Source organism: Myotis nattereri, assembly GCF_964212035.1.
Source record: "Myotis nattereri genome assembly, chromosome: 18".
NCBI lineage: Eukaryota > Metazoa > Chordata > Mammalia > Chiroptera > Vespertilionidae > Myotis > Myotis nattereri.
In genome coordinates this window covers 16,504,543-16,572,886 of record NC_138093.1, presented here as the reverse complement: position 1 = coordinate 16,572,886, position 68,344 = coordinate 16,504,543, and the positions used below count along the sequence as shown (strand labels likewise).

The 68,344-nt window shown below is 42.8% G+C and overlaps 2 protein-coding genes across 3 annotated transcripts; both read left to right on the top strand.

Moving 5' to 3' along the window:
• The first annotated feature begins 10,414 nt into the window (after nt 1–10,414).
• On the top strand, nt 10,415–30,468 carry LOC308534252 (flavin-containing monooxygenase 5). The gene is made up of 9 exons (XM_081112662.1): nt 10,415–10,759; nt 10,995–11,173; nt 16,454–16,642; nt 20,977–21,139; nt 21,895–22,037; nt 22,941–23,140; nt 24,817–25,169; nt 26,462–26,534; nt 28,824–30,468. Exons 2-9 carry the CDS (start codon nt 11,039–11,041, stop codon nt 29,167–29,169), a joined length of 1,602 nt encoding a protein of 533 aa, XP_080968788.1. The 5' UTR covers nt 10,415–10,759; nt 10,995–11,038; the 3' UTR covers nt 29,170–30,468.
• Nucleotides 30,469–36,000: 5,532 nt separating this feature from the next.
• PRKAB2 (protein kinase AMP-activated non-catalytic subunit beta 2) lies at nt 36,001–51,782 on the top strand. Of its 2 annotated transcripts, XM_081112078.1 has the most exons (9): nt 36,003–36,116; nt 36,402–36,582; nt 41,450–41,616; nt 42,418–42,511; nt 42,750–42,870; nt 46,260–46,393; nt 47,141–47,209; nt 49,247–49,284; nt 50,345–51,782. In XM_081112078.1, exons 2-9 carry the CDS (start codon nt 36,427–36,429, stop codon nt 50,352–50,354), a joined length of 789 nt encoding a protein of 262 aa, XP_080968204.1. In that variant the 5' UTR covers nt 36,003–36,116; nt 36,402–36,426; the 3' UTR covers nt 50,355–51,782. The 2 variants fall into 2 exon arrangements, with proteins under 2 accessions (XP_080968203.1, XP_080968204.1); XM_081112077.1 differs by lacking the exon at nt 49,247–49,284 and having other exon boundaries at nt 36,001–36,116; nt 50,345–51,554.
• The last annotated feature ends 16,562 nt before the right edge of the window (nt 51,783–68,344 follow it).

Here is a 68,344-nt window from a genome sequence, read left to right as displayed (position 1 = left end):
TGTGCTGGCCATTCACCTGCTCAGGTTGACTGCGCCCGCCAGGTGCTCGGCTAGGCTCTGGGGCTATAGAATTCAATGAGACGTCCTCCCTGCTGCCCTCCCGCGATTCCCGGCGAGATTGTAAAGGCTGAAGTGCTGTCAGTTGACACTAATCATAAATTCCTTTCGGCCCTGAAATCTTAATTTGCTTCCTGTTGACTGTAGGCCATAGTTAGGAACCCCCCCAATGGTAGTCAAGTCACCAAAGCTTGTGCTACAATGGATTTCTCAAGTGAATTATGGGGAGCAAACTGAAGCAATGTGTTGTGAGATTAGGGGTCACCAAGACTCAACACGAGCTTTGAGTGGATTTATGATGTGGTAATTTATGATTAGTAATCTACCACCAATACAAATATTATAACAACCACGTAGCTGCATTTATTGATGCCGTTAGAGGCTCTGCCCTAAGGCCTTAACATGTGTTTGTTTCCTCATTTAACCCTCATAATAACCCTATAAAAGTCCTATCATTGTCCCCACATTACAGATGAGGAAACTGTGAATGGTCATTGGCAACGCTGGAATGGGGAACCATGTTATTCTCTGGATAATGTCATTAGAATACTCTTCTCACTTACATTAATCGTGATGCTTCTGTCTTCGGTAAACTCAGACTGAAGTTGCACTTTACCCCATCCTCACCTACCCTCAAAATAGAAGGGAGAAATTAGTTGTGAGCTACAAAAGAAATGACTTTGGGTTGATTTATAAAAACTCAAACACAAAACACTGTTTTGGGAAGCTAACTTTGTGTCTTTTTTTATTTATCTTTTTTTTGTTTTGTTTTGTTTTGTTTCCTTAATTAAATCTTTATTGTTCAGATTATTACATTTGTTCCTCTTTTTTCCCCCTATAACTCCCCTCCTCCCAGTTCCCGCCCCACCATCCGCCCTCACTCCTCACCCACTGTCCTCATCCATAGGTGCACGATTTTTGTCCAGTCTCTTCCCACATCTCCCACACCCCTTTCCCCCCCAAGAATAGTCAGTCCATTCCCTTTCTATGTCCCTGATTCTATTATGATCACCAGATTATTTATTCACTTGATTCTTAGACTCACTTGTTGATAGATGCATGTTTGTTGTTCATAATTTGTATCTTTACCTTTTTCTTCTTCTTCTTCTTCTTAAAGGATACCTTTCAGCATTTCATATAATACTGGTTTGGTGGTGATGAACTCCTTTAGCTTTTCCTTATCTGTGAAGCTCTTTATCTGACCTTCAATTCTGAATGATAGCTTTGCTGGATAAAGTAATCTTGGTTGTAGGTTCTTGGTATTCATCACTTTGAATATTTCTTGCCATTCCCTTCTGGCCTGCAAAGTTTCTGTTGAGAAATCAGCTGACAGTCGTGTGGGTATTCCCGTGTAGGTAACTGACTGTCTTTCTCTTGCTGCTTTTAAGATTCTCTCTTTGTCTTTTGCTCTTGGCATTTTAATTATGATGTGTCTTGGTGTGGTCCTCTTTGGATTCCTTTTGTTTGGGGTTCTCCGTGCTTCCTGGACTTGTAAGTCTATTTCTTTCACCAGATAGGGGAAGTTTTCTGTCATTATTTCTTCAAATAGGTTTTCAATATCTTGCTCTCTCTCATCTTCTGGCACCCCTATAATTCTGATGTTGGTACGCTTGAAGCTGTCCCAGAGGCTCCTTACACTATCTTCATATTGGGTTAATTTGCATACTCATCCTGATTGGCTGGTGGGCGTAGCAGAGTGACACCAATTTGCATGTTTCTCTTTTATTAGTGTAGATATGAGAGGCAAGAGTGTGGTGTCCCTGAAGCCAAATGATGAGGAGTTACAAAAAGAAGGGAGTGGATTGTCTGTATCAAATGTAAAGATAAGGTAGAGAAATAACCACTGGATTGGGTAATATGGTGGTCATTTATGACCTCAACAAGAACAACTTCTGTATATTGTAGAATAAAAAGCCTGACTGGAATGGATTTTTAAAAGAGAATAGGAGGAAAGTAAGTAGAGGCAGAGTGTCTCACAACTCTTTCAGAGAGTTTTGCTATAAAAGGGAGCAGAATACTGGGAGCAGTAACTGAAAGGGGATCTAGAGCTAGTGGGAGGTCTGGAGGACAGATGTGACTGCTGTCAGACCTATGAGCTGGACCCAGGCCAGAACGGAGATTGCTTAACACACACACACACCCCTTAGAAACGGTCTGATCATAATTGAGATTCATTCTGCCCCTCCCCTGTCTCCCTCTACATGCTGGTTCCTGGTCATTGTCCTGACCAGATCAAGCATGTAATTTCCTGTATATGGTACCATTACTATCCCCCCTTTTATCTTCTATAATTCTTTGAGGCCTATCAAATGGTACAGAGACCTGTTTTGTCTTGTAGGCCACCCAAGACACACCTCATATGTAAGTTTCCCATAATAAACTCTACCATTTATGAAACTAGAGTGACCAGCCTCTTTCCTCAGTTTTTCCACACCCTCTGCTTATGGAGGCAGTTTTTACATTCTTGGGAATTTTCCCTGGGTCTGCAGGTACTAACAGGAGGATTATTCTGTTTCCACATCACTGATATTAGAGTATGTTGAATGCTCATATGAACAGTCCAGTAGAGAGAAGAACGGATGCTGCTGCAGGGGTGCTGTCCATGGCTGAGCAGAGGTGTGACCAGAGCACAAGTGGAGGGGTTGGCCTCGGTAGGAGTACGGACAGTCATGTGCTGGAACATGCAGAGGACAGAGTTGTGGTGAGTGTAAGTACGTGGAAGATCTCTTCTGATTGTTTCAGTTATCTAGGTGAAATAAGAAACAAGGTCATCAGATGAGCTTGAGGAAGAAGAAGGAGTCTTTGGAGGGTTGAGGAGGGAAAGATGTGAAATAGCTGTCTGGGGAAGGGGGAGAGTGAAATGATTAGAGAAATGTGGTAGCATTGCCAAGCAGCAGCAAGGGACACTTGAAGTTTATGGTCACGAGACCAGTCAGCATGGTGTGTGTTAGGTGCAGGAGGGGAACAGTTAGAGAACTGGATCTTACCAGAGTTGGATTTTTGCCAGATGAGTACAGCAGAGAGTGATTACACTGACCATATATCCGGTGTCTCGAACAGAAGTGAACGAGGCAGATAAGATCCCTGCATTTATGGAGCTTAGATTCTAGTGATGGAGACAGACAAAAAGGAAGGGGCTAAAAAAATAAGTTATCTGTATTAGTATTAGTGCTAATAAGATAATAAAACAGTGTGATAAGCTTAAGAACAGGGTGGGATGCAGCTCTTGATGAGTTGAGAAACATGTCACGAAGAAAATGACATTTGAGCTAAGATCCAAATGATAATCAGGAAGAAGAGTGTTCAAGGCAGAGACCAGAAGGGTATAGACATTGAGGCAGAGTTAGCAAGGAAGTAATAGATTTTTAAATCGGTGAGGGTACACTTGAGGGGACTTGTCACTGATTGGTTATAGGGCTGAGAGAAAGAGAAATGTTGAGATTGACTAGCAGAGCCTTGGATAACTGGGTGGATATTGATACCACCGCTGAGACAGGGAATACAGGAGATAAAAGATAATAATTTCACTTTTACGATGGGTTGAATTTGTACCTAAACAGTGACTGGCACAGAGTATGCACTCAGTAAGTATAGTTGAATGTTTGAATGAGGTGTCTGTTGAACAATTCTGAAATCCAGGACCTGACTGTTATAACCTCACTGTACAGAGAGGACATTTCACAGATGGGCAAACCAAGGCACCAAAAGTTTAGGCAGCTTGTCCAATTTTCCTAGTGCGCCCCTGTTAACTGCCAGAAGAGCGTCCTGCCCCAATTCCTTTTCATTCTTTGTCCAGGTTATATAATCATGGTGTTCATGTTAATTCTTTATTTTATAACTTCACTGAGTGAGTACACACCTGGCAACAGCAACTCAATAGGATTAACGGTAATCAAATCACGCTAACGATAGGCCTTTGGATCTGCCAATCCCACCAAAGCAAGCCTGAGGAAGCACAGATTGGCGAACAAGTATGTTTGCTATCCATTATGTCCCTGACCTGATGGGTCAAAGTAGGATGCCTGCTGGCAACATCTAGTCTGTTAGATATGGAGCTTGAGTAAAACTGTGGCCATGGGTGAAAATGTGTACAAACCTCTCTTTGAGTACATAAACTTAGACCTTTGGGTTCAGGTTAGGATTAGGTCAGTGCCCTATGGTGGAGCAATCACTGTACTGGACTGAAAGAGAGTTGAGTTTTTTTCTGCCCCCAAAAAGGAAAAACTGTATTTTGACATTTGACATAATTATGCATTTTTAGCATCAAATCACACATTAATTTAAAATGAAGAAAACCAGGGAAATATATTTAAAAAGAGTGCCCCTTTAAATATATCAACAAAGTAAGTCTGCTTTATAGGGCTCTTACTCAGTCTCATCAGAAAATTGCCACTCCCTTTTATACCAAAGGTAATGCTTTAACACTAGAATATTATCAAGTAATCTTGGAGGACAAAATCCAGAGATTGTAAACTATCAGCTGGGCACCAAAATTTGCCCACAGTTCTGTTTACTAGTATTTTCCTTAACTAATGCCTTTTGATTATCAGTCATGCCTTGCCACCAAGTTAGTGACACCCAATTTTATTCTTTCTGTTTTTTAAAAAATATTTTTTTATTGATTTCAGAGAAGAAGGGAGAGGGAGAGATAGAAACATCAATGATGAGAGAGAATCATTGATCGGCTGTCTCCTGTATGCTCCACCCTGGGGATAGAACCCGCAGCCTGAACCTGTGCCCTGACTGGGGGTCAAACTGTGACCTCCTGGTTCATGGGTCAGCACTCATCCACTAAGCTACACCTGCCAGGAATCCACCTAGTTAATCCCAAGCTTTTGAGTTTTCCAGTTAACTTTTGTGATGTATTTCCACAGAAGGAGCAGGACATCTCAATAATAAAACCAGGAAGCTAAATGTTTCTATTGACTCATTCTACAATGAAATATTGTTAAACAACGTGATCTTGCTCCCAGAGGCTCTGAGTCTAAGATCTCTCTCCTTCTCTGGTTGGCAAGATCTCAAACCCATATTATACCCTAACCCCACAAACTTTGGGTCTTAGGTTTGACAAATGAGCACACTTGTTGCACACATGTCTGTATTCTGAAGCACTGTTATGAATTTGATGAAAAGGAGTCCTCCCCGCTCCATTCCCCCAAACTGGTCAAAATTGGTATGCACAATTGTTCTTCATAATCAAAGAATTGTTTTTTTAAATATATATTTACTGGATGCCTGATGCATGAAATTCGTGCAAGAGTAGGCCTTCCTTTCCCAGCTGCCAGCACCAGCTTCCCTCTGGCATCTGGGATCTGAGCTTCCCTTGCAGCCCCCGCTTGGTCCGGAAGGTCATCCGGAAGGATGTCTGGTCTAATTAGCATATTACATTTTTATTATTATAGATTGATTTCAGAGAGGGAGATGGAGAGAGAAATAGAAATATCAATAGAGAGAATCATTGATTGGCTGCCTCCTGCATGTCCCCCACCGGGGATGGAGCCTGCCACCTGGGCATGTGCCCTGCTCCTGGGCATGTGCCCTGACCTGGAATCAAATCGTGACCTGGTTCATAGGTCGACACTCAACCACTGAACCACACCAGCCAGCCGGGTCATAACCAGAGTTTTAACAATCAGAGAATGCTTTTGGAAGGCCTATGATACATAATAACTTATAGTGGGAATAATAACAGCTACCCTATAATAATGTGTGAAGATTAAATAATTTTTACAAGGAACTAAACACAAATCTGAATGTCCAGGGTACTGTGAAGGACCAAAAACTTAAGTTGGGAATGAGCCTGGTGATCACCCAAGCATTTGCATCTCACCTGTGGAGACACAGGACATTGGGAGTTATACCTCCTGTTGAGTTCCAATCATAAACTCATTTTCTTGGGGAATCCACATCCAAATATTCCACAGTGTTTTTTCTTACATGCATGACCCATAAATACAGGAAACACGCACACACACACACACACACACACACACACAGTGTGTGGAATATCTACTCGTGGATAGTTTGCTTTGGCAGACTGTACTACTGTTCCTACCATTCCCTTTCTCCCTATTAAAATGATTGTACATCCATGCCTTCACCATGTGACTAAAGTGCCTTCCAAAAAGCAGAGTCCATGTGATTTGCCTTGGTGCGTGAAATTCAAGTGGATGTGATGTATTCTAGTCTCGTATATTAACTAAAACCTTAAATGTGCTTGCTTAGGCTGTTTCTACCCTTTGCCATGAGAACTATACAAAACCAAAATAGGGGTCATGCTGGTTAAAACCTTGCCCAATCTTCCCATGTCAGAATAAACTCACCTCATTAAAAATAAACTTTTAAAAATGTCATATATATATATATATATATACATATATATATATATATGGATCTATAATATGGTATCTCAGAGTCCTTCCCCATCTTGATGAACATTTATTAAGTTATTTCAAAATGTTTACTATTAATGCTAGCTAACACTTGTTGAACTCTATGTGCCAGGCCATGTGCTGAGCACCTTGCAACAACCTGCAACAGCCAGACGAGAAAACTTAAATGCAAAATGTTAACTTGCTTTCGGTTAGAAAACTAACTAGTGGTAGAGTACACACAGTCTGGCTCTATCATCTAAGTTAAACCCCAAACAATTCTGCAATAAACATTTTTTTTTTTTTTACAAATCTTTCAAGGGAATTGATGGATAAAAGGAACTTACAATTTTGATAAAATTGTGCCACATGAAGGCTTAATCAATTTATCTTCCACCCACAGTGGAACGCCTATGTCCATCGCTTTCCAATTCTGAATATGACCAATCTTTTTGTTTTGTTTTGTTTTGTTTTTCTGTCTGAGAATAGACATCTCATTGCCTAAAATTTGGTTACACATCTAAATGAAGATCTTTTCATAAACTGATAGGCCATTTTTAATTTCTTCTTTTAAAAAAATACATTTTTATTGATTTCAGAGAGTGAGGGAGAAGGAGAAAGAGAGAGAGATAGAAACATCAAGGATGAGAGAAAATCATCAATTGGCTGCCTCCTGCACATCCCACACTGGGGAACAACCCAGCATGTTCCCTGACCAGAAATCAAACTGTGACCTCCTGGTTCATAGGTCGATGCTCAACCACTGAGCCATGATGGTCAGAGCCCATCCTTTTTTTTTTATAGCTGAGTAATATTCTATGGTATATATGTACCACATCTTCTTTACTCATTTATTGATGGGCATTTGGGTTGCTTCCATAGCTTGGTTATTGTAAATAGGACAGCAGGTGGGAATGCAGACTGTGGAAAACAGCATGGCGTTTCCTCAAATAATTAAAAATGGAACTGCCATTTGACCAAGTAATACCACTTCTAGGAATATATCCCAAGAAAACAGAAACGCCAATCAGAAAAGATATGTGTACCCCTATGTTCATAGCAGCACAATTTACAATAGCTAAGATTTGAAAACAGCCTAAATGCCCATCAGCAGATGAGTGGAGTAGAAAAATGTCATCTGCACAATGGAATACTATGCTGCTATAAAAAAGAAGGAATTCTTACCATTTGCAACAGCATGGATGGACCTGGAGAGCATTATGCTAAGTGAAATAAGCCAGTCAGAGAAAGATAAATATCACATGAGCTCACTCATATGTGGGATATAATGCTACACATAATTGATGAACAAGAATAGATCCAGAGCGCTGACGGGTTTGGCTCAGTGGAAAGAGCCTCAGCCTGCAGACTGAAGGGTCCCAGGTTCGATTCCAGTCAAGGGCATGTACCTTAGTTTCACACAAGTGCCCAGTAGGGGGTGTGCAGGAGGCAGCTGATCGATGTTTCTCTCTCATCAATGTTTCTAACTCTCTATCCCTCTCCATTCCTCTCAGTGAAAAATCAATAAAATATATATTTTTTAAAAGAATAGGTCCAGAGACAAATGGCAGGGAAGGGGGGCGTGGTTAGAGAGCAACCAAAGGACTTATATGCATGCATATTAGCATAACCAATGGACACAGACACTGGGGCGATGGGGGCTTGCCCGAGGTGGGAATGGCTGGCGGGGGGGTCCAATCGAGAAAAAAGGAGACATATGTAAAACTTTAGACAATAAATATTAAAAAAAGAAAGATAAATACCACATGATCTCACTCATTTATGGAATGAATATAAGGACATTATAAACTGATGAACAAAAATATAGAGGCAAAGAAGCATCGAACAGACTGTCAAACTATAGCAGGAAGGCAGGGGAGCGTTGGGGGGGGGGGGTGGCAAGAGATCAAATGAAGGACTTGTATGTATGCATATAAGCATAACCAATGGACACAAGACAGGGGGGTGGGGGTGGGGGGCATGTGCGGGGGGATAGAGGAGGCCGGGGGGAGGTCAATGGGGAAAAAAGGAGACATATGTACTACTATTTGTAATACTTTAAACAATCTAAATAAATAAATAAATAAGTAAATAAAATAAATAAATTCAGTTCAACTAGAGTGTTGTAAAGGCAGAAGTTAGGCAAAAAGAAAGGATGCAGAAGAAAGGAGATGAGAAATGGAAGGACTTGTGACTAAATTAGAAGTAAAAATGTCCTCCTAGCCCTAGCTAGGTTGTCTCAGTGGAGAGAGCATTGGCCTGCTTACGAAGGGTCCCAGGTTCGATTCCCGTCAAGGGCATGTACCTCTGTTGCAGGCTCCTCCCTGGCCTGGGCCCTGGTCAGGGCTGGTGCAGGAGGCAACCAATCGATGTGTTTCTCTCACATCGATATTTCTCTCTGTCTTTCCCTCTCTCTTCCACTCTCTCTAAAAGATCAATGGGAAAATATCCTTGGATCAGGATTAAAAATATATCTATAATAATAAAAGGGTAATATGCTAATTAAACCAGATGTCCTTCCAGATGACCTTCTGGAAGAAGCCAGGGCTGTGAGGGAAGCCCGGGTCCTGGGTGCCAGAGGGAAGTCGGTGGGTGGTGGGGTGGGGGGTGGGGGGCACTTTTGCACGAATTTTGTGCATCAGGCCTCTAGTATATATAGATTTATCCTCCTAAAGGGGCAGTATGCACAGTGATGGAAAGCTCAGGCTTGTAGTTAGACTGCCTGGCTTGCATCCCTTCCCACTTACTTGCGAAATGGGGATAATGATAGTATTGCCTCACAGGGTTGCTGAGAAGGTTGTGTCCATTCCCATTTAGCCATTTGAACCATTCCAGGTAAGCCCTTGAGAAAAGATAAGCATTAACTCCATAAACAATACCTGTGAGGTGAGACCAGTAAGCCAAAACCCAGGGCTGCCATTGGCATCCAACCATCGCGGGCAAAGTTGACTCAGAGTAGTAGAAGGTGAGCAAAGACGGATTGCATCAGCCACAGCCTTCCTTCCCAAAACCCATCAGAACAGATTCCTGGGATGGGCCCTGATTGCAACCCAGCGAGTGAAATTATATTTGAAAAATTTAAGTTACATTTTAAAAGCATATATGTGGTGGTTTTAAGTCCACATGCAATGGCATAAAACACTTTTTATTTATTTTTTTTAATATATTTTATTGATTTTTTTACAGAGTAAGGGAGAGAGATAGAGAGTTAGAAACATCGATGAGAGAGAAACATCGATCAGCTGCCTCCTGCACACCTACTGGGGATGTGCCCGCAACCCAGGCACATGCCCCCGACCGGAATCGAACCTGGGACCCTTCAGTCCGCAGGCCGACGCTCCATCCCACTGAGCCAAACCGGTTTCGGCCATAAAACACTTTTTAGAAGTATTTTTGTTTTATTGAAATTTCCAGCCTGTGCTTTGGTCTTCTCCACCAAACTACAAGCTCCTCTAAGTGGGAACTGTAATCCACTCGGCACCCTAGGCCAGCACCCAGCTCAGTGCGTGGGTATTTTAGAGTAAATGTCCGTCAGTACAAAGAACCGAAGATCCAATCTGTGAAGTGGGGGTCAGGGTGTGGGGCGGACGAGGGACCGGGCCTGATTTTTTGAATATATATATATATATATTTGATTTTTTACAGAGAGGAAGGGAAAGGGATAGTTAGAAACATCGATGAGAGAAAACATCGATCAGCTGCCTCCTGTACAACCCCCACTGGGGATGTGCCCGCAACCAAGGTCCATGCCCTTGACCGGAATGGAACCCGGGACCCTTCAGTCCACAGGCCGGTGCTCTATCCACTGAGCTAAACCGGTTAGGGCGCGGGACCTGTTTGTAACAGATCTGAAAGATTGGGGTTCTCCACTTACAAGCTGTTGGAGCAAGACTTGCTGCGGGGTGGGTGACGGTTCCCCTGCAGCAGGAGGAGTTTGTCACTTTAAGGGGAAAACCAGGAAGTTCGCAGCGGGTGCGGAGGGGCGGGGAGCGATGGAGACACCAGGCCTCCCTCCGGAGAGAGTGGTCGGGAGTGCGGGCAACTGCACCGACAAACCGGGAAGTTGCAGGACTAATTATTTCGTCTGCCCGAAGCCGCCCGCCTTTCATTCCTCGCATCCCTCCGCCCTACCCCCACCGCCACCCGAGAGAGGGAGCGGGGGCGGCTGACGGCGCGGGGTGCGGGCTGAAAGGGGCGGTGCGGCGCAGCCCCTCCCAGTTGGCTGTTGCTGTTGTTTGCACTTAGTTGCTTTATATTTCGGTGAAAACAGTCGAAAGTGCAGTGGAGCCTCCGGATTGCAGCTGACGCATCTGCCGGGTGCAGGAGGAAAGGTAGTGAGATCGCGTGTGACAGCTGAGCTCTCGGCGCCGGGCCTCCGCTGGAAGGCGCGGGGCTCCCGGGCCCCGCGAGTAGCCTTTCCCAGCGGCGGAGACCAGACCGCAGACTCTGGCTTCCCCCCGGAGACACCTGTTGCTGCCAGTTTTGTGTGGATGCCTTGGGCCAGGGTCTTTTCTTGAAAGGTGTTCACTGCCGTGTGCTTCCTGTCTTTTGTCATCCATTCTTCAGGACAGATTGGGGGGGACCCAGCCCTGCGAAGTGCTCCCGAGACCATGACCAACAAAAGAATTGCCGTGATTGGGGCGGGTGTGAGCGGGCTCACGTCTATCAAGTGCTGCCTAGACGAAGGCTTGGAGCCCGTCTGCTTTGAAAGGACAGATGACATCGGGGGGCTCTGGAGGTTCCAGGTAAGTCTCCGGGGGTTAAGCATATGTGGGACCCTCACTGTAAGTTGGTACATGAGATATTCTATCTTGTGTCAGGGAATATGATGGCCTTGACGGTGACTTAAATCTGCGACAGTTCAGCCTGCTGACCTCTTCTTAGCAGCCATTGCCTCTATCCAGGTTCCTCTTTCCCCAGGCTGGCAGCAAAGTAGAATATAGGCATCATTTGTCTTTCCTTTACTGATGTCCGGAAAAATGGCACAGAGATCATTTTCGGTTATTGAGTTTTGCTGCTGTCCAGAAGAGGGTGGTGTGAGGGGAGAACAAAATAACAAACAAAAATGTAGCCCTGACCGGTTTGGCTCAGTGGATAGAGCATGGGCCTGCGGACTGAAGGGTCCCGGGTTCGATTTCCAGTCAAGGGCATGTACCTTGGTTAGGGCACATCCCCAGTAGGGGGTGTACAGGAGGCAGCTGATGGATGTTTCTCTCTCAAGATGTTTGTAACTCTCTATCCCTCTCCCTTCCTCTCTGTAAAAATCAATAAAATATATTTTTAAAACACACAAAAAAAAACAGAAAATGTAAAGTGATGAGAAATTTTAGAGTGGTTGCTCCTAGTCCATATTAACAGGTAAGTGATGTAGATTACCTGCTTACAACTCCTCCTCCTCCTCCTCCTCCTCCTCCTCCTCCTCCTCCTCCTCCTCCTCCTCCTCCTCCTCTCCCTCTTCTTTCTCCTCCTCCTCCTCCCTATCTCTCTCTTTTTTTTTGAATTCTGATTCACTTTAGATAATTCTTTCAAAATCCTAGTCCTTCCGTAGAATATAAAATCTGGCCACCTTCTCTCCTTTGAACTTTTACTTCACTGGAGAAATCAAATCAGTAGATCAAAGTCCTTGTCTTCAGAAGAAGGCAGAGGACGCCTGCAACTGGACTTTCTTGTCTTTGCAAATATTCAGTTTTAGAGTTGAGTTGCTTTAATATGCACACCCAGCCCTGTAACTTGTTACTAAAAGTTAAGGTATCACCTACTTACACGATAGTTAAGCTTACTATATGCCAAAGAATATTGACCTCCTTTCCTTATCTCCAAAGTAGCATGCGTTGGGTTTGTTTTTAAACTCACTTTCTAAACCAGCGAATGGTTTTGGGGTATCCAAATATGTTTCCTATTTCATAAAAACTAACAGTGTTGACCAGCTATGTAAAAAGAAGTGGCTTCAGAGAGAAGGTGAAGTGATACTGGAAGCAGAGGTCAGAGCGATGCCATTGCTGGAAGGGGGCCATGAGCCAAGGAATGCAGACAGCCTCTGGAAGGTGCAAAAGTCAAGGGGAAGAGCCTATCGGCTTCCGTAGGATTGGAACCCAGCCTGCTCCTGGACTTTAGCCCAGTGAGATCCATGTCAGACGTCTGATCTTCAGAACTATTGGAGATTACATTTCAGGGGAAGTTTACACAGGAACTTGGTATTCAGTGTTGAATGCATATCCCAGGAATGAGTGGGAGCTCTTGAAAATTTTGACTCTCGTTTAAACCTTTCTAGAATGATGGAAGCTTTGAGGTCAGGGTTTAATCACATCTTGAAACCATACTCTGAAGATCATGGGAAACTGGAGGATGTGTTGCAAGGAGAAAACAGGGCTGTAAAGATAATATGGTCTCGAAGCCCAAAGAGGCCCATTATTCAGAAAATACAGTTTGAGAGCAGACTAAGGACAGGACATGCTTTGATTTGGTTGCTGTGCCTGGACCCTGACCCCCTCTGGGAGTTTGCTTCAGTTTTGACCATTCTCTGGTCCCTGGAACAGGTTGAGATGTTTTTAAGACCATACAAGATTAGCCACCTTGGTATTCGACTTCAAGTTCCTGGAGGCAGACACAGACTGCAGACCCTAAAACCCCCCTCACCCTGCCTCATTGCACATAGCTATTTTCCCTTACCCCTGTACAATCATCCAGCTGGCAGGAGAAGGGGAGGAGGAGTTTTTTCCCCAGGACATGAAGCCCACTACTCACTCCATATTGCCAGCAATATTAAATAAATGCTGCTCATTTGTGTGTTTTTTAAGTGGCTTCATACATTCCTTACTTGAAGAGCGGTACAGTTCTTTGCATCTGGGCTCTGTCTTTGGGGACTAACTCTATTTAACAATAGTCCTTATTTAGTTCATGAGCGGATACCCCTTAGAAAACCACGTCCCCCACGCCTCTGTCATAATTGGTTTTGGGCATGGGCTGAAAAGGTTGTTCATTAGTATGTAGTAATCAACAGAACATGCTATTTTTGGAATCCAGCCACAACTTAGTGTAGAGGTTAACAGCATAGTCTTGGTTCAACTCCTATATCGGCACCTACCAGCAGTGTGATGTTGGGGAAGATCAGTAAATCTCTCTGTACCTCTGTTTCTTCATCTTTAAGAAGGAGATAGTTTTTTTAAAAAAGGAGATGATAATAATATACACTTCATAGAGTTATTGTGGGGATTAAATACATGAATAATTGTGTCATTCTTTAATAACAATGCCGGTTGTATAATAAGTGCTGCATGCCAGTTATTATTCAGTAGGCCTGGAGTGGGGTTCAGGTAACTGACTTTTATCTCCATAGTCATTTAACCTTATTCTCTGTTAAAGACTTGGGATTTTTTTCTGATTATCTTCTTGGCAAAATTTCAATGCCTTATAACTACTTCCTTGAAAATAAATAAGCTATATTTCATCATAACTCTCTGACTTACGTTAAGACAGACCACATCTGTGTCTATATATATATATTGCAGAAATATCTGTTCTTTTGTGACAGGTCCCACGGATTTAGTATGATTTTATTTCTTCTCAAATACCATCACTTGCATTTTCTTTTCTCTATTCCATCTGCCAAACAGAAGGAGGATTCACTACTTGCCTCCTTCTTGTTATTGTTGAAGCTTTATAGTAATAACTAGAGGCCCAGTGCACAAAATTTGGGCACTCAGGGTGGGGGTCCCTCAGCCCAGATTGTGAGAGGGCTCAGGCCAGGCCAAGGGATCTCACTGGTGCAGGATCAGAGCTGGGGAGGGACGTAGGAAGTTGGCCAGCTGGAGAGGGACCATGGGAGGGCTCTAGGGCTTGTCTGGCCTGTCTCACTCAGTCCCAATCGGCTGGACCCCAGCAGCAAGCTAACCAACCGGTCGGAGCATCTGCTCCCTGGTGGTCAATGCACATCATAGCAACTTATCGACCAGTTGACTATATGCCCCCTGGCGGTCAGTGCATGTCATAGCAAGTCGTTGAGCAGCCTTAGCATATCATTAGCATATTAGGCTTTGATTGGTTGACTGGCTGACCAGACGACTGGACACAGCATATTAGGCTTTTATTATATAGGATTATCCCTCTTACCCATGGGGAATACATTTCAGGATCCCCATTGAATGTCTGAAACCACAGATAGTACCAAATCCTATATATAGTCTGTTTTTTCCTATACATACATACATACCTATGATAAAGTTTAATTTATAAATTAGGCACAGAAGAGATTAACAATAATAAGAATAAAGTAGAGAAATTATACTGTAAAAAAGTTATATCAATGTGGACTCTCTTTTAACATATCTTACCGTATTGTACTCAACTTTACACTTAAAGGAATCACTTTATGGCTTCTCTTTGGCATGTCAGAATCACCAGCATCACTACTCTTGCACTTTGGGGCCATTATTAACTAAAATAGGGTTCCTTGAGTCCTTGAACACAAGCACTGTGATACTGCTGACAGTCGATCTGATAACCAGGATGACTTACCAGTGATTAACTTGTGGGGAGCATATACAGCATGGACATGCTAGACCAGTGGTTCTCAACCTTCCTAATGCTGCGACCCTTTAATACAGTTCCTCATGTTGTGGTGACCCCCAACCATAAAATTATTTTCGTTGCTACTTCATAACTGTAATGTTGCTACTGTTATGAATCATAATGTAAATATCTGATATGCAGGATGTATTTAGGCGACCCCTGTGAAAGGGTTGTTCAACCCTCAAAGGGGTCGCGACCCACAGGTTGAGAACCGCTGTGCTAGACAAAGGGATGATTCATGCCATGGGCAGGTTGGAGAAGAACAGAATGAGATTTCATCATGCTGCTCAGAACAGCCCAAAATTTAAAACTTAGGAATTGTTTATTTCTGAAAGTTACCATTTAATATTTTCAGACAGCGAGTAACTAAAATCATAGAAAGCAGATAAGGGGAGGGGGGTACTGCATATATAAATTCTCAAAATATTAATTTCAATCAATTCTTGATCTCATCACTAATGTTAAGTAAGACTGATGGTGGAAAAGTACATTCTTCTAACTCACACTTGCTCCAGCATAAGTTCCAATTTCACCTCATTTTTGCTAACACTGAGTAATTGTCTTTTAAATTAATAAAAAATGAGGTAAAATGGGGACATATACTGGACAGAACTTAAGTTAGTACAATGATTCCTGGAGAGCAGTCTCATAAGTATATGAAAACCCTCAAAACTTACCTAGGCTTTGAAATATATAAAATAGTTAAGACTAGCCCTAACTGGTTTGGCTCAGTGGATAGAGCATCAGCCTGTGGACTGAAGGGTCCCAGGTTTGATTCCGGTCAAGGGCATGTACCTTGGTTGTGGGCACATCCCCAGTAGAGGGTGTGCAGGAAGCAGCTGATCGATGTTTCTCTCTCATCGATGTTTCTAACTCTCCCTCTCCCTTCCTCTTTGTAAAAAATCAATAAAATATATTTAAAAAAATAGTTAAGACTATTACTCAGATGGGCAGTTCTCGCTTGGAATTTCAGGTCATTGCAATTAGGTGACAACTGATACTGGACATCTGCTATGGTCTCTTTGCTCAAGTGTTTAGAACCCCACTGGGATAACTAGAACTTCTGGGAACTGGCTCTATATCTCTCTATCTCATACATTCTCTTCATGTGACCAGCTTCCTCACAGTATGGTAGTCTCAGGGTAGTTGGACTTTTTACATGACTGCTGACTTCTATGAGAACAAGCTTTCTAAGAGACGCAGGCAGTGGCTGCAAGACTACTTATGACAGTTTTGGAAGCCATTCAGTATCGTCCCAACTGCATGCTGTTGGTCCAAAGCAAGTCATAAAGACAGCTCAGATTCAAGGGGAAGAGACTACACAAAGGCACAAATACTTGGAGATGCAGAGGTGTGTGTAACTTTTTTTTTTTAAAGCTTTTTGAAGTGTTTATTGACTGTTTATAAACCATGACGTTAATTCTCAAGTGGCTACGAATGCTTCTTATTTACTGCAGGAAAATCCTGAAGAAGGAAGAGCCAGTATTTATAAATCAGTGATCATCAATACTTCTAAGGAGATGATGTGCTTCAGTGACTATCCTATTCCAGATCATTTTCCTAACTTCATGCACAACTCCCAGGTCCTGGAGTATTTCAGGATGTACGCCAAAGAATTTGACCTTCTAAAGTATATCCGATTGAAGGTAGGGAGTTTTGTGGGTACCTTTGTGTTTGAGGCTGTTTGTCAATTACATGAACAGTGTGGTTTCATTTACCAGTGCTTACCCATAAATATTGGTTTGATATCAATGTATCTATCCTATCTGGACAAAGACTGCACTCTTTGTCTTCTCTGTGCCTGAAAAATATTCACAGAAAGGTCTTTGGCTGCAGCTCCAGCAAGCCACCTGCCAGAATGTTTTCATTGCCTGCATTTTATACTATTTGATTGCAATAAAACAAATGAGGGGGAATGTTTTTCCAGTTGTAGAGGGAAACTGACAGGTATGGGAACTTTAAAATCCTCTGGTTCTACAACTTGTCCACTAGTGCTTAGCCCTTTTATACTTTTCTGAAGTATTTTCCAATGCATTATTTTATGTAATCACAGCAACGCAGTGAAGTGGTTATTGGGAAGTTACTAACAAAGCAAAAAAGTTAACTCTGGTGAAGAGGGAAGAACACTGAATTGGGCAACAAAAACTTGAATTCTAGTCTTTATTCTATTACTAATCATCGTGTGACCTCAGAAAAGTTCCTAAACTTCCGCGTGTCTTAATTTTCTTTTCCGTAAAACAAGATGCTTGTACTAGGTCACTTAAATGGTTTCTTCCTGCTGTAAAGTCTTCCATGTCTTTCTATAGTTTTTAGCCACATTTACACATAAATATGCAACAAGCCTAAATCTTCTGCCTTTTTTTCCTGGGATGAAAATGCTGCCAGAGGAGTACATGAGTGGGAACCATCGTTGTCGGGTTCCTGGGGCACGGCTGAAATAAACATTTTCAGAAGCCTCCATGGGAGGATGAGTGGTGGTAGTAGATTGTATTGGCACAGAGTTACATTCCTCTGGTTCCAATGTCCCTTTTCCCCAAAACCAGTCCTGGAAGAGGGGCAGCTGGAAGTTCATCAGAGCTGGAAAGAGAGTGAGCGTCCAGAGTTTCCCTTCTGTGTTGCAGCCGTGTCTGGTTCAGCATTCAGACTAGATTATAGTCCATTAGTCTGTGTGTGGAGTCCAACATGGCTGTGGGCCATATGGGTGAAAGGTAGCTCAGTCCAACACCAGCAGGAGTCCCAAGAGGGCTAAGGCTAGTGTGTGTGTGTGTGTGTGTGTGTGTGTGTGTGTGTGTGTGTGTGAGAGAGAGAGAGAGAGAGAGAGAGAGAGAGAGAGAGAGAGAGAAAATGCTAGAGAGAGAGAGAGAGAGAGAGAGAGAGAGAGAGAGAGAAAATGCTAGAGTGAGCCAAGTGCTCACTTCTTTGTTTAAAAATTTAAATATTTTAGGTTTTGTGCACACTTCAGTGGCCATGCTCATCCTGGCCAGTTACCTGTTTCCAGGTGTGATTGATAGGCAAGCATTTCCCACATCACTCAGACCCTACTGGGCACGTATCTAAACTGCCTCTGTCTAGTCCCTTCCCCCATCAATGAGTGGGGAACAGGTTAGGACAGTGTTGAATGTAGCTTTTTGGCATAGCCATATAAATGGCATGCCTATATCTTTTGGCCTCCCCTTGCACCTCTTTCCTGTTAAATAATAACCAAGTCATTACAACGGTATCAAAAACTCTTAGAATCTACTCTCATAACAACTTTCAAATACTGGTATACCATACAGCAATGTTAGCTATAGTTACATGTAGTATATTACATCCCTTGTACTTATTTATCTTATAACTGGAAGTTTGTACCTTTTGACCATCTTAATTCAATTCCCCTATCCCCACCTCCCTTCTACTTTCTGATCATTCTGCTAAATCATGCCTTTTTCTGTTTGACAACAATAATAAAACAGCAACATCCAGTGATAACTTCCAAAGTAAGTCATTTTCAGCCCAGTAGTACTTCTCTTTGCTTGTTTAAACACTTATTGAACATGTTTGTTACCATTCTAAGTAGTGAAGATACAAAAAAAAAAAATAAAACAGAACCCAGTGATTGCACAGTCTAGTTAAAGAGATAGAAAAATGAAGAAAATTTTTTATTATAAATGTAAGTAATAAAAACAAAAAAAATGTTGACCTTAAAAAGTTAGCCAGATATTTCTCCAGCAAAATGGGTTTATTCAGGTACAACAAAGAGTTGCAATCTGGAACAGGCAACCATGGTGGGCCACATGCAAGTCTGCTAAAAAAGAGATAGAGAGCGAGAGAGAGAGAGAGAGAGAGAGAGAGAGAGAGAAAGAGAGAGAGAGAGAGGGAAAAGGAACTCTTTTATAGAGGGGAAGAAGAAATTGGGAGGGCAGTTACAAAGAGTTCTCCCTTTTATGCTTCATGATTGACACAGGGCATGACAGATCCCCTCCCCCCACTTCCCACTTCATTTTGAATGAGATTTCTTTTTATTTATTTATTTATTTTTTTATTTTTTTACAAGTGTTACAAAGCGATAAATGCTATAGAGATCTATATATCACAGCTCAGAGGAGGGATGTTTAACTCTTCTGGGCATCAGTCATCAGGCACCAGGGAAGTTTTCCTAGAGGAGATAATTAAAGGCTGAAGGGTGAGCAGGAATCAGTCAAATGAAAAAGGTATAAAAAAGATGATCCAGACAGAGGCACCAGCGTGTGCAAAAGCAAGAACGATAAATAGTGCAAGATGGCTAGAGTATAAGGTGTCGTGTCCCTATTAGACATGGTCATAGACCAGGGGTGGGCAAACTTTTTGACTCGAGGGCCACAATGGGTTCTTAAACTGGACCGGAGGGCCGGAACAAAAGCATGGATGGAGTGTTTGTGTGAACTAATATAAATTCAAAGTAAACATCATTACATAAAAGGGTACGGTCTTTTTTTTTTTAGTTTTATTCATTTCAAACGGGCCAGATCCGGCCCGCGGGCCGTAGTTTGCCCAAGGCTGTCATAGATCCTAGAAGCACATAGGAATACATTCTTAATGTTTCCTTAGGCTGGGTAGAATAACAGTTATTTGTTTGTTTGTTTAAAAACAACAAATTAATACCACTTACTACCCCATTTCACAACTTCTTCTTGTATAGTTATTTGTGAAATAGACATTTATGGGAGCCACTGAGATGTTTTTCGACTCTACTAAGAATGGGAGCCCTGCCAAGGCCGGTTTGGCTCAGTGGACGGAGCGTCGGCCTGCGGACTGAGAGGTCCCAGGTTCGATTCCGGTCAAGGGCATGTACCTGGGTTGCGGGCGTATCCCCAGTGGGGGATGTGCAGGAGGCAGCTGATCGATGTTTCTCTCTCATCGATGTTTCTAACTCTCTATCTCTCTCCCTCCCTCTCTGTGAAAAATCAATGGAGTATATTTAAAAAAAAAAAAAAAGAAATACTTAAAAAAAAAAAAACTTTATAAAAAAAAAAAAAAAAGAATGGGAGCCCTATAGCTCAGTCACAAGTTTAAAGTTAGACAATGAGAACAAGACTTGGGGTAAGAAGACATCAGAGTCTTAGGATGTTTGGGGGTCAGGGGAGGGATAGGCATTTATTACATAGAGCAGTGGTTCTCAACCTTCCTAATGCCGCGACCCTTTAATACAGTTTCTCATGTTGTGGTGACACCCAACCATAAAATTATTTCCGTTGCTACTTCATAGCTGTAATTTTGCTACTGGTATGAATCGTAATGTAAATATCTGATATGCAGGATGTATTTAGGCGACCCCTGTGAAAGGGTCGTTCGACCCCCAAAGGGGTCGCGACCCACAGGTTGAGAACCGCTGACATAGAGTATCTTAGAAGCACAAGAGAAGTCTAAGCTTTATTCAAGTGTTGCATTGCCTTAGGGTAGTGATTTTCAGCCTTTTTCATCTCCTGGCACATGTACTAATTACTAAAATTCTGCAGCACACCAAAAAATATATTTTTTGCCAATCTGACAAAAAGTAGGTATAATTTCAATTCATTCACACCAGATGGCTATTGTTGTGTTGGCTGTTGTCATTCATTTTTTTACTGGACAGTCTCAGGGAAAAGAGGTCAGTGCCTCTGACTAAATAGGCAGGTATTGCATGTTTTAAAAATTCTCGCAGCACACCACTTGAAAATCGCTGCCTTAGGGCATAATCCAAGAGACCTAGTAATCTGCACTTTTCTAGAAGCGGAGAAGAGTGCGTCATTAGCCTGCCAACTCTATTTTATTTAGCCTCTCTCATGGAAGCTTTCTTGCTCTGACCACATCTCACAAAAATGTTCTTACTTGTGGAGTATGGAAATCAAATACCCCGGCATGAGCCTTCTTGTGTGATATCAGCCCTTTGTGTCACTCTGCAAGGAGAGTCAGCTCAGGAAAGATGTCCACTGCAGAGGCTGTGGTTACCGTCCCCTGTTGCTGTCACTTTCCTTTTCAGACCAGTGTGTGCAGTGTGAAAAAGCGGCCCGATTTCTCCACGTCAGGCCAATGGGAGGTGGTCACGGAATCTGGAGGGAAAAAGGAGATGAATGTCTTCGATGGAGTCATGGTTTGCACCGGCCATCATACCAATGCTCACTTACCCTTGGAGAGCTTCCCTGGTGAGTAGCCAGCCTACCAGGACGAAAGACCCTTGACCCATACCTGTGACCTAGTCCCTGAGCAATGGGGGGATTTCATTCTGAGTGATTCTGACCTGGGGATGAAATAAGGCTCATCCTAATTCTGTATGTCCTCCTAAAAGATGTTGGGAGGTAGAGATAATGGTAACTTGGAGACTAGGGGAAAGTTATATTTAGTTTCACAATGACTTTAGTTTTTCTAAGAATCAAAAGAAAAAAAGGTGGAGTTGATGTGTATTAGGATTCTCAGCAATCAAGGGAACAAACAGAAATACTGAGTTAATAAGGAAGAAATTAAAGCTTAAGGAAAGAATTTATTACTGTTTGGGGCCTGGATTTTTAGGCCTAAGAGCAGTCTATGTATATTCTAGAGTTCATAAAAATATATAGTCCAATTGAAATGGGAGTAGGTATTTAAAGAGGATGAGAAGACAAAAGAGAATGGAGGTTTTCCGAAGCCATTTGTATATCTGAGTCTACCAGGACAAAGTACAAACATCCTGATTGAAGCAGACTATTTATGATACAGAAGTCACAAGGTTCTGCCCCGAGGCGATGGGGGGGAAATAGGCAAAAATATTCAGAAAGGCAAGTGTGCATCTGAGTAAAGGGAGAACATGTGGAGAGTATATGTTTTAAACTCTACACACTGCAAAAAAAAAAAAAAAAAAAAAGATTTGTCAAATGATATCAGATAAACTATCACCTGATAATTATTTTCCCTTATCTTACAGGAATTGAGAAGTTCAAAGGACAGTACTTCCATAGTCGAGATTATAAGAATCCAGAGAGTTTCACTGGAAAGAGAGTCATTGTAATTGGCATTGGGAATTCTGGAGGCGATCTGGCCGTGGAGATTAGCCACACAGCCAAGCAGGTTTGAATCAGCAAATTATTTACTTTGCTTCTCCAAGAAAGTATATTAAATTGTACTTATGAGAGGTGGTTTGTAAACCAAACATCCTATATAGTAAAAGTCTAGTATGCAAATTGACCGTACAGCGGGAACGACCAGTGGAATGACCAGTCATTATGACGCACACTGACCACCAGGGGGCAGATGCTCAACGCAGGGGCTGCCCCCAGCCCGCAGGTCCCAGGCTGGCCAAGGCAGGTGCCAGCGGGGGCCCCACCCCCACCCCGATTGCCCTGTAAGTCGCCCCACAAATCGGCCCTGATCGCCAGCCAGGCCTAGGGATCCTACCCATGCATGAATTTTGTGCACTGGGCCTCTACTTTTAAATAAAACTATAAATGTCAGAGTATCAAGGACATTTTATTATAAGAATTCTTGTGCTATAATGCTTTTGTGAAGAGAAAACATTCCTTTCTTTTTTTCCTAATCTACTTTTATAAAATATGTTTCTATTGATTTTAGAGAGAGGAAGGGAGAGGGAGAGAAAGATAGGAACTTCAATGATAACAGAATCATCCATCAGCTGCCTCCTACATGCCCCCTACTGGTTAGGGCTTGATCTGGATCTTAAAAATAATAGGTTTTGGAGCATTAAGAGGATAGGGGCTTTTCAAGGAGGCTTGATGACATTAAACAAAAAGCAGTGGTGATTAAGAGCAAGACATATTCTTGGTCAGTGAATACATCAATTTAATTGTAAGCTTAGAATCTGAGAAGGAAAATAGCAGGACATAAAAAAAGATTGTGCAGGCGCTGAAAACCCAGACTAATGAGTTTGAAGTTACTCTTGAGGAAAACAGGGTACTTTTAAAGGATTATGAACCAAAGAATGGTAAAAGCAAATAATTTTTTCCTATGCTCCAGGTTTTCCTCAGCACCAGGAGAGGGGCTTGGATCCTGAATCGTGTAGCAGACCAAGGATATCCTTTTGATGTGTTGTTCAACTCTCGACTTAAACATTTTTTGTCGAAGATTTGTGGTCAATCATTAGCAAACACATATTTGGAAAAAAGGATGAACCAAAGGTTTAACCACAAAATGTATGGCCTAAAGCCTAAACACAGGTATGTTCTCAGGATGGGATCAAACTCACCACCTGCGTCTGTGCCCTGACCAGGAATCAAACCTGCCACCTTTTGGTATATGGGATGACACTCCAACCAACTGAGCCACACCAGCCAGAGAGGTACTAGTTCTTTTTACGTGATGTCCAACAACAACAAAATGGTGGTAGAGGGCAGTGCATGAATCATTCATTCATTCATTCATTCATCCAACAAACACTGAGCACCTCTTACAAGCCAAGCATTATACTGGGTATGAACTTACAGATATGAGAGATCTAATAGTAACACTAATACAAATAATAACACCTTACCTTTTTGAGGACTTAATATGACAAGCACAGTACTAAATGAGTAATATGCATTATCTCACAACAGTCCTATAGATTGGCGTTTTCCCTCTATTTTACAAACATTGATACTGAGAGAAACTACCCCAAGAACACACAAGAAATAAATGGCAGACTCAAGAAGTGGATTTTACCTTAAATACTCTAATGGTTAGACAGACAATAGGATAAGATGGAGAAATGCATGGCATGCTATGAGAGCATCAAGGATGGGAATCCTCACACAGCCAAGGAAGAAGACTGAAAGCATTTTTAGACGCTGATTTTAAATCCAACTTTTTTTCCCCTCCTACTTTTTATTTTTTAAATGTTCAGATTTACTTCATACAAAATAGTAAGGATAATGAGCACCACTACCTTTTACTTAGATTCGCTATATTTGCTTTCTCTCTCTCCCCCTCTCTCTAAAGATAAATCCATGCATGTATATCATACATACTACATACATATATATTTTTTCTGAACCATTTAAATAGTAAGTTGCAATCATTAAGACACTTTACCCTAAATTATTCAGCATACGTTGCCTGAGAAAAAGGGCATTCTCCTATATAAACATGAGACAATTATCACACTTAGAAAATTTTTTTTTTTTTTTTTTTTTTTAAAGCTTATATATTTTTTTAATATATTTTATTGATTTTTTACAGAGAGAAAGGGAGAGAGATAGTTAGAAACATCGATGAGAGAGAAACATCGATCAGCTGCCTCCTGCACATCTCCCATTGGGGATATGCCCGCAACCCAGGTACATGCCCTTGACCGGAATCGAACCTGGGACCCTTCAGTCCGCAGGCTGACGCTCTATCCACTGAGCCAAACCGGTTTCGGCAGAAAATTTAATATTGATAAAATATCATTATCTAATATATTCAAATTTACCAAGTTGCCCCAATAATATATATTTATAGCTTTTTAAAAATCTAAAATCCTATCAGGTATTGCATTTAGCTGTCCTGTCTCTTTAATTTCTCTTAATTTGAAATAATTCTCCGTTTTTAAAAAGATCCAAGCCAATTGTTTTGCAGAAAGTCAAGAAACCATACATGCGCTCTCCAAATAAAACCATTCTTCCTTCACTTCTCTAACATCTTTCCTTTCAGTGCCATCCCGGGTACAACTTCTTCTCTGAGATCCTGATCTGTGCCAATGTCCATTAGACCTTTCCCAAATTCCATGGATAGACCAAGATGGAGGCCCTTGGCATCTTGTTTAACCGCCTTCATCAAAACAGAATTTTACTTCCATGTTACTGATTTCTCTCTCCCTCCCTGCCCCCATGATCACTCTTCTTTCTTTATTTTTGGTCTTCATCACTACTCACAGAGCTCTGAGTCAGCATCCAACAGTCAATGATGACCTGCCAAATCGTATCATTTCTGGCTTGGTGAAGGTGAAAGGAAATGTCAAGGAATTCACGGAGACGGCTGCCATATTTGAAGACGGCTCCAGGGAGGATGACATTGATGCTGTGATCTTTGCTACAGGCTATAGCTTCGCATTTCCTTTCCTTGAAGATTCTGTCAGGGTAGTAAGAAACAAGATATCCCTGTATAAAAAAGTCTTCCCTCCTAGCCTGGAAAAGCCAACTCTTGCCATCATAGGCTTGATCCAGCCCTTGGGTGCCATTATGCCCATTTCAGAGCTCCAAGGACGCTGGGCCACTCAAGTATTTAAAGGTAAGTAACCATGCAACTCGACTACTTAGTAATTACTTGTAGTATGTTTAATTCTATTTATGTTCTTGCTTTTATTTTTTTAGTTAAAATTTTTAATGTTGTCATAATTGCAGGGATCCCCCTTTTCACCACCCCTCCCTCACCTCCACCGCCCCCCTTCCCACCCTGCCTTCCCACTCTCCCTCCCTCCTTCCCTGTCCTCCCTCCCTTCCACTCTTTCTGAAAAGCAATGGAAAAGAATATCCTCAGGTGAGGATTAAAGAAAAAATATAATAGTAAACTGATAACTTAAAATAAGAAGAGGAAGATAAAAAATGTGGTGAAAATACAATACGTATCCGAACGAGTAAACACTGCAAGAGCAGTATCAATGAATTAAGAAAGGATTGTACCACAGGATATTGTATATGTTAATAGAAGTTTTTCTTTATTTTTAATTTTTTGCTTTTGATAAATTGGCTGCCTCTCCAAGGCAAGAAATATACCTCCTTCCCACAATGTTTCTAGTTAATAGAAGTAAAAGTTATGGTTGTACTATAAGAAGCAATTTGGAAATCAACTCTCAAAATATGTTTCACAAGCATCATAAGGGACCTCTGCTTAATTTCAAATGAAGCATTTCAGTGTTCCCTCATCGACTTACGAATATAAGTAATAATTCCCAAATGAGAAAGCACATGGCAAAATACAGGAGTCTATTTCTTGAGTGTTGAATTTCTGAGTCTCACATTTTAAGAGGGACACCAGGAGAATAACTGGCGTGTGCCCAGAGGAGGGCAGCCAACATGGCAGAGCATGTGAAACCTGTGATGTGGGGAACTGGTGCTCTGCTGCTGATGATAAGATTTGAATTAGTTATGACAGTTGTTTTCAAATATTTGAAGGCCTGTCATATAAGATTAGACTCCGTGGCTTCAAAAGGCAGAGCTAAGTCCAACGGTGCACGTTGCATGGAAGTAGATTTGGGGATCAATAAAAAGAGTATGTTCCAGCAACTAGAGCAGCCACGCAATTAAATCATCTCCTCAGAAGGTAATGAGATCCCTGTCAGCAAAGTATCTTAAGCAAGTATCTTCCAAAGACAAAGTAGAATAGAGAACGCTACTGCTGTTAATTTATATTATTGTATTATGGTGGTGCTAGGATAAAGTGATCAAGTGAAGGTTTAACCTCCTTGAGTACAGAAAACTACCCTGTATTTCTTTGAATTCTCCATCACACAGTAATTGTTAATAGGATTATTGTTCCGACTGAGGTGGCTTTACACTTCCATCTTTGTGTTTTCTCTTTAGGGCTAAAGACATTGCCCTCACACAGTGAAATGATAACAGGAATAACTAAGGAACAAGAGCAAATGGCAAAAAGGTGAGACATTCTCCCAGGGAAATATGTGCTTAAGTTTTCCATTTAATAAGAACAGTATTGTACTATAGTTATCTTCATTGTGTTTGTTAGTGGAAGGGTTTAGATTGTATTGCGAAGGAAAAGGAAATAATAGTTTGTGACCACAGAATGAAGAAATAGTACCAAGTGGTTTAGATACGGATGGGAAAGAAGAGACAAGCTTAAGAAAAGTGTTTTAAATCCTATATGTAGGGCCCAAAAGAAATTGTCAAGTAGGAAAAAACCCTTGAAGAGAAAATGGTTTTTATAACTATTATTTGAAATGCTAAGTAGAGCCGCCAGAGAAAGGAAGAGTGAGAATGAATTGAGTGATAGATATGGTTGAACTCCAAATCCACCGGTAGGCTTACAAAACTGCAGAGGCCACTATTCTCACTGGCTCCTGGTATGAATAGTCTGTGTGATTTGCAAAGGCGGTAGCATCAGCCAGCTGCTTAGTGCTTGGGTGGACACAGTAATTTGAGCAATCTGAATTTCAGAACTGAGCTTATTCACTGGTCAATTTTATTTGGACACAGTGGAAGTTGATGGTTAAGTTCCTAAAATTTTGTGCTCAAGTCAGAGGCACAATCATCGAAGCCTAAAGACGTAGTTTTTCTTGAATTGGATATACTAGCGTACCTCTTCCCTACCTCGGAGGAGAAAGAGTTTTTATCTAACCCTGATACCCTTTCCAGGTCTTCTAGTTTCCTCTTTCCTTTCACTGCCAAATGTCTGCAATAAATATTCTGCATTGTATGCTCTAAATTCTCACCCTTTCCTCCTCTGAAGGTCCCTGCATTGTAACTCCTTGCTACGGCTCCCTTCAAAGTCATCCATGCCCAAATTCATTTTCCTTTCTGGGTTTGACACTTTTAAACATCTCATCCTTCTTGGAGTGCTTGCTTTGCTTGTTCTTCTGGTACTAAAATATCTTATTTCAACTTTTCTGTTCCCCTTACTTTGACTTATTTTTGTCTGGCCACCTGACTGAGCAGCCCCTAAGGATATAATTTTCCCTTTAGTGAGGGTCCGTTATGTACATACACTAAATGGTTTATATGTATGAGTTTATCTATCCCTCATAACAACCCTACAAGGCAGGTACTAGTGAATCTCTTTGTGAAAGATGCGTGAATACTACAGCTTGCAACCCAGTAGAGGATAAATGTATGTCTATAAATACTTGAGCCAACATAATATCCGTAAGGGACAGCTCCCAAATTCTGTCCTGTCTTATCTTCTCTTCTAAACTTTAGAATCTGTCAGTTCCTGTGGAATTTCATTCACCAGTTCTACTTCAAATTTATTTTCTATTTTTGCCCCCTGTCCTTGTTTTGGAGTCTCTTAATAAGCCCATCTAATTTCAATTCATTTGACTTGGCTTTTTCTCTTACTTTCTGTCCCACTGCTCTTTGTTTTACTTTTATTCTAGAAAATAAAATAAAATAAAATAAAAAGAAAGTTACCAGTTAGCTCTCTAAATCTCAATCCTTCCACACAGGTATCATCATTACCACATTTTCCCTCTAAAAATCCCTTTTAGCTTTTCAAATCTGCACGTGGTGTAATCATCCCACCTGGCTCTATTTGGAGCGTTACTTCCTCTTGTGGAATAAGTCATCCTCCCCCCTCCTTTCAAGATTCTGAATTAACATTGGCCATCCGAAGTTGTGCTCTGTGGACCCCATTACCACTGCCCTCATGGAACAGTTGAGAGTCCACAACTTCAGAATTTTTATGATGGGTTCTCTCTTTCTGATAAAATCAGAGTCCTCTGTATCTGGAACTGCTATACTTGCCTCTCTCTATCCATCCTTGTTTTCCACAACATTCCTCCTCTACTGTAAGGTAGTGCCTACAGATATTTTGTACTTACATCCTACTCTCATTCCTGCTTAATTCCTTCACTCTGCTGTCCCCCCGACTTGTAATACTCTCCTCTTTGTTGTCAGCTTGTTTGTATCTTCTACATCCTTCGAGGACTTACTATGGTCCTATTTTAACTACCCTCTTCTACATTTTTATTTAGCAGTATAAGATCACATGATTTTCCAAAAGTCTTATATTCTATGTTTCATGTGTGTCTATCTTATATTCTTGTCCTTAAGAATAGAGACAATATCTTATCTTTCTTCTCTATTTTCCATATACCTCCTAGTATACAGGATACTAATAACAGATACTTAGAAAGCACTGATTAATTGACTGACTGATTGGTTGATTGACGAAATTGTTGATAGGCCATGGCTTTTGTCTTCTCTGCTTCAGGTATGTGGAGAGTCAGCGCCATACCATTCAGGCAGACTATGTGGACACCATGGAGGAGCTTGCTGATCTGGTGGGCGTTAGGCCCAATCTGCTGTCTCTAGCTTTCACCGACCCCATCCTGGCATGGCAGTTATTATGGGGACCCTGTACTCCAATCCAGTATCGTCTACAGGGTCCCGGAAAGTGGAGTGGAGCTCGAAAAGCCATCCTCACCACAGAAGATCGCATCAGGAAGCCTATGATGACAAGAGTAGTTGAAAGCAGCGATTCCATGACTTCAACAATAACAATGGCCAGGTTTATGCTAGCCATTGTTATCTTTGCTATCATGATAACCTATTTTTAGCTGTCCCATTGGGGAGCTGGGTGTAGAGATGCCTTCAGAATCTGACTAGATTGAACAACTCTTGAGTTTCACCTTGCCCAGAAATCTTTTATTTCTCTTTCCAAAGCATTAATCCTCTTTCCTCTTTCCCCTACAAGGAAATTCCAGCTTTTCATTCATATTGACTTATCTCCCTTCTTCTTATGACCCATCATATTTTCCTTCCAGCCATCCCTAGTCTGTGAGCTCTGATACTCTGTTAGTCATCTTTTTATGTCCTTAGCAGAATTATTACATGATGGGTGCTTAATAAACGTTTGTTGTTATCAAATATTATGGTGGGGAACAGAAGTCAATATCTGTATAAGAAATGGGTGACTCCATGTAACTCAGCTTCTGATAGGATTTTGTTTTCTATCAGAAGCTCAATCTTTTGTTTGTTTTTAATATTGTAATTAAATGTGTTTCCTGGGGATAAAAAGAAATAACGGTCTTGGAACAGTTGTATATACCTAAGATATATACACACTTAAACATTTCGTCTCATTAGCTATTCACTAGTGTATCTGATATCTGGTCTTTTTGACTCTTTTTCCCTCAGCCAAAGGTCTTTATTATCTCAATGAAGAAACTACCTTAAACTTTCTAGGCTAATGGGTCATTCCAATCATCTAGCATCTGTCAGAAAGTTCAACTTTGTTGGAAAACTTGAGATTTTAAATGAGCTGTCCTATCTTTTTTGATCTTAGTTCTCATGTTAGAGTCCAACAAGACTTTACCTTGGGAAACAGGATACGTAACTGCCTACTGTTGTAGTGTGGCCTAACAGATGTTATTTGGTTTGTCTCCCAGCACTCCCGTGTTTTCTCTTCCAACCCTTCTCACACATAAATGATAAGTATTTGAAAATGTCATTTCTTCATTAAATTAGAATTGATATTAATTAAATATAGGGGCATTCAGAGGAAAGGGTGGTGTGGAGGTAGTAAAGAGTAAAGGTGATCAAATATATGATGATGGAAGAAATTTGACTTTGGCTGGTGGGCACCGATGATATAGCATAGAATTGTACACTTGAAACTTATAGAATTTTATTAACCAATGTGACCCCAATAAATTTAATTAAAAAGATGCCTGGCAAGTGTGGATCAGTGGTTGAGCGTTGACCCAGGAACCAGGAGGTCACTATTCAATTTCCAGTCAAGGCGCATGCCTGGGTTTTGGGCTCAATCTCCAGTAGGGGGCGTGTAGGAGGCAGCCGATCAACTATTCTCTCTCATCATTGATGTTTCTCTCTCTTCCTCCTCCTTTCTCTCTCTGAAAAAAAATTTAATTAAAAAGAAAAAATAAATATAAAGTCATTCTGCTTATAACAGTTCTCCTTGTATCATATAGTGTAGTTCTGAAAAACAGCAAATGAAATGAAAAGCAAGGACTCCAGCTCTGACCAGTGCCACTGTTGATTCTATTTTCTAATCGGTAGAAGGTATGCTGTGTGTTTGTCTCACAGAAAAGTTAATTAAGTGTTAGCTGTTAGGCACACTTAGTTTCATGAATTAAGGTACTGCGTATACTAGCCAGATGTATGTTCATAAGTAACTGTTGTGCAATACATTTTGGGATCAATGTCTATTACTCAGCAAATGATAAATTTGAAAAACTGAAAGAACAACATTAGAAATTATTATCTTTCCCAATATAAATACACATAAAAGAACCAAAAAGTGAGAATCACAACTTCTTTCTAAGCATATAATTATTTGGACAATTTCCTGCCCTTTTGCCTAATTTACCTATGACAATGCCTTTTGGTAATTAGAGAATTAACAACCAATATTACTTCGTAGGTCTTTTTCCTTCCCTAATCCTTATGATGCTGGGGATTTATAATCTATTAAAATGGACCTAGTATCTTTTAATCTGCAGATTACTTCAAAAGTAAATTGAAGGTTGCTTGTTATTTTTTTATTTCTTTCTTTTAAAGTGTCAGTTTGCCTCTTTCAGCGAGTAAGTTTGTGAATTAATAGTCCTTTCATGCCGAAACCGGTTTGGCTCAGTGGATAGAGCTTCGGCTTGCGGACTGAAAGGTCCCAGGTTCGATTCCGGTCAAGGGCACGTACCTGGGTTGCGGGCACATCCCCAGTAGGAGATGTGTAGGAGGCAGCTGATCGATGTTTCTCTCTCATCGATGTTTCTAACTCTCTTTCTCTCTCCCTTCCTCTCTGTAAAAAATCAATAAAATATATTTGAAAAAAAAAATAGTCCTTTCATAATATAATTCCTAATTATCAGCAACAACACCCTAGTTTTCTTTAAAAACTTTTTTATTCTAAATTCATTAACTGTCTCATTCTCCTTATAATTTGAAAGGTTACAAAAAAAAAATCACTGGTTAACTTCTAAACCAAGCTAAAAGTAAAATATGAATAGGAAATCGAACTCAAAACAATTCAATTACTACAAACCCATAATAACTAATAAATATGCACTAATATTCATCAATTTATCATATCTTGCAATTATACAAAATGGTCATATTATTTCTCCTATTAGATTATACAATAGAATGCATCCATATAGAGCCAAAAAGTATGGACATGCTCAAAAAGCAAACTGATGGGGTATGTCAAAGCCACACAGAAGCCCACTGAAGGTGTTCCCAATGGTCAAATATGTAACAATTTAAGCAATAAAATAAATTACCTGATATTAGATTATAAAAAACACCCATGAGTCTGTATTAATACAAATCTATATATATAAAAGGCTAAAATGCAAAGTGTCCCTGTGGGAGTTCGACCAGGAGACCGAAAGTTCTATGGCTCGCTATGATGTGCGCTGACCACCAGGGGGAAGCACAGAACGAAGGAAGGCCCTGGTCAGCAGCTGGCAGCTGGGGAAGGGAGGCTCAGGCTGACAGCCGGAAGGTCCCAATCAGCCCTGATCACCAGCCAGGCCTAGGGATCCTACCCATGCACGAATTTCATGCACCGGGCCTCTAGTGTTTTAATAAATTATTAAGAGGGGAAGAATACACAAATCTCCAACCCAGAATTCCAAATAATTTATGTACACACTCTGCCTTTGTCAGACTATATATCACTTGGTTCTCTCACCTGTTTCCTTCTTGAGCTAGTAAATTCCATAGAGGAAGATACTTTGTAAGTAATCTGTATGTTGCTAGTGCTGCCTAAAACACATGACCTGAGTTTGTTAATGATTACTTAATTGAATAAATAAATTTGACATAAGAAGTAAAAGTATGAATGTATTTTTAAAGGATGAAATAATATAGTGAATATATCTCAACATAAATAAATACACACATAGATAAAAAGTATTATTAAAGAGAGTAAGGAGTGCTTAACATTTTGCAATGTCTGTGGGGCAAGACTGTTCTAGAAAAATTCTGGAAAAGATCACTGACCTGAGTCAGCACGTCATCTCTAATGTCCTGTTTGGTTTGAAACACAAATGATATGTCCTGTCTATAACTTATAGGCATACCTTAGAGATATTGTTATTTCAGTTCCAGACCACCATAATAAAACAAGTACTGCAATAAATTGAGTCTTAGTCATTTTGCTGGTGGAGGGTCTTGCCTTCAATTTTTAAAAAAATGCAACACCTCTGAGACTCAATCAAGCAAAGCACAGTAAAATGAGGTATTCTGTAAATTCTCAAACACACATCTACTACTCCTTCTTGCCTGTGAAAGTCAGTATCTTAACACAAGAAAGGAGGAGTGGTAGATGTCTTCCTTGGTCGTCACTGCTGCCTTGATCCTCACAGCTGCTTCTCCCTGCTTTCTCAAATTCCCACTTTCTTGAAGCACCCGCTATCTCTAGCTCAGTGGTTCTCGACCCTCCTAATGCCACGACTCTTTAATACAGTTCCTCATGTTGTGGTGACCCCCAATCATAAAATATTTTCGTTGCTACTTCATAACTGTAATTTTGCTACTGTTATGGATCGTACTGTAAATACTAGCTGACTAACACAAAAACATATTTCTATTATTTTCCAGTAGGTGGAGCTGGATCACAAGGTTTTTAGCTCTGTGAGGTCTCAGCATTGTCTGCCTTGACCTCTCTCTGGTCAGTGTAGCCAGGATGCCTTGGGGTGGGCTGGGGAATCCCTACACTCCTTTGTTGTTTTATACTCATTTTTGTTGTTGTTGTTGTTTTACACTCAGTAATGGAGACCTCGGTCCTCTGCCAGGGTCCTCCCTGTGTTCTGGTTAAAGAGTGTACCCTTTGCTTAGGGAGAAATGTGATTCTGCAGTATTAGGTGTGTGCCCTTGGGCACGCAGTTAATGTGGTCTACAACCCGACATCAAGGGCAAAGGGAGGCAACCTCTGGGAGGTTAAGGGTAGGCGGCCAGGCTTTGTGGCTTTGCTTCGCTGTCTGAATTGCCAACAGCCCGACAACTGTGGCCGCTCTCCCTTGCTGTGTTTTTGCCCAGGTCTCTGTGCTCAGCTGCAGCTATTGCTGCTCATTCCTGCAGGAGTGTTCATGTAGTCTCTGCTCCTCCCAGATGAATGGTGTGTCGGTGACAACCAGATTCCTCCCTCCCTGGATGAGCTCCTGGCTACTGGGCTGTGTTTCTGGCTCGTATTGTCAGTGTACGTAGCTAGTTCTTGCTATGAGGAAATAGCTAGTTATTTATATAAGGAGAAATGCAAAGGGGAACTAAAAAAAAAAATCTTAATAAACTGGGAAGCAGAAACAGGTAACAGAGCAGAATTCCATCTAGTTTACTGGTAAACACTCATTCACACACTCCAGAGAACCGCCCCTCCAAAGTTCCCCCCACTCCTCACCAGGAGACTTAATCCTCGGAACAGGATACGAAAAGCTAGCCTGGGAACAATCAAAAAGGTGATCAGATTGGATAGAGTGGATAGAGGACATGAAACCCCAATAAAACTTACTGGGAAGAGGGCCCAGTCCAGGCCTGGGAAAAGTTAGGAATTTGGGCTGGATAGTTTGGTTCTTTGTTCTTTACCTAAACCTAGAAGATATATGGAGGATTAATAGGAGCCTGTGGCAATGCTTTAGAGCCCACCCGCTATGTCCCCTAAGGTGTATTAATTCCCCTTAATCCTATATAATAAAAGCCTAATATGCAAATCGAGCAAACGGCGGGACAACCGGTGGAACAACCGGTTGCTATGACTCGCACTGACCACCAGATGTTCAACGCAGAAGCTGCCCCAGCCCACAGACCCCAGGGCAGCCAAGGCGGGTGCCAGCGGGGGATGCCCAGTCGCCCCACTGGTTGCCCCACAAATTGGCCCTGTGACAGAAAAAGACATTTGGAACAATCTCTTAGGTGGTCTGTGTAACATGTGTGAGTGACAAGAGTGGGTAGTATGGAATGAGACATCCATCTATAATAATAAAAGTGTAATATGCTAATTACCCACAAAGCTCCAGCAGGTGGGACTGTAGCAGCAGCGGTAGGCGGGGGGCAGGGCCCGGGGGCCAAGGCCCCTGCACGAATTTCGTGCATCAGGCCTCTAGTATAATAATAACACAAAGTAAGAATTGTTAAATACCATTCATTATCAGTAAAAGCCTGGATTTGTCCCAAATCCAGGACTCTTTTTGCCCTCTTCTGCCTAGTATTTATTCCTCGGTTGTTTTTGTTGTTGCTCTCTTTCCTGAATTTCATTTCTTCTGGGGTTGCTCATTGCATATACTGTTTCTTAGCTTGGAATAGCTTTCCCCTACTTTTTAGACTGGCATTTTACTAATTTAAGGTTATTTCCTAATCACCCCTTCCCTGGGCCCCCAAACTGACTGTTCCCTACAGCACTTAGGGGTTTTTGTTTTTTTTACTTATTAGAGGCTCAGTGCACAAAATTCGTGCACTGGAGGGGTGGGTCCCTCAGCCTGGCCTGAATCCTCTCGCAGTCCTCGACCCCCTTGGGGGATGTCTGGCTTAAGCTGGCAGCCAGACATCCCTCTTGCAGCCTGAGACTCTTGCAGTCGGGACCCCTTGCTCCTTACCACCCGCCTGCAGTGGAGGTGGGAGAGGCTCCTACCACCGCTGTCGCACTCTCCAGGTGAACCCAGCTTTTGGCTGAGCAGCACTCCCCCTTTGGGAGCACACTGACCATCAGGAGACAGCTCCTGCTTTGAGCGTCTGCCCCCTGGTGGTCAGTGGGGTCATAGCGACCCATCATTCTGCTGCTCGGTTGATTTGCATATTAAGGTTTTATTATATAGGGTTGATTTTTTACAGAGAGGAAGGGAGAGGGATAGAGAGTTAGAAACATCCATGAGAGAGAAACATCCATCAGCTGCCTCCTGCACATCCCCTACTGGGGATGTGCCCACAACCAAGGTACATGCTCTTGACCGGAATGGAACCCGGGACCCTTCAGTCCACAGGCCAACGCTCTATCCACTGAACCAAACAGGTCAGGGCCAGCCCTTAGTTTTAACCTCGCGCAATCCTGCCGTCAGTGGGAAGCCCGGGTTCTTATTCCCTCTAGGAACCCACCTCTCCGGGTCGCCTACGACCCAGAAACCGCTTTTGGCGAAACTGAGGCCGGGTGAGCGGCCGGGACGAAAGCACCGGTCCTCCGGGTCCTGAACACGGGAGACGGGGTGGCAGCCCGAGTGACGTTCGGGGACCGCGTCCTCCGCACGCGAGGCCCGGACTCAGAGAACCGGTCCCCAGGGCAACCCGCGCGCGGAGGCGCGGGTGCGGCCCCTGGTAGACTGCGGGCGGGCGCCCCGCCCGGCGCCGGAGGCTGCGCGCGGCTGCCCACCATCGAGGCGGCAGCGCTAGAGAGGCCGGCGGGCCCGGGCACAGCGCGGCCGCAGGGAACGCGCGCGGGTGGGGCGGGCTGTAGCCATTTTAGGAGGAATCCCGGATTGCTACCCGGGCGCGGCTTCAATTTCAATAACTTTATTGGTGGCCTTTTCCTCGGAACACCCATCGCATCGGCGGCCGGGTAGGCGGGAGCGCGTCGCGGGCGGGGATCGGGGTGCGGGCGTGAGCGCGGGGATGCCTGGGGGTTCCCGACAGCGGGATTCCTGGGCTGCGCGCAGCGAGGGAGCGAGGCGGGTGGAGACGGGTGCGCACGGCGTTCCCGGAGGCCCGGGAGGGGAGCGACCCCGAGCCGGCTTCCCTGCGGCGGGGATTCCCTGAACCGGAACCCCGGGCGAAGGGGCGGGGCCGGAGGTGCCCCTGACGCGCCGCCGGGGTGTTCCCCGCCCCGGGTTGTTCCCCACGACAGGTGGCCCCCGACGCGAGCCGCAGCCATGGGCAACACCGCCAGCGACCGGGTGGCCGGGGAGCGCCACGGCGCCAAGGCTGCGCGCGCGGAGGGCGCCGGCGGCCCGGGCCCGAGCAAGGAGCACAAGATCATGGTGGGCAGCACCGACGACCCCAGCGTCTTCAGCCTGCCCGACGCCAAGGTGAGCGAGCCCACGCCCCCCGCGGGCGGCGATCCTGCAGCGGCCTGGGCGCCGCTGGTCCAGGTGACGGCGTTTGTGAATTCAGGGGATTTTCCGGGGGTGGAGATGTTGGATGGCGATTCCTCTTGCAGTGCTGCCTCCAAACAGAAGTGAGATTTTTTCGTTTTCCGGCCACTCCGTTGGCCACTTTTTTAGGATGACAAGGAGGACCCCCGCCCCCTTATCTTTGGTTCTCCTAACAGAAAGGTGTCCTCTTCCAAAGTATTGATGATTATATAGGTTGTAAGTGGCGGTGGGAAACTCCAGTGTCTCACATTTGCCCCGAGGTGGGGAAACGAATGTCATGTTTACCCTTCCAGGAGCTCAGCACTTCGGATCCTTTTCCCTTTGGCTTGGCGGTGAGTGGCAACCGCCTGCTTACTTGAGTACTTTCTCCTGGCAGTGGGGCTCCATCAAGGACATCGCTGCTCGGTTTCTGCCCCATACTCTGGCCGTCTGCATGGCTGAGGTTGTGCTTCTTTCCTGCCCAGCTGCTCCTCAAGCGGCAGAGCAAATAATTCCAGGATTTCCCCGTTTCCCCGTAGCAGTACTTCAGAATGCTACCATGGCTGGAAAGGACCACCCACAGCTGCTCCGGAGAACTTGCTCTCCCGTTCCTAGGTCTTTCAGGAAAGCAGTAACCTGTGTTCACTCTACAGCAAGGACCGATGGAGCTGACAGCAGTATGATTACCATCCAAATGCTTCTAATCACTTTCAGAGCTGTCAGCATTAAATGCATTATGAAGTTAAAAAGAAAAAATGGAGGGATTGAGGAAGATTGGAGTGTGTTTGAAGTTTCTTATTTCTCCAACAGAGAACGATCTGCCTAGTTGGTGGCGCATAGAATTTGGTTATTTTCTTGGATCCCAACTGAGAACGTCATCAGAGAAAGGAGGACTGAGGGTGATTAAAGGGACCATTTCTTGGGGTTTCTTTTCTGTTCCTTTCTTCTCCCACTTCTGGACTCCTTCCTCATCATTTGGGCTGTCCATCCAGCCATCAGAATTTACTCATTCCAGGTTTCTCGAGGTGATCTACCTCCCTGTATTTTTCCCATTTTCCTACATTGATGACTCAGGAATTAAGAATAGCGTTTTTGTCAAACTGTGAGTGCGGTAATCGGTGTTCCTGGATTGAAGCCAGGTGGCTCTATCTGAAATGGAGCCTATTTCGGATCATTCTTTCCCTTCCCTCGGTCTTGCCATTTGTGAAATAAGAAAATTGGTTCAGGTCATTCCTAAGATCTCTTCCAAATCTAAAATTTTATAGTTCTCAAGTTACTGTCTTCTTCCCTCAATGTTTTACTTGAACATTTCATACTGTAATTCTAATTGTCTCTTTCCCTGATGACTTTGCTGGCAATTTAACTTGGAGTAAACAGTCTTTCTGCTAGTCAGCTGTACTCATATCTACCACAGAAATGTCATGTCATACATGGAAGGGCTTTCTTCCAAAGCTAGGCATATTAATAGTTTGTAGCTTTCAAATTCTAAATCGAAAATCCTAAATCATAAAAGTAACTGATAGAAACAGAGGCAGTGGGGCCTACATTGGTTTGAATGCCAACCTTCTTCAGTTCTCAATTCTGTTTGCACATGAAAATCAGCTGACATTTGTTTAAACACTTTATGGAAAATTTGAAACATTTTCCATGTTTCGAAGTTTAGGAAGAACAATGTAATGAACTCCTAAATACCTGTCACCCAGTTTAAACAATGATCACATCATGAATGAATTTATATAACCTATATCCATTCACTCTCCCCACCAATTATTTTGAAGCAAATTCCAGACATGTCATATGTTATTTTATCTATTTTAGGACAGATCTCTAAAAATGAGGGGTTTTTTTTTCCTTTGTTTAACATTATTATATGGGAAACTTAAAAGAGATTCCCAGGCCCTATATTTGAATCAGAATCTGAGAATTATTCTTAGACATACGTAGACATTTTGTAATTCTAATGCAGCTTGTCAGACAAGAGTGCATTGCTTTAAGAATATGGAGACCAGGTTTTCTCTTAAGCCACTTATATAATGTGCAAGTGCCTTCATTTCTCTTTCTCTGTTTACTTCAGATTATACAGCTACTGGTGACTCAGTGCAGTTTTGAGGACGATCGAGAGGCAGTGTGGAAGGTAGATTGCCGCAGCCATTTTGAAAATAAAGCCCAAATGAATAAGCTAGCCCTTTAAAAAAAAAAAAAAAGACAACATTACTTTATTTGATAATCTCCTTTTAAAATATGTTTTATTGATTCTAAAGAGAAAGGAAGGGAGAGGGAGAGACAGAGAAACATCAATGTGAGAGAGAAACATTGGTTGGCTGCCTCCTGCACACCCCCGCCCCCCAACTAGGGATCGAGCCTGCAACCTGGGCATGTGCCCTGACCAGGAATCCGACAGGCAGCCTTTCAGTGCATGGGATGGTGCCCAACCCACCGAGTCACCTGGCCAGGGCTATTTGGTAATCTTTTCACTTGATACTGTACAGTCTCATTTCTCGACTTACCGACGTCATTTAAGCCTATGTAAAGTGGGGCTCAGCAAACTGTTTTCTGTAAAGAGCCAGGTAGTAAATATTTCAGACTTTGCAGACCATATAGGCTCTCACAACTACCCGTGTCTGCCACTGTAGCATGAAAACAGCTGAGAGATACTAAGTAAGTACATGAATACTAAGTGAATGAGTGTGCTATTTTCCAATAAAACTTTATTTATAAAACACCTGGCTTACTGGCCATAGTTTGCCAACTCTCCTTCTAAAGGATGGTGTGTGGAGAGACTGTTCTAAGACATGTCCTCTACCTACATCCAGCGAGATCCCCGCCAGAACAGAGATTGCGTCCTGTACATCCCCTCAGAGATTGTTTGATTGACCCCTCCCATAGGTCCCAGGTGTACTGGTTCCAGAACAAGCCCTTGCCCTGCCCTGGGCAGGCGCTAAGGCTATTTCCCCTTATCTAGGGCGGCTTCCTGCCCCAGTACTCCTATCCATTTTGCTCTGTTCTATGTATTTCTTCAGTGCCTGCTGCAGGGCTTGGAGTTTATCCACATTATCTTGCTGAAGCCCAAGATGAGCCTCATGTAAGTTCCCTTAATAAACTCTGATGTAATGATGGCAGCACTGTCGACCTCTTTCTTCAGCCTCTCAGTCCCAGGAAATTTCCCAACGTGGTAATGAAAAGAAACTAAGTAAGGAGTCCATATTTTTCAGAGCCCGACAGACCTCATTTGATACTGGAACTGCTTTTGTTGAAGGAAGCTGTGTTTTTGACCTGATGTTTCTTGAGGCTCCGGAATTTTCATTCCTACTCCTGAAATAATTAGTATGGTGGGTAAATAAGAGTTCATAACCAATTCTCAAAACTTAAGAAAACAATGATCTGGTTGTTATGTTTTTAATGCCCTTCGTAACCTATTAGCTAAAATGGAGTTTATGAATTATTTATGAAATTCAGTATCTCTATCTTCTATTGCAACTGATAATTGAGAGCTGTTCATACTTGCACGTGAAAAATACATGGCCAATGTAATTATTTTTTAAAGAACCACTAGAGGCCCGGTGCACGAAATTCATGCACAGGTAGGGTACCTAGGCCTGGCCGGCGATCAGGGCCGATATGTGGGGTGACTGGGGATGGGGGACCCGCAGGCACTTGCCTTGGCTGGCCTGGCACTGCCCACTCGCTGGCCCCGCTCCCCACTGCCACTGGTTGCCTCCCTCTGTGGGGCGATTGAGGGGGCCCCCACTGGTACCTGCCTTGGCCAGACTGGTGTCACCCGCTCACCGGCCCCGCCCCCTGCCACCGGTTGCCTCCCTCTGTGGGGAAACAGGCGTGGCGATTAGGGGGCTCCCGCTGGCACCCTCCTTGGCTTGCCTGGGGCCTGCGGGCTGGGGGCAGCTCCTGCATTGTCTGCCCCTGTTGGTCAGTGCACGACATAGTGACCAGTCATTCCTCTGGTTGTTCCGCTGTTTGGTCGATTTGCATATTAGGCTTTTATTATATGGGACTAGAGGCCCAGTGCACGAATCCATGCAGGGGTGGGGTTTCTTGCCCTGGCTGGCTATCGGGGTGGCTGGCTGGGGGAAGGGACCTCGAGAGGTAGGCCTGCTGGCCCAGGGCAAGGACCACGGGAGGTTGGCTGTGGGAGTGCACTGACCACCACGGGGCAGCTCCTGCATTGAGCATCTGACCCCTAGTGGTCAGTGCCGTCATAGCGACCGGTCGACCAGTCGTTAGGTCACTTAGGCTTTTATATATATAGATACTTCATTTTCACATTTTTTCTCTTAGGAAGCACTCAGAAGCATATCATAGTTGCCTGCCTGTGAGTTAATGTGGTAACAGGAAACAGACTTGGAAGTTAGGATGTGATTTGGGCAGCCCTTGAGCATAAGCCATTTATTTGACCATATTAGTCCTAGATGAGTTATTAGTCTATAGCCGTGCTCGGCAAACCGCGGCTCGTGAGCCACATGCGGCTCTTTGGCCCCTTGAATGTGGCTCTTCCACAAAATACCGACTTCTGCGCATGGGCCACGAAGTTTCAATTGCATTGTACGTGCGCATCCACATGTGGTATTTTGTGGATGAGCCACACTCAAGGGGCCAAAGAGCCACATGTGGTTCGCGAGCCGCGGTTTGCCGAGACGCAGTTTGCCAACCGCTGGTCTATAGTATGTTCCAAACCAAACTTGCTCATTTCAGGGCTTATTGATTGATCCTTAGCAGAAACCTAGCGCCGCTCTCTGCTCTAGGGACGAGAGTGACCTTTTAAGAATTCCTGGGTCACAATTTAGGGATGACCTAATCCTTCTTACAGCTCCCTGGGGACAAAGAGTTTGTATCGTGGCAGCAGGATCTGGAGGACTCCGTAAAGCCCACACAGCAGGCCCGACCCACTGTTATCCGCTGGTCTGAAGGAGGCAAGGAGGTCTTCATCTCTGGGTCCTTCAACAATTGGAGCGCCAAGATTCCACTGATTAAGAGGTGAAGACAAGTGTCTTGATTGAGTCTACAGAGTCCAGGAGTAGAGACCTGGTGGGACTACTGTCCACCTGCCAGGGACTCTTGAACATTTTCTGTGACCAGTGACTATATCTGCGACTTTTTTTATTTTAATTTCATAGTGAGTCAGAGGTGTTTTACTACTCAGAGGTATTTATAGTTTTGGGGGCACATTCTTTAGGACCGTATTAATTCAAGTCCTTTCTATGCTTGTAGGAAGTGTTTTATATAACTAGCTGAGTCTAGTTGCTCTAACTAGCTGGGTCTAGTTGCTCTGACTTCTGCACTAAAGCGAAACACACTGTGAAGTTCTAATGTTATTTGTTGCCTCCAGGGCAATAATGAATTATTTAACTGGTTATCAGAATGGCCTACCTATCAGCATGTAATTTTCCAGAAGATCCTCACCAAAATATGGAAAGGGTACCTTGAGCCACTTCGGTATCCTGAACCTACCTGCTATCTTATTTACACTTGTGAGGGGTCTGTTCTGCTGAAGCAAAATACTTGTACTAAGGTGAACCATTTGGGGAGATGAACATTTTTTTATTATTCTTTTCCAGACATTAGTTAAGAACTGAAGTTATTGGGAGGGGTTGGCACATACATGCTGAACATGATATAGGAGAGGAAACGGGGTTTATAAATTACCTCAGAGGCTACAATCACCTAGCAGTGTGGAGGATAATTGGTATGATATTCTGATGGCCTCATGGTTTTTACATTTACTTTCCGTCTTCTGATAAGAACTTGGCCTGTTTAACGTTCTGTTTTCTTCTGTAGCCATAATGACTTTGTGGCCATCCTGGACCTCCCTGAGGGAGAGCATCAGTACAAGTTCTTTGTGGATGGACAGTGGGTTCATGATCCATCGGAGGTAAGGCCTTGACCTCCAAGGGTAAGCACTGGCTTAGTCTCCTCCTAGCTGTTATTCCCCTGGGTGTCCAACTTCACTGCTGTCAGGTTGCTGGGCAGCAGCTCTCCTGCACTGGAGGATTTATCTCCTGATAAAAGGTGGAGGTGGCGAGTATGATCATTTTTAAAAAGAGGAGAGTTGAATGGAAGAGATGGATTTGAAACAGGGACTCATAAATTTTTCCCATTCACTGTTTCAGCCTGTGGTTACCAGTCAGCTTGGCACGATTAACAATTTGATCCATGTCAAAAAGTCTGATTTTGAAGTGTTTGATGCTTTAAAACTAGATTCAATGGAAAGCTCGGAGACATCTTGTCGAGGTAATTTTGTAGTATTTGTTCTTTCTTGATGTTTTTCTTATAATGCATGTTCCTTCCCAAGAATGGTTTTTATTTTTTTTTGTAAAGATTTTTTGTTGCATTTATTTGTGTGTTTTATTTTCATTTTCTCTTCAGGAATCTTCTAAATTATATACAGGGTGAGGCAAAGGTAGGTTTATAGTTGTGGGTATGCGAAATACAGAGTTTATGCTTGTATTATTATTTATCGTTTTTATTATTTTCCATACAGTGTAAACCTACTTTTTGCCCCATCCTGTGTAATTCTGTAAGCATTTTGGTCCCATGCTCTGAGATTAAAAAAAAAAAAATCTCAGTTTAGGGTAGTTGATTTCAAACTTAATCAGGATCTGCAGTAAAACTTTGGATTTACATTATAACCCAACACACACACACACACACACACACACACACACACACCTCTACTAGTATAACACAAGTCTTGCAGAACAGTGTTTGCCTTTTCTACATATGATGCACTCTATTTTCTATTTTATCCTTTCCTTTTTGGCAAATAATGGGCTATGACCTATAGTTGAAAAATCCATTTCTAACAATATTTCAAGTTTTTCATTGACCTTTGGCCCGGGGCTAGATGTTGTCTGGTTTGCCTCCAGTGTTATAGGACCCTACAGGAATGGCAGTCTTTGGGGAAAGAGGGGTTTCAAAACCCCACAATTCTTGTGTGTGTATGTTAACTGAAGTTTTGTAAGTGTTTCTTTCTTTCTTTCTTTTTTTTTTTTAAAATGCCTTGGAAGAGTAAAAGGCCTGTATCCTTTTGTTCTCCCAATATTTTTTCCAAGGAAGGCCCTCATCTCTATGTGCATTTGCTGCAGCACCAGATGGGTGACTTGCTAACCACACTCAGTTACCATTTTGTTACTTTACAGTAAAGGCTATGGCTGCCTACAGAACTGTGTGCACTGTTTCCAGTGAGCGCACTTCTCCCTGTGGGCGCAAAGCCTGTCTCTGCTACTGACTAGCTTTGCCATCTTGGACAAGTCCTTCAACCTTTTTGGTTCTCGGTTCCTTATGAATAAAATTGGAGGCTTAGATTCGCAATGATTCTCAATTGAGGAGACACAGTACCTGAAATGGGGCATATTAGAATCTCAGGGCACAAAGTGTGGCTGTGAATAAAAAGGGTTTAAAAATACTGAATTAAATCGTGAGGCCACTTGTAACTAAATTTTTGTATTTCATTATTCTGACAAAGCAGCCAATAAATACTAGACATATAGTCATAATTATATAGAGAGAGGACTTGTATACTTTTGATATTTCTTTCTTCCCTCTTTTACCCAATTTCCTGATCCACTGAGGTAAAGTTTAAAATACATTTTATTAGGAACCTGCACTCAGTGAACATCTTGCTAAGTATGTACCTTTGGGCAAATGACTTAACCAGTTTGTTTTTTTAAATTTTGAATGAAAGGGAAATAAAAACTTTCTAAGTACTTCCATGGGGTGTTTTGTGGATCACATGACAAAATAACAGTATTCTGAAAAATTTCAAGTTCTACATAGTTTTAAGATGTTTCTTGATATAACAATATTATTGCTACTCTTTTGCCTCTCGTATATTCAACTGAAATATGAGTTCTTATACTGGTTATTTTTTCACTAGAAACTATAAGCATATTAAAATTTGTTAAGCAAACAGTTATAGTTCTCTTTATTTTTATATATTTTCTTCTATTCTGGTTTATACTTTTTTTGTTGTTGTTAATCCTCACCCGAGAATATTTTTCCATTGATTTTTAGAGAGAGTGGAAGGGAGAGGGAGAGTCAGAGAGAGAAACATTGGTGTGAGAGAGACACATTGAGTGGCCGCCTACCACACACACCCTGACCGGCACCGAAGCCCACAACCAAAGTATGCGCCCTTGGCCAAAATCCACCTGGAACCCTTCAGTCCCCAGGCGGATGCTCTATCCACTGTGCCAAACCGGCCAGGACCATTATTCATTTTTTTTCACATTCATAAAACTTACCCTTAAAGTGTACGATTCAGTAATTTTTGTATATTCACAGAGTTGTGTAACCATCACCACTGTCTAATTGTAGGGTATTTTATCACCCCAGAAAGAAATCCCGTAACTATCAGCAGTCCCTAGCAACCACAGATCCACTTTGTGTCTATGGATTTGCCTGTTTGGGACATTTCATGTAAATGGGATTATGCAATAGGTGGTCTTTTGTGTTTGTCTTCTTTCACTTAATATGGTCATCCATGTTGTACTATGTATCAGTATTTTATTCCTTTTATAGCCGAATAAAATTCTACTGTATGAATTTTATTCTACTGTATATCATACATATAGTTGTATATAGATATCATATATAGATATATAGTTTCTTTTTTCTAGGGCTGAGTTGTGACTTTGCCAGGTACTGATATCAAAATTCATAGTTGTCTCTGCTTCAAGTAATTCAGGCCCAGAGCTATGGATTACTAGAACCAGTTTCGGGAACTTAATATCATTTGTTTTGTTTATCCATTCATTAGCTGATGGACATTTGGATGTGTTACTGCTTTTAGTCCATTATAAATAATGCTGTTTTGAACATTTGTGTCCAAGTTTTTGTGTAGACATGTGTTTTCATTTCTCTTGGGTATATACCCAGGAATATAATTTCTGGGTCATATGGTAACTTTATGTTTAACCTTTGAAGAAACTACCAAACTGTTCAAAGCAGCTGCACCACTTTACATACCCTCCAGCAATGGGAATAGTACAAAGGTTCCAATTTCTCCACATACTTGCCAACAATTATTGTTCTTGTCAGTCTTTTTTATCATAGTCATCTAAATGCGTGTTAAGTGGTATTTTATTGTGGTTTTTATTTGCATTTCCCTAGTGACTACTATATTATTAGTAATTTTGTCCTCATTGTTGCAATCATGGTAATATAAGTAATCTTAGAGTGTATAACCTTGTCTGTTTTTTTGGGTGGAAAAAAAAGAAGAAATCTAATCTTCTTATACTGTTTTACAGTTACAAGGCATTGTCACATTTGTTTTCTTATTTGAGTCCTTTAAAAACATTGTGAAATAGGGTAGAGATTCTTTTTATTTTATGAATGAGGAAACTGACAAATGGAGTACTTCTTCCCAAAACCTGCCTCTTTTCCCCCTCATCTCCTCCTGTATCCTCCATATCATGTTGCCAGGTTGAGGAACTTCCTAGTTTATGTTCAGGATAACTCAGACTTTTTCTTGTCTGCCTTACAGTGGTAGACCCAACATGTCACAAGTTTATGATTCGTGACTTCTATGTATTTATTATTAGATGCCACGATGATGTTTTTTTCATGCATTTTTACTAGTTCTCTTAACTTTCCCTTACATTTGGATAAATGTCTTCCAGACCTTTCCAGCTCACCCCCAGGCCCTTATAGTCAAGAAATGTATGTGTTTCGATCTGAGGAGAGATTCAAATCCCCGCCCATCTTGCCTCCTCACCTTCTCCAAGTTATTCTTAACAAGGACACTAATATTTCTGTGAGTATCCTGAGAGTATTGCTGGGGCATCTTGAGGTCACTGGGACCATTTGAGGTAAAGTTTACTAATCCTAGAGGTTGGGATTATTACAAAGATGTGTGAAGAGAAAACATCACATATATGGAAAAAAGAAGAAATCTAATCTTTTTATATTGTTATCATACATATAGTTACATATAGATATCATATATAGATACATATATCATTAGTTTCTTTTTTCTAGGGCTGAGTTGTGACTTTTCCAGGTACTGATATCAGAATTCATAGTTGTCTTCCGCTTCAAGGAATTCAGAGCTATGGATTACTAGAACCAGTTTTGGGAACTTATATCATTTGTTTGGGGCACATTTATCATTTGAGGATATAGAAAAGAAGTGTAAAGTGGTCTTTTTTGTGTGTGGTTTTCATATAATTTACATCTCTAGTCAATTCACATGATTCCCATTAAGATTACTGTTGCCTCTTCAGCCTGTATCTTCTATGTGTGTTGTGGGCAACGTTTTTGTCTTAGCTCTATTAAGGAAGATGCTGCGGCCTAGCATTTCTGTCCTGGACTCAGAATTTTCCTGATTTCCTGTAATGAGACTGTATTATTGATGTATACAAGGATGAGTGCAGTATGTAAAAGGAACAATATATACTAGTTTAGAGTTTCTCAACAATCCCAAAGGGCTTGGAGGAAGAATAAACTGCCTGGCTTAAGACTGTGCATTTAACCCCACTTAGGGATTTTTTTTTTCTCTTAGTGTGATCCAGCCTTGCTGCCTGAACCAAATCATGTTATGCTGAACCATCTCTATGCGTTGTCCATAAAGGTAAGTGGTGGGGCTGGCTCTTCACAGAGCTCCCCAAGATGGGTTTCACTTTTATATCCCACACATAAGGGTAACATATGTTTTCCAGTGATTACTTGCTCTGCTACTTCACTAAAGCTGAGGCTGGCAGTAACGGCCAAATTATAAGAAACTTATTTTTTTTCCCCAAAAATAAGTTTTTATTGATTTTTTAGAGAGAGAGGAAGGGAGAGGGACAGAGAGAAATATCAGTGAGAGAGAAACGTCATCCATTGGCTCCCTCCTGCATGCCCCATACTGGGGATTGAGCCTGCAACCCAGACATGTGTCCTGATCAGGAATGGAACGGGTGACCTCTTGGTTCCTGGGTCAACACTCAACCACTGAGCAACACTGGCCAGGCATATAAAGAAATAACTTATTATTTTTTTAGGCCACCAAAAATTTTGGTTGCCTCCCCCCCAAAAAAAAAATTGGGAGAGAGAGAGAGAGAGAGAGAGAGAGAGAGAGAGAGAGAGAGAACTTTTTTAAACTAGTGGGTGGGGTTTTTTGTGTGTTTTGTTTTTTTGTGTTTTTTTTTTTTTTAATCTTAGTTTCAAAAAACTCTGCACAGCAAGAGAAACCACCAAAACTAAAAGGCAATCAATGGAGTAGATGATTTTTGCAAACAAGAGCTCCAATAAGGGGTTAATATCCAAAATACTTAAAGAACTAATGCAACTCAACACGAAACAAACAGATAATCCAATTAACAATGGGCAGAGGACCTGGACAGACACTTGAAAGAAAACATTCAAATGGCCAACAAATATATGAAAAGATGTTCAAGTTCACTAGCTATTAGGGAAATGCAAATCAAAACTACAATGAGATACTACCTCATACCTGTTAGAATGGCTATTATCAACAAGACAAATATTGGAGAGATTGTGGGGAAAAAAGGAACCCTCATTCACTGCTGGTGGGAATGTAAACTGGTACAGCCACTATAGAAAACAGTACGGTGGCTCCTCAAAAAATTAAGAATAGAGTTACCATATGACCCAGCAATCCTTCTTCTGAGTCTCTACCTGCAAAATTTGAAAACATTCATTTGCAAAGATCTATATATACACCTATGTTCATTGCAGCATTATACATAGAGGCCAAGACATGGAAACAACCAAAGTATTCTTTGATGGATTATTGGATAAAGGATGTGAGATACACACACACACACACACACACACACACACACACACACTCACACACTGGAATACTACTGAGCCATAAGAAAAGGTGAAATATTGCCATTTGTGATAACATGGATGGACCTTGAGAATATTTTGCTAAGCAAAATAAATCAGTCAGAAAAAGCTAAGAACCATATAATTCTTACGTATGGGATATAAAACTGAAACTCATAGATACAGACATATGTGTTCTTAGCTTACCCTGTGGGTAGCTATAACCACTGTATTACCTACTTAACTAAGTTTGAGTACATAGCACTAAAATTCCACTTGCACAAAAATCAAGTTTAGCTTCAATTCAAAGAATACCTAAATGTGATATCAAAGCCCTCACTTTTTAAAGGTGGACACAGCTGCTTTCAGGTGCCTCATTCATAGATACCCAAGTGGTTACATCTCCTATATTGGGAGAAATGTGACCAGATTTGCAATGTCCCCTCCAATTCTTACAGTCCTTCTTAATTTCTCTGCTGTTTTAGAGTCTAGGTTGGAGATAGTCATTCAGTCTAGTCACGTCTTTGTGGTTTGGCTATTGGAATAAAGTTTTGCTCTACAGTTACCAGATGGTCATCACCTGGGGAGTTTGTAAAAATACAGATTCCCAGGCTACATCCCAGGGATTTTGAATAAGTGCATCTAGGATGGGCCCTAATCATCTTTTTAAGCTGCTTATATTTCTTAGATGTGCATCAGATAAGGGAAATCACTGATACAGCTTCTTTAACAGGTTAATGACTTCTTTAACAGGTACTTTAAAAATATAACAGAATTTATTTTTTATAATAACCTTGTGTGGTAAGTATTATTTTTAACCCCTGTTTTATAGATAAAGAAACTTAAGGCTCAGAGAAGGTCATATTGCCAGTAAGTACCAGAGAAAGGACTGAAGTCCAATCCTCCTATCTTCATTCCATATTCTTTCCTAGATATTACTGTGCCAGGTCTTTCCCAGTAGGTCTTTCTCTCACCTGCCCCTCATTTCTACCAAACCCTTCTTGGAGTTGAACTTTTTACCTGCCTTGCTTATGTCATATTTAGGCTGGGATCAGCATTCTCTGGTCACAAAATGTTAATCTGGGAAGCACTGATTGTGGACAAACAGTATAGGGGAAAATAGGAAGATGCACTGGTTTCTCAATTGGATCTGCTTGGGTTCTTTGGGATCTGACTGAACTTTTGCCTCCTGTTACTGCTCCTTAACTATCAGTGGATGTCCACAGGCCTGTGCTCTTCTCTTGTGGTACACAGCCTGGGAAATTGTACCTTTTACTTTTCACACTGGTCTTGAGTATTGTGATTCACCTTGGCCTTGACCCAGATTGTTTAGGCTGTTTGGAATTAATCAGTTGGATTGAGTGTCTTTCCTAGGAGGATTTTGGGGTCTACTTTATTCAAGGATAGAAGGGGATTCCTGAGTCCCCTCTTGATCAAAGAAGACTTTTTAAATGGAAATTAGACCTGCTGCAGGGCTTGAAAATGGTTTTCTAAAAAGATCACTGCCCTTTCTTCTCATTGCATTTAAGATTCCTTCCACAAATGGATTGCCAGGGTCTTTCTTTCTTTTTTTCTTTGCTAGATTTAAACCCAATATTCAAATTTAAAATGGGGAAGGAGTGAAATAGGAGACTAATCTTTCTTCAACACCAGCACCTATTATGCGTCAGGTACTATGCCAGATATTCTGATGTAAACCTCAGAGCCATCTTAATGGTAGGTATTATCCTTTTAATGATGAGAAAAAAGACTTACAGACATGAAGTAGATTATTCAAGGTCACAGAGTAGCAGTAGGATTCAGGATCAGATTTAAGTTGATTTGACTCTAAAACCAAACTTTCATAATATCAAACTATGTCTCTTAAAAGCGAGCAACTGTGTACCACTTGAACTGATGAAATAGCTGCGTATGTTTCTTTTCTTTGCAGGACAGTGTGATGGTCCTTAGTGCAACCCATCGCTACAAGAAGAAGTATGTCACTACTCTGCTGTACAAGCCCATCTGAAGGGACCCCTTTCGGCCTCCCAGGCTTCAGAAGCAGTTTCCTTGCCTTTCTGGACTAGACTCGTCTGACCTGAGACTGGAAGGCTGATTTGCTTTGAGGCTGATATGTGTGTTTCAGAGCCTCTGAGTAGGATGCTCTGCTTTTGCATTTGATTGAAGATGAGGGGTTTATGAATTCATGGCGTTCATTTTAAGAAAAAAAATACATATATGTATACATATGAGAGGAAGGTTAGTGGACGCCTCCTAGCTAGATGTATTCTCTCTGCCTCTAGGGATGCACCAAGAGCTGATTGGGGATGCTGCAGGAAGAGCCTTCATTATAGGAAGCTTTTTTTACTAAAATGAAGAGCAAACTCAGTGTCCTTGATGGGTGGAGAGTCTATCACTGCTGCCCTTGGCTCTCCAAGGGATGGACTTGTGCCCTACTCGGGCCCTACTTACAGCTGCCTCCTTTCAGGGGCAGCTTTTCTTGCATGGGTTTTCTGTGTTCCCAGAGTCTATGGCCCAACACAGTTGCTAGTTGGTTGGTTTGTTCCCAGAGTATATGGCACAACACAGTTGCTAGTTGGTTGGTTTGTTTTGTTGTGGTCTTTTTTTTATCCTCACCTGAGGATACACTCTGGGTTTTTTATATAATACCAGATGCCCCACAAAAATCCTTTTTTCCTCTCATTTTACGTTCTTGCTTTGATAACCTCTTTCAGATCCTATACATGACCCTCCCCGAACACAAAAACTCACTGGGTAAATGACTCCTTTCAAAGTCTGTGTGACATCTGACCCTCCTCAGAGACTAGGGCTGCCAGAAAGTCCTTTTTAGCCCAGCACAGGCCGAGGCCACTTGTTATCACTTGCTCTAACTTCTACTAAGGAAAATGGCTCAGCATTATAAGAAAGGCAGGAAGCCCTGGCCAGTGTTCTCACGAAGGGTCATGGGTTTTATTTCCGGTCAAGGGCACATACCTGGGTTGCACGTTCAATCCCTGGCCCTGGTTGAGGTGCATGTGGAAGGCAACCCGTCGATGTGTCTCTCTCACATCGATTTTTCTCTCCCTTTCCCTTCCACTCTATAAAAAATCAATGGAAAAAAAATATCATTGGGTGAGGATTAACAAGAAAAATAAAGGCAGGAATGCAGAAGGTCTACGTTCTTGTTTTAGTTTGATGCCACAGCTTGGGCCGTATTGGCACATCCCTATGGGTTTTCCGACCTGGCCTGGCCCTGCTCCATGTTCTCCTTCTCCGAGCAGACAACCTTGAAGGTGGGAGGGAGCCAGGGAAAACTTTCATGTCTTTCATCCTTGAAAGATTTTTATGTGCCTACATTTTTCTTTAATTAAAAATGCCTTTTCATTGGTCTTATGAGACTTCATAGGAGAATTCTTGATAAAGGGTTCCCAAGATTTTCTTCCCTAGTCTAGTTCTTAATCTTACAGTAAGTAATGTAGCTAACCCTGTGCACATCATTACACTAAATACTGCTCTAGGTACAGATATATTCAGGCTCATTTGATGCACCTGAAAGGTAACCTCAACTTAAGATGTGTTAGGCCAAAAAGCAAGAAAGCACCCTTGGTGTTCTCAACCATCATTTTGTACTGCCTCTTTTCAAAAAAAACATATTTGATAATGAGGTGGGGTCAGTGATTTCCATTTGTGGAATGAAAGGTAGCATTCAATCTATTCTTGGGGTTCAAAGGTAAAGCATATTTTCCAGGTATCTGTGGCTCTTCCATTACAGGTAAATGCACGCCAAACATTCAACACCGAAGGAGTCCAAACTTGATGCTTGAGAGACTCCTTGACTGCTCAGATGAGCCCAGCCACACTGAGGGCATCCCCAGGTCAGTTTAGTTACCTCCTGCTTTCCCATACAAAGCTGAAGGCAGTTATCTTTGGGTATGTAGACCGCTTAGATCCCCGTATGAGGCAGTAGGGTCTGGTGGTGGTGTTTTGCTGGGAATGCAGATTGCTAAGTACTTTGGTGGTTAACTGCTGAGAATAAATACTGCTTTAGCCACTTAAGGCCACCTTCTGCAGCAAAAGGCTTTTGTGGAGAACTTTTATACTCCCAGCCACTTTTTGAATAGTGTGCCATTTAAAAAAAATCCAGGCCAAATCCTATTTTAACCAACTCTTAGGATCTGTGTCATCTTCAGTTAATCTAGAGTTTTGTTTTTATCTAATACCCATTAAATAAGTGGGTCATTTAGGGGGATTCAGAATCTTGGTGGTTAATAAAGGATTTTGTTGCACTCATATTTCTGGTCAACAGTATTGAAATGTAATTGCCTATGTGTTCATGTATGAAGATTTTTGTCCCACACAGGTATGTCGGTTGAGGGGGCAGGAAAAGAGATCCCTTCAATTTCTTTCTGTCCAAAGGCTTTGATGAATTGGGTCTGGCTTCAGTGACAGTAGGTTTTGGTGCTGGTGACCTTCACATCTTTCTAATCAGGAAAGATGCCGAGGGCGTCAGTTTCCCAAATTCTGAGGTAATCTCTCAGCCAGATGTGACAGGAGAGCCTAACAGCTGGTATGGAAGGTGTGGGTGAGAGGAACTGGATGATGGCTCCTTCAGTATTGTTCCTTTTTATACGGCTAATACGTCCCGTGGCCCTGAGAAGCCGTGTCACGCTCTGTCCCCAAGAAACTGTTTTAGAAGGTAGATAGGGAGGGAGGAAGGTAGCCCCAAGTATAGCCACTCATTCTTTTGTATTGTTTAAAGGAATCGTTTATTTTCTGCAGAATAGAGTTTAGCAGATTTGAGAAATGAATAAAAGCAAGAAAAAATATTTTTAGCTCTTTTGGGAGGGACTATAGCAGTTTCACAAGAGTCAAAAGAATAAGGAAATAGCTCTCAGGAGGATTAATCCTTAAAGAACTACATCATGGTTTTGGGATTATGGGGGGGAAAGAATGACTGAGTTGAGGAGTAATACTAGAAAAATAAAGACTTGAATAACTGAGAATTATCCTTTTTTAAAAAAAATTAAGTCAGACACAACATATTGGTGTCTTTGGATTTCACTGTATAGAATTTACTATAAAAAGCATCATTCCTTCACCTCTTGTTCCTGTTCTGTATATTCTGATGCAACTTCATTTGTCAGGTAGACTTTATCAGGGTCTCAAGTCAAACATTACCTAAAATAAATGTTAGGCATCTTGCTGGTATGGAGAAGGTTCAAGTCATGCTTAGCGTTGAATGGGATTCAACCACTATCAGCAACACCCGTGAAGGGCACACTTGGCCTTAATAGTTTGGCTTTTTTTAAACAGTGCTTACATGATAAAGAAATCCTATAAAAGAAGAATCTAAGAGAAGTTCCTGAGAGAATCCTACAAACCCCTGGCCTACTTACTCCCCTCCAATTATTTCTAGTCTCTTGATGACCTGCTGAATCTGAGATAAAACCTTTGAAAAGTATTGGCACTCCATGTTTGCTGCTAAAATGAAGTTAAACTTTGAAAGAAGTGTTACCTCCAGGCTGGGCTTATATTAATGTGGGCTATAAATGAAGGTGACATACTAATGGTAGAATTTCCTGCTTTTAACTGGGGAAACAGGGCTTTTAAAATTTTGACCTCAACTAAAAATGATATGCAATAGTCTCTGTGTGTGTGTGTGTGTTTGAAATACATTCTGTTCTCAAAGGTTTCTAAATCCTCATGTTCTAGTGATTTGGGGCATGGGCTTCCTCGCAGATACAGTTTGTTCCTACATTATTCTGACTCATCCTTACAGCCAAGTTCTTGCTGTCTTCTACCAGGGACTGCTGATTCCAGTCACCAAGGGGATGGTGGACCTGGGAGGGGACGGGGTTTAGGTCTGTCTGTTAAAAGTCTGGACCTAGGCACTTGTCTGTTCTTAAGCGCCATTCTCAATTGGAGCTTGAAGGGCTGTGATTTCTGCAATGAACCCAAACTTTTGGAGTAAAAGAATTTATCTATTTTTAAATTTAAATTATAAGCAGAAAGAAAGAAGAAAAGAAAAAAATCAAATCTGCTACTTATGAACTCCAATTCTTAGTAATGGAATCTCTCTAGGATTCATATTTGGGCTTTGTCTTGATTTGCTTTTCTCAATTGAGCTTTGAAGTGAGTAAGTTTTGTTAAAAATTGAAATTTTTATTGGTTTTAACATTAATTGGAAATGGATTGTGTGTAGTACAGTACTTTTGCAGTAAGATTGGTGTGAAAATATACTAAACACTGGATTTTGTAGTCAGGTTAAATGGTCAAGGGATACCTACCGTAGTATTATGTATTGATCATCTTACTTTTCTGTTTTCGTCTACAGAGCACTAACCTTAACCAGGTTCAGGTTTTAGAACAGCCAAGCTCACTGATGTTATTAATTCTAATTCCACACTGAGCCCCCTATGTAAGACTTGTTTGAATATTGGTAAATTGGAGGATGTTGGTTATTGTTATACTGAAGCATTTTGGATTAGTGAAGTTCTGTCATAAAGGGGAAATAATACTATAATTTGAAAAGAATTAAATATGTGAGTCCCTTAAATGGTGCTTTTTGTAACCTTTAGTGCTGAGGTGCAGAGCTGCTTTTCAATATTTCATAGAGGAGTAACACACAAGAATGGGTTTGAAAACTTTTCTCCAAATGGATTTTGTCACTGAACTCTGATGTGTCTGAAAGTTGTGATGTTGCACATACAGAAATTGTTTTTCTCCATAAAACTGTTGAATAAAAGTATTATGCAGCAATATTGAATTCTTCATTGATTACTGATTATATTATCAAGATCTGTCTGCTGCCTTGGACTATGTGGTTCAGTTGCTTGGGCATCACCCGAACCAGTACTGAAAGATTGCTGGTTCTATTCCCAGTCAGGGCACATGCCTGAGTTGTGGGCTCGATCCCTGATAGGGGTGTGCAGAAAATAGTTGATTGCTGTTTTTCATATCAGTGTTTCTCCCTCTCCCTCTCTCTAAAATTCAATTTTTAAAAATCTTAAGCCTGGCCCATGTGGCTCAGTAGTTGAGTGTCTACCCATGAACTAGGAGGTCAGGTTTTGATGCCTGGTCAGGGCACACGCTGGGGGTTTTGGGCTCGATCCCCAGTAGTGGATGCACAAGAGGCAGCCAATTAATGATTTTCTCTCATCATTGATGTTCCTATCTCCATCTCCCTTCCTCTCTGAAATCAATAAAAAGTGTATTTTAAAAATACATTTAAAAAAAGAGATCTATCTGCCTTGGTAGTCTCAGGACCTAAAGAATGTAAATTGCCACACAGGCACATTTAAATGAGAGAATTTACAGGGTAGAACACAAGTGATGTCATCTTTACATGTGCCACTTTTTCTTTTCTTTTTGTTCCGGGGTATGCTGACATTAGCTAGAGAAGTGCAAACCCTATGATTTAATTTTCAGCACTTTCTGTAAACTGTACACTTAGCCATCCTGGGGTGGATTAGCTCAAGTCCTAGACTAATTTTTTCACCCTTGGTACACATGTGTATAAACTATGCAGATTCCATAAAAATACTGATGCCCAGTAACCTTTACCTCAATTAAATGAAAATCTCTGGTATGGGGTTCAGGCATCTATATTTAAAATCCCCAGATTACTCTAATATATATCCGGGGATAAGAACCACTGTCCTTTCTCTGCCAGACATATACTTCGTTATACATGAAAACAGATTATAATACTTCATTCTGACAGCAAATCACTCCTCAGATGGCTTTGTTCAGGGCCATAATTATACCAGGGTAATTTGTTTTTCTTTTGTCTTATTTTTTTTAAATATATTTTTATTGATTCAGAGAGGAAGGGTGAGGGAGAGACAGAAACATCAGTGATGAATCATTGACCCACCGCCTCCTACACGCCCCCTACTGGGGATCGAGCCTGGGACCCTTTAGTCCAGGGGTGGGCAAACTTTTTGACTCGAGGGCCACAATGGGTTCTTAAACTGGACCGGAGGGCCGAACAAAAGCATGGATGGAGTGTTTGTGTGAACTAATATAAATTCAAAGTAAACATCATTACATAAAAGGGTACGGTCTTTTTTTTTTTTTAGTTTTATTCATTTCAAACGGGCCGGATCCGGCCCGCGGGCTGTAGTTTGCTCACGGCTGCTTTAGTCCATAGTCTGATGCTCTATCCACTGAGCCAAACCAGCTAGGGGTAATTTTTATTTTCTATCTCTTTGTTTCACTATGTTTTTCATATCTGGCCTCTGGACTTTTCCAAAAGCAACACAGCCAGTCTCCTTTATATTTGCTGCTCTAAAGATTTAACTGAATTAAATTTTGTTAAGGGGGAGAGGAGAAGGACACTGTGGGAGTAACTAGAGGGTGAGAATAGGGTGAGTTGAAAGAAGTGGAGACACATAGTAGGACAGGTAATGAAGACCTGTGAAGGAAACAGACTGAAACAGTTAACCTCAAACCTTTAACAGCAGATCAAGTTATGCCTGCAGGCTTTAGGTAGAGAGTGGTAGATGTCATGTGACCCAGCCTGTGGCAGAATGGTCTACACTTCATGTACCCTGGTCACGGAGACAACAAATGGCACCAGAATTCTTTTTGGTGTTCCAGTTGTCTCTAATTTGACCAGGCAACCTCTTCAAACTGGCTTCTGTGACCTTTTGACATGTCCTAGCTAATCTTTAGGCACAATAAGATATTCTCGGCTCACCTTGTTATGTTTAGTCCCCCAATCCCAAAGCAGGCATTTCTACAATGAATCATAATTTTTTCATGGGAAATGGTATTCAGAAACCAAGCACTAAATATGCTGTTTTTAAATTTTTTAAAATCTATTTTTATTGATTTCAGAGAAGGGAGAGGGAGAGAGAGATAGAAACATCAATGATGAGAGAGAATCACTGATTGGCAACCTCCTGCACGCCCCACACGGGGGATCAAGCCCGCATCCCGGGCATATGCCCTGACTGGGAATCAAACCCTAACCTCCTGTTTCAGAGGTCGACGCTCAACCACTGTGCCACACAGGGCTCACTGTTTTTAGACCCTATCAGTGGGTATCATGAGGTGATACTGATATCTCCAATTCCAGCCCAACACCATAGGGTTCTTCCTCAACTTTTCCCTTTTTCCAAGATGATAACCCTGATTCCTGACAATATCAACTCTTTTTACTTATTTGCTCTATCCTACAAAACACACAAAACGGCTTCACAATTATGCTAATTCCACTACCAACAGTAAACCTACTGCCCTAGCCGGTTTGGCTCAGTGGATAGAGCATTGGCCTGCAGACTGAAGGGTCCTGGGTTCAATTCTAGTCAAGGGCATATGCGTGGATTGCAGGCTCAATCCCTGGTGGAGGTCATGTAGGAGGCAGCTGATCAGTGATTCTCTCTCATCATTGATGTTTCTCTCTCCCCCTCTCCCTTCCTCTCTGAAATCAAAAAACAAAAAACAAACTAACAAAAACACCCAATCAACCTACTAAGTAAAGCTCAAGATGTCTTTAAGATGGACTCCACTATGGGTATACAGACAAAAACTACCTTCAAAATTTACTTAATTATATTCTATGTGATTTTATTATCATTTCATATATAATTAAATTCATTTGTTCGGCTTTTGTTTTTCAGTTTTAAGAGCTTTTTCAATCTCTTGGAATATGTAAAACATTAACATTGTTTAAAAATAAAAACTGTAGTAAAAAAGCTGTAGTAAAATATAAAACTAGAAAAAAGCCCCTCCCATCTCTATATCTTAGACTCCATTCCCATGCATCCCTAGATAAAAAAATTTTTTTCATTATTTTCTGACTTATTCTTCCTGTAAAACAAGCATATCTATTGCTCCTTTTCCTTGTACAGAAGATAGCATACTGTGTACACACTCTTTTGTACTTGCAGTTTTCACATAAAAAAACATTGTGAACCATATCTGTTCATAGAGGTATTTCTCATATTTATGGTTGCAAAGCACTCCACTGTGTGTATGTATTAACTGGCCATTCTTAAGTGTGGGAAGTGGGATCCAATCATTAGGAAACCATTAACCCTTGTGATCAAACCCTCATTTCACAAGCGCAGACAAGCCTTAGGAGGGGGAAGGTGATTTTAAGAACCAGTGAGAGAGTCAGAGGGTGGGGCTAAATCCCTAAAGAACCCACCTGTGGGAGAATGCTACTCAGCCCAATGCCTGAATCTCCTTCCTCCGCTCCAGTTGGCCCCAATGTATAGGGGGAAATTCAATTCCCTAAGAGCAGCCACTGTTAACAGGATATAAACCAGAGCGGAGGCTTATTTAACATCCGCCACTGAATCTGAACAGTACTAGTATACTTAAGTCTAAGGGACAAAACCTGTTCTCCTCGCTCCTTTCCCACCCAATGAGTCTAAGACCCCTCTCTCTAGGGTCCAGACGCTTAGCTGTTGGGTGGTGCACAGATGGGGCCAAGAGAGCTCCCGCCGAGTCCCTGCACTTCAGGAAGTGTAAGACTAGAGGGCTGGGTGCGCAGGTAGGGGCTTCTATGGCTCATTGGCCTTTCTCCTGCCCGGCAATGATCCTCGGGCTCGAATGTGTGGGACTATCCACGTTCTGAACCCTAAAACACTAGACAATTGCTTTTGCAAACCCCGCTTGTAGCCAGGAGAGAGGAACAACTTTTTTTCTTCGGGCTTTAGTCAGTAGCTCGTTGGACATTTCATTTCAAGGATCACCCGGTGCTGCGCGCATCACTGTGTGCCGCACGGACTTGGCCACGAGGGGCGCTGCCTTTTCTCAGTGGATGCCGGAAAGGAGCGCCTGGCAGGCGGTTCGGTTTCCCGGGATTACACCCATCCGCGGGGAGCGGCGCGGAAGCCGATGTTCTTTACTCTGGGGTCACCCGGAATTCGGGGAGGTCCTGGGCCGGCAGGAGGCCCACACTGCCCAGGCCTCGAGCACTGGCTGTGGATGCTCTGCCTTCTGTCTCTCGCGTAAAGATCCCCTAAGATCACTGGAGGGGTCGCGCAGTCCCTTCCCGTGTCCCGAGAGCCCGGGCTGTGTCGGGGAAGCAGGGACGTGAGGGGGGGGGGGGGGGGGTAGGAAAGGAGATGAAGGAAGCGGGAAGGAAAAGGAAGAGGTGCAGCGGGGAGTGAGGAGGGGAATCCCAGGAAGTCCCACGTCCTGTTCTGAAGTCATGACAGCACGCAGGACAGGACGGTGCGGGGAGGACAACTGCAAAGGAAAGGGGAGGCATATTTTTTCATTCTGGCAGGAATTTTGCCTCGGGGCAGGAGCCTCCAGGGATCCAGGTCTTTACCCTGGCTGCCCAAACAGTGTTTCCTCTGGAAGCACTTCTCCAAGAGGCACTGGAATGGAACTTGATTCCTGGACAGTTTTTTTTTTTCTTTTCTTTTCCCCAAACCCAACTCTTACTAAAGCAGACCTTGTCTGGGCCCTGTGCAGGGCTGTACGCTCCACTCTCTCCAAATGTCCAGGGAAGAATGCCCAGGTAGCCACAGCGGCAGGGCTGGGAGACCTGGCTCTGGGTAGCAGCTGCAACACTTTCCACCAGGGGGCGCTGGCCCAATGCACAGCTACTCCCTATACCCCTGGCTCCACAATGCTGCCCCCACCACGTCTGACCCTGACCTCAGCCCACCCGGTGGTTCCTTCCCAAGTACTTGCCCCTTTGTCTCAGTTTCTCTCTCTTCCCACCGCCCCATGCCAGCCCCAAGAGCCCTGAAAAGGGGACCCCAGCCTGAATTTGAGGGGCAGAGTGGGAGATGAGGAAGGGAAGGCCTGAGGGGCTGGCATGGGCAGTGTGCAATGTGACAGTCACCAGTGCGGTCTGCTCTGCTCCCTGGGGGCTGACTCTTGCTCTTTTCCTGAAGTGTTTGCTGCTGAGGGATCCCCAGGGGCTCATTTGGAGCCAGGCAACGGGGCAAACTGGGTAAGGGCAGAGGTGAGACTCAGAGGAGAGTGAGGAGTCCGCCGTGCCTGCGAGGCCTTTTCTGGGCCAGAGCCACTGGAAAAGGAGGCCACTCCTCACAGCCCCATCCACAGAGTTTATGAGCTTCCAATAGCAACAGCTCAAGAGCAGGGGAAACTGAGGCACCAGAGAACAAGGCTGGCTTCCAGGAACCCTCCCTTCCTGCACCTAATCCCTGGATGTCTCAGGATGAGACCTGTGTGGACTCCGCCCACACAGCAGCTCTACTCTAGGGCTATACCTGGGTTCCCCCAGGGGCTGGAGAGGGTGGTACTGCTGCTACAGGCCCCTTACCAACCATGTGTGTGCCCAGGCCATGCCCCCCTAGCATATACTCCCTACTGGGATAGGGAAGACCGTCCTGAGACATTCCCCCTCCCAGCCTACTGCTGGACAAGCCAAGGGACAGGTAACCAGCAGGCAGGTCAGCATAAAGTCTCTCTCACCCCACTGCTCTCCAGCCCTCCTTCTCCCTCTGCCTCCATCTGACCTTGCTCTCTGGGCCTCTGAGGCCCAAACCCATGAACCTGAATAGTAGAGGTCAGCGGGAGTCCCCAGCTGACCAGGGAAACAGGCTCCTCCCCTGAACTTTGGTCTTGCTTAGTATCTGGCCTCAGGCCAAGAATAAGGTTTCCCCTCCCCAAGGCAGACTTCCTGCTGGCTGTAAACGGGAAATCCCAGAAGCTGAACTCACAGCCAGGCCAGGGCAGGGAGCTCTGTGCCCTCCTGCAGGCAGAGGGGGTACCAGGCATTAGGGCTCTCGGCCCTAGGAGAAAAGGCTGAGGGCTGGGCTAGGGCATACCAAGGAGGAGGGACTAGGGGATGAGAGAGGGGACTGGGGAGAAACCAGGGGATAAAACCCAAGATGGAGCATTCTTGTGTATAGGGGTTTTATCATTGTCTGCCAGCTCAAGGGAGGGGATGGGGGCTGTGGGGAAGAGTGGAAGGAGAGGTGGGGGCTGGGGGAATGTAAAAGGAGGGGGTGAGGGCTGTGGGGGAGAGTGGAGGGAGGGGAGGGGGCTGGAGGAAAAGTGGAGGGAGGGGTGGAGGCTGAGAGATAAGGCAGTATGCCAGATTTGTCTGTCAGGACCAGAGTGGGTGCTGCCAGCCCAGAAGAAAGGGATCATGATGGGCGGAGGTGAGGGTGAAGACAACTGGCAAGCCCACTTTCGCCCCCACCCCCCGCCCAGTCTGCTGGGGTAGAAAGATGGGGTATGGAGAAAAGAGGGAGTGGGGCAGAGAGGTGGCCACGACACCGAAAGCAAAATCCCCACAGGGAGAGAAGGTAGCAGAGTGTGGAGTGGTGCTGGGCATTAGAAGGATTATTCTTGTCCTGTTTCCCTAGAGATCTCTTTCTGGGCCCCCTCACAACAGCTGTGCTGTGCTCTTCCTCAGCACTCCCGCAGATGGATTAGGGGACCATGCCCAGAATCCCAGTCAGGGGCAGGAAGCCAAGTCTTCCTTGCAGTGAGCACCACCCCTGATCCCCATTCTCTCTCCCTCCTTTGCAGCCTACTGGCCCCTCTTGGCCAAAACTAGGCCTCCTCCACCTCCTCCTCCTCCAAAAAGCTCTCCTAGACTGACCCCTCCACACCCCACTCACTCCAAGGCTCCTCGTCCTCACCACAATGAACAAACACCTTTTTCAGTTCTGGATGTTGATAAGTGGTCTGAGCACTGTGGTTTTCTGGGTGTGTCTCAGGTCTCTCCCATTAGAAGCAACTCCAGAGCAGGAACCTGGACTAGTCACAAGCCAGTCCTCAGGGAGGGGGTTGGAAAGCTGCCAGTACATGTTTACAGTACACAATCCTAATTAAATGGCCCCCATCTCTCCATACTACCTATCTAAACCTAACCTTTGCCATCTCCCCTTTCCTCACTTTCTTCTTAAGCCCAAGCCATCAACTTTCCCCACTTCCTGTTCTTTGCCAAGAGTCCAGCCCTTCTCGCACTCACCCAGACTAGAAACCCGGAGTCTTCTTTCACTCTTTCCTCTGATACCCCAGATACAGGCTCATATCAAGCCCTGCCTTTTCCAGGGCTCTAGTCCCAATCACCTCATTTCGAGTCAACAAGCATTCCTGAGCACCTTCCAGGGGCTGGCTGATGTCAGGTACAGGTACACAAAAGGTGGGTTAGATACCAGCCTCAGAGGCAGTCAGCGCAGTCTAAATCAGACTATAAAAAGTGTTATACTAGCTGGCAGTACAGAGAGCTTTGGAATCAGAGAGACTAATTCCCACCTGGGGGATGAGAAAGGTAGTTTGGACTGTTTCTGTTTTTCTTTCGTTGAAAGGATGAAGTTCTGGCTCACAAGTGACTGGCTGGGTGGCCTTGAGCAATTTTCTCAAGCTCTGTGTCTGTTTCCTTAACAACAATAAGTGAATGATAAAAATCTTTGCAGGATTTGGGTAGGATCAGCTATAACAATAGCAAGCATTTATTAGTTCTTCTTAGGTACCAAGCTCTGCCCTAAGTGTTTTACATTTATGTAGTTTGTCATTTTAACCTGGCAACCCCCCTATGAGGTTGGTGACATTATCATCCCTATTTTTAGATGAAAAAACTTGGGGAGGTTAGGTAAATTGTTCAATTCAGCCCAACTAAAAAAGAAAAAAAAAATGGAGTTGATGCAAGACAGTGTTTCATAATCTAATCCTACTCACCCATGCAAGTTTATCTTCAAAATAATTGTAATAATAGCTAATTTTTTTTTGAGCTCTACTCTGTGCCAGGCTCTATGTCAATTACTTTACTGGCATTTAGTCCTTAGCCTAATCCTGAATGACAGATATTATCATATTATGAGACAGTTGAGGATTGGAAAGGTTAAGCAATGTTTAAAATAACACAGCTAGTTCCCTGAAGAGCCAGGATGAAATCTGAGTCTGCCAGCACTCACCTGTGGCTCAGCCTGTCGTGTCACCTCCTAGACTCACACAGTCATTATTGCTTGTTCTCCCTTCTGACCTTGTTAACACTCCCATCCACCCTCCACATCACCTCTGACTTGCCTCTTCCCTTCTTCAGATTCCCACTCACTGTTCAAGGCCCAACTCAAACACAACTCTCTTGGGAAGCTCTGCATGCTAATTCATTCAAGCCACCCTGGCCTCTCCTCCTCCAGACAAGCACATAGCACATTCGTGATATATATTTTGGCACCTGCTCATATTTAATTGACAGTGTGTTTATATGTAATTTGGGATTGTCTTCTAATTATTTAATGTTTACAAATCTTAGATCCCCAATCAGAGTGCAAAAATTCCTTGAGGGCAAGAACCTTGACTTTCCCTTCACTTATTCTGTCTTCTCCCCTCATCAGCTTGCAGAGTGCCGGACACACAGAAAGAGTTCCTCCAGTAAACAGACACTTAAAAGAGCACTAAGAGGCAAGAATTCCCAAGTTATTCATCACCTTCATATCTTATTATATGGTTGTATATCTACACAGGATGTTACCCTGGCTGGCTGCAGCAAAAACCTCACCTGAAGGCAGCTTTCCCGAGGGTTTCTGGGAGCTAGGGGTCCTTTGAGGACAGATCAGCCAAAGGACAGCTTCACCCACTGACAATGTGTCAAGTCATTGTCCCTCCCTCCTCCTTTGTTCTCCTTGAATGACAGTGCTGAGAGATTTACCTAAGGGGAGGAGAAGCATAATGATAGGGCAGGGAGGGCATATGGGAGCTGCCACAGCACTCAAGCCCAGGGTATCTCACCCTCCTGTGTCCCTGCAGTAACCACATAATCAGGCCAGGTTTTGTAGGGAGACAATCCACACAGTGGCATTCAGAGGGATCTTGAAATTCTTCAAGATATTTGCTGTCGTCATCTTGAAATTCTTCATCATATTTGAACATTTTCGTTTTGCACTGGGCCCAGCAAATTATGCAGCCAGTCCTGCATATAATTCCTTCCACAACCCGGAGCCCAAGCAGATGAAGGTGGAAACACAGACTGGGGCCAACAGCCTGGACTCCTTCCTGGCTCTGCTACTTATGAGTGACAAGGGATACATGGGACCAGTTGCCAGACCTCTCTCGACCAGCTCCCAGCTGCGTCACAGTTCCACAGTTTCCTCATCTATAAAGTGCAGATTCCCATAGTGTTTCCAGGAGGGTCATATAAGAATATGCATGTAAAGAGCTCCCTGTAGCGCCCAGCACATAGGAATCACTTGATAAATGGCAGTGTTGTGGATGCTATTGAGATTACTGCTGAGGCAGGAGACACAGATGGGAGTTAGAAACACAGGTGACACTAGAAAGAGCTGGAGGTTTGGGCCTTGGGACCAGGTGCCTCATACTCTGATTCAGAGATAAGAGTCCTAAGAGTCCAGGATCTCCCTCCATTATTAATTCAACTTTCTCTTCCTCCACTTTTCTAATCACACCTGTCCTGCTTCCTCAGGCCAGGGCTGTGTGCTATCTCTGGGAATTTTCTTATCATGTCTGGAACATGAATATGGAAACTTTGCACAAAATATTTGTCCCTAGATCTCTCTCTCTCCCCTTTCCAATGTGCACCTACCACCTCTTCCAAGAGGCCTTCGCTGACTAGTGCCTCTCTACGCCTCTCCTTGACTCCAGGACCAGTATTAAATCGCAGTTGCCCATACCTTGCTTAGCCGTAGCTTCTCCCACCACTGAGTAGAAGCAGATACCATTTCCCCATTAGACTATAACTGCCTGAGGACAGACAACTGGCCCCTTTGAAACTCTCTCAACATCAGAATGCCTCTTTCTGAGCTCTGAGCTCGGTATGAGCCCACTTCTCCGTGCGCAGTTTTCATGTTTGTCAAAGATAGTGAAACATGCCTGCCCCTTTCTCACCATCTCAGGGTGATGGGCGGTAACTCAGAAAAACAAGCTGAACCTCTGGGAGTCAGGGTTCCAGAGAACTGCAAGATAAACATTACTGAAATGTGCTCTATCCTCAGCAACACGGCTAGAGGAAACATCATGGTGCAGTAGAAAAACCCCTCAGGAAAAGAGCCCAGGAGAGCCAGGAGCTGAATTCCAGCTCTACTACTGACATGTTAGGTCCTGAGCAAGAAACGGCTCCATTACGTAGTTTTCCTGATTTGGGGTCCTGAGTCTTGGGGATGATGTCAACACATCCTAGGCTGTGTATACGGCTGGCTCCTCCAAGATACGATGGGCAGAGCTTTTATTTGGGTACTTATGATTGAAGGAAAATAGAGCTGGCCCTAAACTCAAGTTCCGGAAACTGCTTTGCTGTCTTCCTTTTCAGTCCTTTTACCCTCTTCCAATATTTGGTGGGAGGGGAAAAGAAGGCCACCTCTCCCAAATATTTCCCTAAATGTTTCTATGCAAACATGAAATAATTTTAATTAGTAGAGTCTACTCTTGTAGGAGTGAGATTAGTTTCAGTTAAGTGCCTTCCTAGATCAATTGAACTTTAGGCCTTTAATCAGTAACAGTGATGTGACTGACTGTATTCCATATTCCAATAATTATCTCTGTGAATATGTTGATGGAGAAATAATGGGGAGCCCTGAAATTCCTTGTGCCCATTCAAAATATTGCAAATAAAAAATGCTGCAAATAAATCTTTTTTTGTTCTCATTTGGTTCTGTTATCTATTGCTATATAATAAACCACCCTAAAATTTAGCAGCCTAAAGCTGGAGCCATTTTGATATATGTCAGAATTTAATGGGTCAGGAACTTGGACAAGACTTAGCTGGGTGATTACTCTGCTCCATATGGCATAGACTACAGCTACCCAGTAGTATTCAGATGGTGGCTCAGCTGGGCTGGACAGTCCAAGATGACTTTTCTCAGATGGGTGGTATCTTGTCTGAGATGGTGGAAACGCTGGACTCAGCTGGGTGCCTTTCCCTTTCCTTGTGGTCTCAAGGTCTTTGTATGTGCTTTCTCTAGAAGGGGGACTGGACTTCTCTGATGGTAGTTCAGGGTTTACAAGAGAAAAAAGTGGAAGCTGCAAGTCTTCTTAAAGATTAGGCCCCAAACTCACACTGTCACTTCTGCTGTATTCTGTTGGTCAAGCCAGTCAAAGCCCAACCAAAATAAAGGAGGAGGGGGAAAGGACCCCGCCTGTCCAGGGAAGGAGTATCAGAGAATGTGTGGCCATGTTTAATTCATCACAAAGATGTGTGGGAAAGGAGACCCGAGATGAAAAAGGCTAGGACAATTGCTTTGTATGAAAGTTAAAGTTTCAGACATGGCTGAGTTCCCTGAAGAAGGTAGTAAACATCTCAGCCTCTGAGATATCTGCCCTCTCTCTATCCTAAACCCAGCCAAGACTGATCAGGTCCCAAGAGTTGTTCTTACTGGATAATTCAAATCCAGCCTGTAATCTAGAACCCACTCTACCCAAACACCCAATCCTCTTCTAGGATCCCCTACTGCCCATCTCCTAACAACTCCTGTCTTCTCCTTTGCCTTAAGGAATTCGGACCCTGCACTCCTTAGTCTTACTATCTTACAGGACTGGTTTCTCTAACCAGCATCATCACCATCTTCCATTTCATGGATGCTTACTTTGTGCCCGGGTCTGTGCTGAGTACTTTATTATGACATTGACTCCTTGCATCAGGTTTACTCTTATTTTACAGATGATGAAATTGAGATCCAAAGAAATTATGCAACACACCTAAGTTCAAGTGGTCCAACTTAAAAGCAGGCCTTAAGCACAATGCTAAACATCTCCTCATCACTACCTACTGTTTAAATAAACCACCCATGTGAGGGCATTTGCTGGGAGTGGCCAGAGAGAGGTCAATGGAGGGGAAAAAATAATATTGTAATAGCTATGTATGGGCCAGGGGGTAGTTGAAATATTAGGGGGACTACTCTGCAAAGTATATGATTATCTAACCACTATGTTGTGCACCTGAAACTAATCAGAATAATATTGAACGTGAACTATAATGGAAAAAAAGATGGAAAATTATATATGTTTCTCATCATCATAATAAATAAGTAAACAAACAAACCAACCACCCCATATCCTTAAACCTGGATCTTATATTCTAGGCTCCCACAGTCAGTCTGAGGGGCTAAAAGCCTCTCAACATGCTAATTAAGGGCCTTTCTAGAAGGGTCCCTAAATCCTTAAAGGAGGGAACGCACGGAATATCTCTACTGAAAAGTTAGACTCAAGATTTTTTTTTCTTTTGGTCTTAACTTATGTCATGGTATGTGGTCAGTGGTGAGACTAAATCTATACATGATATCATAGGAAACTGGTTACAGAGAGATAAAAGAGAACTCAGCAGGAAGAGGGAAAACTGAACAGTTCATTTGGCAGTATAAAAGCACCGTAGTTACACCTCTCTTAACTGGAGGTCACGCTCTGACTACCTCAATTCTGTGGAATGCAGCACCAAATCCAGAAGTGAAAGAGGCCTGTAAGCACCCAAAATAGCTGACACGAACCTCCTGAATCAAAGCCAGATCCTTAGGGTGCCATGCAGACTCTTCCTAGTTACACACTGAACAAAGTATTTTGAGGATGACCTGGCTTCCCAGCCCTTGGCTCTTGGAGGACAGGTGGGTGTGGGTGAAAGCCTTAAGACGGAAGCATTTTTGAGCCGAGACAGAAAACAACCTAACAGCAAAGGACAATAGGACTCAAGAGTAGACACAGTATCGTGTTGTATGTCACTTCACTCTAGAAAATGGATTATAATGCCTCATTGTATGGTGCCTGATGGTTTATCAAGCCCTTTCACACACATTATCTCACTTCATCTCCACAGCAAGCCTATGAAGTAGGCAGCCAAGGAGAAGATAAATATTCAGAGGCTTAGTGACTTTTCTATGATCACACAGATTTGTGAGCAGAGCTGGGAATAAACCCACATCTTATTATATCTAACACAGAGCCCTTTCCCTCTGCACCATGATGCCTCCTTTTTCATAATGATGACCATGAGTCATCGAGAAAAGGTCAGTTTACATCTAGTAAAGTCTGTTGAAGAAAACAGGGAAGTCGGCAATAC

Excerpts from the sequence above, each read along its gene's own strand:
- LOC308534252 (XM_081112662.1), top strand. The coding sequence starts at position 11,039 with ATGACCAACAAAAGAATTGCCGTGATTGGGGCGGGTGTGAGCGGGCTC. Across the intron at positions 25,170-26,461 it reads GGCCACTCAAGTATTTAAAG|GGCTAAAGACATTGCCCTCA; the intron begins GTAAGTAACCAT and ends TTTTCTCTTTAG. Across the intron at positions 26,535-28,823 it reads CAAGAGCAAATGGCAAAAAG|GTATGTGGAGAGTCAGCGCC; the intron begins GTGAGACATTCT and ends TCTCTGCTTCAG.
- PRKAB2 (XM_081112077.1), top strand. The coding sequence starts at position 36,427 with ATGGGCAACACCGCCAGCGACCGGGTGGCCGGGGAGCGCCACGGCGCC. Across the intron at positions 36,583-41,449 it reads TCAGCCTGCCCGACGCCAAG|CTCCCTGGGGACAAAGAGTT; the intron begins GTGAGCGAGCCC and ends TCCTTCTTACAG. Across the intron at positions 41,617-42,417 it reads AAGATTCCACTGATTAAGAG|CCATAATGACTTTGTGGCCA; the intron begins GTGAAGACAAGT and ends TTTCTTCTGTAG.